The sequence below is a fragment of the Juglans microcarpa x Juglans regia genome, chromosome 1D, assembly GCF_004785595.1.
Source record: "Juglans microcarpa x Juglans regia isolate MS1-56 chromosome 1D, Jm3101_v1.0, whole genome shotgun sequence".
Taxonomy (NCBI): Eukaryota; Viridiplantae; Streptophyta; class Magnoliopsida; order Fagales; family Juglandaceae; genus Juglans; species Juglans microcarpa x Juglans regia.
The window spans coordinates 22,512,012-22,578,868 of NC_054594.1; the positions used below are offsets into that span (position 1 = coordinate 22,512,012).

At 37.9% G+C, this 66,857-nt stretch overlaps 3 protein-coding genes and 1 long non-coding RNA gene across 9 annotated transcripts; 2 read left to right on the forward strand and 2 right to left on the reverse strand.

The window, feature by feature from the left end:
- Window positions 1-19,197: 19,197 nt before the first annotated feature.
- On the reverse strand, window positions 19,198-33,750 carry LOC121267112 (protein TIC 22-like, chloroplastic). Its single transcript, XM_041170987.1, is given in 8 exon segments — window positions 19,198-19,498; window positions 19,692-19,727; window positions 19,794-19,874; window positions 19,954-20,013; window positions 22,404-22,460; window positions 24,400-24,474; window positions 33,083-33,462; window positions 33,465-33,750. Coding segments are annotated over 8 exon segments (951 nt in total). The 5' UTR covers window positions 33,646-33,750; the 3' UTR covers window positions 19,198-19,417.
- A 5,283-nt stretch (window positions 33,751-39,033) lies between these two features.
- Window positions 39,034-41,043, reverse strand: LOC121250254. Its single transcript, XR_005937738.1, has 3 exons — window positions 40,724-41,043; window positions 39,874-39,901; window positions 39,034-39,154 (listed from the first exon to the last, which is right to left on the reverse strand). It is a non-coding gene; the product is annotated as an uncharacterized LOC121250254 (long non-coding RNA).
- A 12,523-nt stretch (window positions 41,044-53,566) lies between these two features.
- LOC121253780 lies at window positions 53,567-60,339 on the forward strand. 6 transcript variants are annotated; one of them, XM_041153746.1, is made up of 6 exons: window positions 53,568-53,803; window positions 54,025-54,222; window positions 54,475-54,663; window positions 56,293-57,591; window positions 57,865-58,974; window positions 59,527-60,339. In XM_041153746.1, the coding sequence occupies exons 1-6, from the start codon at window positions 53,785-53,787 to the stop codon at window positions 60,204-60,206; spliced, it is 3,495 nt and encodes a 1,164-aa protein (XP_041009680.1). In that variant the 5' UTR covers window positions 53,568-53,784; the 3' UTR covers window positions 60,207-60,339. The 6 variants fall into 6 exon arrangements, with proteins under 6 accessions (XP_041009662.1, XP_041009680.1, XP_041009673.1 ...); XM_041153739.1 differs by having other exon boundaries at window positions 56,293-57,577; window positions 57,851-58,974; XM_041153731.1 differs by having other exon boundaries at window positions 53,569-53,803; window positions 56,293-57,381; window positions 57,643-58,974.
- Window positions 60,340-65,311: 4,972 nt separating this feature from the next.
- LOC121241935 lies at window positions 65,312-66,322 on the forward strand. Its single transcript, XM_041139826.1, has 2 exons — window positions 65,312-65,611; window positions 65,711-66,322. The coding sequence occupies exons 1-2, from the start codon at window positions 65,312-65,314 to the stop codon at window positions 66,320-66,322; spliced, it is 912 nt and encodes a 303-aa protein (XP_040995760.1).
- The last annotated feature ends 535 nt before the right edge of the window (window positions 66,323-66,857 follow it).

Sequence of the window (66,857 nt, forward strand, 5' to 3'; positions counted from 1 at the left end):
AAGACCCTTTTTAAATTTCGGTGAAACATCATACGAATCACAGATTTTGATACCGTGAAACAATACTTTACCAAGAAGTATGAAGTGCCTGCCCAAATAAAGTTTGAAATATTCCGTGTCAAATGCTTTATAATCTCCCCGAATGACACACCATTACCAACCCCTCTCCCTCTCTCTCTCTCTCTCTCTCTCTCTCCACAGAAAATGAGTCATGATTCACGAAGACTAATTCCATCCTTCCCTGGAAGACTGTTTTTAATTGCGGTGAGGTTACACCCATCACGTTTTATTATTCACTGTCTAATCATGTTCCCACCAGCGTAACACTACTCTTTGTCCATTTCCTTATTTCCCCAATATCTCTCTCTCTCTCGTGTTTACTGTACTGCATGGGAAATTTTCCTCGACTTCAACGCATACTTTTCACCTGCTCTAAAAAAAACAAAGGGTTTTAGCCTCAATTCGTTTTTGGTGTAAAAAAGGTATACATGGTCACACGATCATGGCTGAAAAAGAAAAAGAAAAGGGTCTTTAATTAGTCTTTGCTAGCTGATCATCAAAACAAAGATAAATATTACAACTCTCTCTTATTTTTTTTTCTTTTGGGGGTGAGCCAGGATCAGTGGGGTAAGCAAATCATGAGACATACCAATAATCTTGTTAAAAAAAAAGTAACGGGTTTATTATATATAATTAACGTACGTAGATATAAGTAAAGGGTCTGCATGAGGCATTGGATGGACCTAAGTTTTGGATTAATATAATGCAATGAAATGATAAAACCTTTATCAAAAGTAGTCGACTAATAATTATGTCCAGAAACGTTTTTTTTCTTGAAAAAAAAGAAAAGAAAAGTAAACAGGGAATTAATTAAAAAAATGATGATGATTAATATTCCTAGTATAGGAACTGGTGCCATCGCCAAATAAAAGTGATTCATGATCTTGGGCATGCAGTGATTGGGTAGGCAGGCGGCCACCTAAACAAAACATTGAATATTTATGAATAAGATTAAAAGACAAGTGGTCAGTGGGGACGACGGCGACGGGACAAGTAAGTCCTATATTTTTGGACACGAATTATATTATATGATCAAAACTGAACGTTATAAAGATCCAAATCCAGATCTGGAATTGCATGCCCTTTCTTATATATGGCCGTTGAAATTAATGGGGTAATTTTCTCTCCAAAAAGTAATTAAATTGAAATATTTTATAAGCTAGCTAGAGATCATCACTGAAAACCTAAGGGTACTTGATTTTACATCAAGATCATAATTAACAATTTAAAAAAAAAATCTAAAATAAATACCTTTTTTTAAAAATATTATATATATTATATGTTTGACTAAAATCATGATGAATAGCAACATGAAAGATCATATTATATAAAGATAACGAGTAGCCATTAGTAAGAACCAATCGAGTTGATCATCTGCATGCAATAGCTAGCTAGCTAGCTAGGCTCTGCTAGCCGATCTAGAACGTCCACCTTAGAATGCCTGCCAGCTTTTCTTCTACACAGTTGGAAAACCAATGAGCAATAATAAATGTAGGAGGAATTATAAATACATCGATCAATACTGCTGGTTGCCTATCTAGCTACTTCAAAAACCCATCTCAATACCCATGAATTTTAATAAATACAAGTAGGTCGAGAGACATTGTTTTTAAACTGTATATTAATAAATAAATAATATAAAAGTCATTTTATCGTATGTCTATCTCTTTTTTATTCTAAATCTTAGAATTTATATGTGTATATACACACACGTACGGTCGGATGGCGCGGCCGGTGAGATGATCAGCAGTGGCATCAGATTGATCTCTAAAACTTATAGGAATTTATAATTTTAACTAAAAATGGTGAAAATAGTCCTTCTGTGGATTAATCCAGAAATTGAATAAATTATAAATAACATGAACTTTTAGGTACAGTCTCGAACAAATTTGGTGGGCATTAATTATCGAAAAATTAATACTGTTCATCCAGGTTTCAGCTTACGAATTTGAGTATACTTAGACCAGAATCCAGATTTTAAAACAGGACCAGAACCTGGATTGAAATTGGTTTTTAAATTAACCCGAAACCTGAGTTCCGGGTTGCACCCTTTTTTTTAATTTATTTTATAAAAATCAAAGCGGTCTACATGTTATGAATATTTTATCATGAAAAAAATATTGATGCAGCATTCAAACTCTATTTATTTAATTTTTTAAATCAAAACCTACAAAAAAATATTCAAACATTCAAACCGGAAAAAAAAAAAAAAAAAGGCCTTTAGCTAAACAATTTTTTAAGGAAAATGCTAGAGAACTCATTTTGGGTTCCCGTTTAGGCTGCCCGCTTGACATGTAAAGGCCACTTGGCCTTTTTCTTTTCCCTCTCTCTCTCACTTGCCCCGCATGCTACCCCTCCCCGCCCCTCACCCAACTCTCTCTCACTTGCCCTACATGAGATCCCTCCCATCCCATCCCCTCACCCAATTTGTTTTCCATCTCCCCCGCATCTCCATCTCCATCTCCTCTACCTCGCATCTCCGTCTCCCCTCCCATCCCGTCACCCAGTTTGACTTCTTCAAAGTACTCGGAAAAGATTTTTTTCAAAATAAATCTACAATTTTTTTTGGGTCATTGTTTTTTAAACAATTGTACTTTATTTCTTGAATTTGTTTTGGAATTTGTTTACAGTTGTTTTGGAATTTGTCTATGGCTGAGACTCATTGTTGAATTTTGTTGTAGACTAATGAGATGATTTTCTGAGCACCAAGTGCTCGACAGAATGCCACAACAGTTTTGTCTTTGCATATTAAATGATTTAATTATGATCCGACGCCACATCCATAAAAATTAATAAATAAATTTTGATCATGGTGCTTTGATTGTGTTATGTAACTGTTTGCATATATGTCTGTATGTTGGATGTGAAATCCTAAGATAAGAAATGTTTGAAAGATCTGAAAAAAATAAGATCAATGATGTTTTCTAGTTGATAAGGCTCTATGCTTTAGGAAATGCGAGCTCTATGACCATTTTGTTTGAACCCAAGGACTAAACCTTCCACACGTTCATTATTTATAGATTTTTCATTCATATGGAAAATGTTATATGTTGCACTTTCATTTTACTCATATTCTTATACGTATTAGCTTGATCATGATTTTTTGAGCATCATGTGCTCGACAAAATGTTGTTTTATCTCTAATATTTCAAGTCTATAGTTATTGAGGCGGGGGTTATGAGAATGTAACATTCGGGAAGAATGAGTGTCAAAACTACATTGAGAATGCACAACGACTTCGCCTGGGGGTTGGAGGCGGTGTAGATCTATGTAACTATTTCAAAAATATGCAAAAAAGAAATCCGGAATAAAGCTGTATATAAATCATTCGAGGATGTGATTACATTTTATACAACATATTTGACTAATGCATATAAAATGCCTTTTGCACCGTTTGTGGGTGTGAATCACCATGGCCAGTCAATCCTACTCGGATGCGGATTGATATCCAGTGAGGACGTAGATACATTCGAGTGGTTATTTGAATCATGGTTGCAGTGTATGAATAACCAACCGCCAAATGCAATCATCACAGACCAAGATAAGGCCATGAAATTGAAATCTTGAGGGTGTTTCCAACTTCTAGGTATCGATTCTACTCGTGGCATATAATGAAAAAGTTTCTTGAGAAGTTTGGATCACATTGTCGATATGGAGAAATCAAGAGTAATATACATAGGTACGTTTATGACTCTTTCGATGAGCATGAGTTTGAGGAACATTGGTGTCGTATGCTCGATACATATGATTTGCATGAGAATGCATGGTTGGTACCACTGTATAGTGATCGGCATTTTTAGGTGCCAGCTTATGTTAGAGACACATTCTGGGTAGGAATGTCAACTACACAACGGAGTGATGGAATGAATGCATCTTTCGACAACTACTTTCACTCTTGAATTACTCTGAAACAATTTGTTGACTAGTATGATTCGGCCCTTAAGAGGAAGATAGAGAATGAAGCAATTACTAACTTCAAATCCTTTAACACGGACATGCCTTGCATCAGTCGTTATCCTCTTGAGAAGCAATTTCAAAGTGCATATACTCTTGTAAGTTCAAAGACGTACAAGAGGAATTGCAAGTATTTCAATATTTGATTACTAAGGAGATTGGGTGTGAAGGTGGTAGATATACGTTCGTTGTTATGGATGAGGTTCAAGTTGGTGATGAATTATTAAAACGTGTAACATTTAATGTCAAAGTTGATCAAGATCCCCTTAATGTGAAATGCAATTGTAAGTTATTTGAGTTTAGGGGTATTTTGTGCAGGCACACTCTCTGTATCTTAACTTAGATGAGCCAACATACAATATCATCAAAATACATCTTGGATCGGTAGAGAAAAGATGTCAAGCGAAAATATACCTTTGTGAAAAGTAGTTACGACACTAGTAGCATCAACAATGCACAAATGTACGATAGGATCCAAAATTGTTTCTATGAACTGTGTTCCATTGTTTCAAAGGCAGAGAACAGTTGTGTTAAATTGATTAGCTAGATAGAACAGTTGAAGACACAGTACCCTGGTATTGCTGATCATGATACTAGCAACACATTTGATACATCTACTTCCATAGAGGGCACGACATGTAGAGTTCTTAGTCCGTTGGTAGTTCAGAGTAAGGGAAAACCACCGTCTAAGAAAAAAGTGCACCCCGCTGAAAAGAGTATTAAGAAATCTAGTACGAAAAGATGATTGTACCGCAACGAAGCTAATGTTCCTTTTTATTAATGTTGTATACTAAATTTACGATTCAACATATTATAGACGTGTAGAACTAAATTATTATCATCAGTTTTGTTGTTTCTTGTTTCATTTATTTTTAAATTATTCTTTTAACACTAGGATCAATAAAGTCAAGCTTGGACACATGCGCCAGATTTTTTTTTACCTCCTTCAATTGCTCATCACTCATAGGTAATGTAAAATTAACTTATTTAGGTAATCTTTTTAGTGAATTGCATTGCCACTATTAACATTTTTTATGCCCCTATAGGACAAAACTGCAGAGGCTTTTAATCAGGACTTCAATGCTTTCTGATTGGTAGATGCCATGAGACAATTTTGTAATATTGATCACAATGATGTGTTTAGATCATTAATTATACCTGTTTTGTAATCTTGGTCACAATTTTGTAATTTTGAAATCTTAGAATTTTATTGAACCTGTTTTTATAACTCTTTGTTGATGTAAGCACTCGTGGTTTTTGTAACTCTTTGTTGATGCAATATCATAATCATAATCATGCAATTTGGATTACAATAACAATACTAAACTATGAAATGCTATTAAGGTATCCAGTACTACACGAAGTAACAAGATTACATGAAATTAACTTTATAGATTACATATTGTCTTAGAATTTTTCAAAAAACATGCCTAAACAAAATATCCATGACATTAAAATTACTAAAATTACAATGACTCTCTCAACCTTTCTCTTGCGCCTCTCAATATCTATTTTTAGTCGATGTCAAGTTGTTTGTACATCCGTTGCTAGTTGTATCTTTTGAATCTCGATTTTTAAACCATTGATTCTCTTCTCACCATATGATAGTATTTCCAGGTCATACAAACAAAAATATTCTCAAGAATGCCCAGCCTGCAAAATCAACCAACATATTAGCAAACAAGGATTACTATTCACTTCTTAGCAAACAAGAGTGAAATAACATTCCTTAAAGTTTTGACAACTGAAAAATCGACGTCCGTCATTATCCTATTAGACCCCCATATCGAGTTACCTCTAGACATACCGCACATGCACCTAGTCATGGTGGGGACATGCACCTTGGCTAGTCCACAAGCATATCTTGGCTCGTAGGGTGACACGCACGGGGCGCCCAACATGCATGCATGCCTTGCCCCGCGCGATGACACACACGGGGCGCCCAACATGCGGGCCAGCGAGGTTAGTGGGTGACTACCTATGCGCCCAATCATGCACTGCGCACCCATGCGCATCCTTATGCGCAGCACAGCCCGCGTGCGTGCTCCCACGGACAGCCATCTGGCGCATGCCAGCAAGGTTAGTGGCATGCCTCACAAGCATGCCATCCAGCGCACGGCTCCAGCCCGTGCCTTGCAGGCTAGGCCAGTGGCATGCCCATTAGGCAGGCCATCCAGCGCATGGCTCCAGCTCATGCCTTACAGCCTCAACGCTCAATCTACCAGCTTGGGAAAAGCAGAGTCAACGCCTAGGCCACCAACCTGGGCCATGCAGCGCACACACATGGCTCACCAATAGCAAGCCATGCCGCACCACTTAGCCATAGACTAGCCTGAAAACCACCATGCCACAGTCAAGCTTGGTCCATGCCACTATCATGTTTATTTATTTAATTTGATTTATTTATTTATTTTCAAGGGACCTATTGGGAGTTTTCAAATTGTATTGCTTATAAATAGAATATCATTCATTTGCCTTAGGATCTTTTGGCAAAATTCCTAGAGGAAAAACTATTGTTTGAGAGATCATAAACAATGTCTTTGCACTTGAACTTTTTGGGTGAAATTCGTGAATCCCAAAGAGAGAATCACACTTTACAATTCTTTGAATAAGTGTGATTCATTTATCTTGTTCTTGCAACTTCGTGCAATTTGTGAATCTAATTTGTGTTTATCAATATATGAGGTTTATTCAATTATTGTGCAATCCGTGAATCAATTGTTGAATTGTCAATATTGTTCTTTTGTTCATTCAAATTCTTAAGTGTTTTATGCTTTTGTTCTTGAGTGTTCTTTATTTTGTTCTTGGTGTTCATCATATTATTGCTCTTCCAATCCATTAAACCCTAGAAGTCGACCAACATTTATGTTTGTCAACTTTCCATAAATTGTCGCTTCATCCTTTGTCCTAGCCGAAACACATTATCCTTTCCAATTCAAATTCAAATTTCGGCAATCACTTGCCATATTTGAATTTGACCTAGCCGTCTACTACACTTTCCATATTAGTGTTCCTACATATTAGGAACCCTAATTGACCATCTCATTCCCTATAGCCAACCATATACACTTCCCATTTGAGTTCCAAGATTTTAGAAAACTTTCCTAAAATCACTCAACTACCTAACTCGACCAACCCTAGCCGTCCAACTCCAAAACCCTGGCCGTCCATCATCATCATCCAAACCCTAAACCTAATTCCCAAGTGGTGCCAACCCTAGTTCCTCACTAGTGTCATGCGCCCCTACACCCATTATAGCTCAAACACTTCACCACCTTTTCCACCATTCCATACACCAATTCAAACCTAAACACACAACCTCACCTTACCAAAGTTGTCATCTTTGTGACCATTGTTCGAGAATCAAGCAAGAGAGAAATGGGCATTCGGTCATCTCAAGGAGATCCTAGGCGTGGAGATCATGATATTTAAGGACTTGACCGAGGTCTCTAACATTAATTGGTACTTTCATTGAGAGGATTCTTGCTTGGTGAATTTTGAGAAGTTCTCACTTCTCCAAGAGGTAAACGACGCGTTAACCTAAAAACTTTGTGAATTGGTTGGGGGAAACCCTCGTTGGATCCCATTTATTTTTGTTCATTGTGAAATATGAAGTTTGAGGGTTGAGGTGGAGGACGGAGTAGTGTTCTTAAAGGGATCAACCACCCTTGAAGGTGGAGGATCCAAGGTTGGACATTTGCTTGTGCAAGAAGGGTTGCTCACCCACAAAGGTGGACAACTCAAGGATGGACTTTTAAGCCCTTCCTACCGTACATAAAAGAGTGCAAGTTGCTGTCCAAAACTACACCAACCAGAAAATTCAGTTTGCAAGACTAGTTTGCAAGTGTTTCAAGTGGGTAGTTTGCAAGCACCATGTCTACAAGCAATCAAGAAGCCGAGTTGAACAAGAGTTCCAACCGGGAACTAATTGAGGTGCTTGAAGAGCACAATGCTAAAGGCATAGACATTCTAAGTGAGGTCAACACCACTATGGCCGAACTTAGGATGGCTTTGAATGTTACAACCCGTGATAGTGAAGAGCATAAAAGGACCGTAGAGAGTATGAGAAGAGAAACACATGAGAGTATTGAAAGAATTGAAAGAAGACTTGTTGAAGGCCAAGCCCCACGGCATGAGACTAATGGAAAAAGTCAAGATGCTTTTGTGGATGGTGTTGAAACAAGTGTGACCGACTCTATGCATGAGCCACCAAAAGTTGAGTTGAGAAGAGGTGGACATGTTGAGCATGATGATGTTGCGGTTGAAAGATGAATTCATGGTGGAAGTCACCATAGAAGCCCGAGCATTAGAGGAAGACATCAAGATGTGAGGTATGAGTTGCCTAGATTTGAAGATGGCCATGAGGCCGAATATGCTTATAAAGATGAGAGGACTCGGGGCCATGAAAACTGTGAGGAAAGAAGACACCATTACTATGATAGAAATTGAGGCAATCATGGAAGAAAATTTGATGATGAATTCCATGAAGAAAGAAGGGGAAACCGGGCTAATGACCGGGGACCCAAGAGACCTAAGGTGGACTTCCCTAAGTTCAATGGGGGAGATCCATATGAATGGCTTGACAAGGTGGATTACTACTTCCATACTTATGAGGTGCCGATGAGAGAAAGGGTGTCTACGACATGTTTTTACTTGGAAGGAAAAGCAAGCAAGTGGTGGAGGTGGATTAGAGATCAATATGAGAAGGATGAGAAGAGATTGGGGTGGACCGCATTTGAAAAGGAGTTTTTGCTACAATTTGGCCCTTCGCCCACCATTAACTATCATGGGCAATTGGCTAAATTGAAGTAAGATGGAAAAGTCCACCACTTCATTGAAGAATTTCGACAACTACAAACCCTTGTGAGAGGATGGTCCAAGGAGGCACTTGTGGGTACATTCATTGATGGCTTGAAGCCTTGGTTAGTCAAGGAAATTAAGTTGAAGCAATCTACGAGAATTCAAGAGGTGATGAGGATGGCCGAGATCCTTGAAGAAAGTAACACCATGGAGAGAAAGTTTTCCAAGGATGTGGGGAGTAAAGCCTCAAAAGCTTTGCAAAGCAAACCACCTTGGAAAAATAGAGTGGAGGTGGATGTTTCTAAACCTAAGTCATATGAGGTTAAGAAACTTTCTAAAGAGGAAGTTCAAGAGAGAATTAAGAAGGGAATGTGCTTCAAGTGTGGAGATAAGTGGAGCAAGGAGCACTCTTGCAAATAGGGTAAAGCCTTTGTGATGATTGAAGATGATGAACATGAAGAATCTTCAAGTCATGAATCCGAGCATGAGGAGGCCAAACCTAGTGATGAAGAGGAGGATGTTGAGTTGTCTCTAAATGCCATGTTCGGGGTTCAAAAGTCCACTTCTATGAGGGTCATGGCATGGATAGGCAAGTTTGAGGTTACATTATTGGTTGGCAGGCTCAACCCACAATTTTATCAATTCCAACATTATCACCAAAGTTGGATTGAAGCCGAGCACTATTGAACCATTTGAAGTGAAGGTTACCAATGGAGACAAGCTAAGATGTGAAGGCCTTGTGAGAGAGGTCAAGATGAATGTCCAAGGGGTGAGAATTGTTGCGGATTTGCATGTTTTATCACTAGTGGGACTAGATGTTGTCGCAATGCTTGGCTTAGAGGCATTAGCAAAGTTGTGAATGACTATGATAAAATGACCATGGAATTTCGGATTGGGTCCAAGAAGAAGTTGTGGACAACTTTGACATCCAAGGATGTAAAGTCATGTGAAGCCATGATATTTGAAAGACTATGTAAGGGTGAAGCTAGTTACTTTGCCATCATTCTAGCAAAGCAAGAGGCATTTTTTGGGGTTGAAAAGATTGAAGAGGGGAGCAAGAATGATGATTTGTCCTTGCTGCTCGTGGAGGTCTAAAAGGTCTTGAGAGACCATTGGGGGGTCCTAGAGGTGCCAACTACTTTGCCACCCACTAGGCCCTTTGATCATCGCATTGCCTTGGTGGATAAGAGTAAACCGGTTAATGTTCCTCCATACCGGTATGCTCACTTTAAAAAAAAAAGAAATAGAGAGGCAAGTTGAGGAGATGTTGAATGGAGGTTTGATAAGGCCTAGTACTAGTCATTTTTCTTCACTGGTATTATTGGTGAGAAAGAAGGATGGCACTTAGCGGTTTTGTATTGATTATAGAGCATTGAATGAAGCTACCATCAAGGATAGGTTTCTCATACCTACCGTTGATGAAATGTTGGATGAGTTGCATGGGGCTAGTATCTTTTCAAAGCTTGACTTGAGGGCGAGTTATCATTAAATCCGCATGAAGGAAGGAGATGTACACAAAATGGCTTTTAGAACTCACAATGGCCACTTTGAGTACCTTGTTATGCCATTTGGGTTGTGTAATGCTCCCTCAACTTTCCAAGCCGTTGTTAAGGAAGTTTGTGTTGGTTTTCTTTAATGATATATTGGTGTATTCCAAGACCGTAGAAGAACACAAGCTACACTTGAAGGTTGTGATGAAGATCCTTGAAGAATATCATTTTTTCATTAAGGCATCCAAATGTGCTTTTATGGAAAAAAGAACTTGAGTATTTAGGCCACTTTATTTCGGGAGAATGAGTGAAGGTAGACTAAAGGAAGATTGAAACTATGGTAGATTGGTCATTGCCCATTGATGTTTCGGTCTTGAGGGGATTTTTAGACTTAACCGGTTACTATAGAAGGTTTGTCAAGCATTATGGGTTGATTGCTAAGTCTCTCACATCTTTGTTAGAAAAAGACAAATTTGAATGGACACAAGAGGCTAGAGAAGCTTTTGATGAGTTGAAGAGGGCAATGACTACCACTCCCGTGTTGGCTTTGCCAAACTTTGAGAAACCTTTTGAGGTATACACTGATGCTAGTGGTGAGGGGATAAGGATTGTTTTGGTTCAAGAAAAAATACCAATAGCCCTTATTTCCAAAGCACTTGGTCCTATAAAGAAAGCTTGGAGACCTTATTTGTTGGGAATGAAGTTCACTATTGTCACGGATCAACAAGCATTGAGGCACTTACTTCAACAAAAGATAGTGACACCCGAGCAACAAAATTTCTTAGTGTTGCTTGGTTTTGAGTATGACATCATTTACCAACCGGATAAAGAAAACAATGTGGCGGATGCTCTTAGTAGGAGAGAGGGAAGTTCATTATTGTGGCAAGTTCATGATAAAGATGAAGCTAGTTTGTTGGCCTTGAGTGGGGTCGAATGGAGGATATGGGATAAGATCCGAGAAGCAACAAAGTTAGATGAAATTGTGGAGCTTTTAGAAGCTCAAGGTGATGGAGTCATCGGGTTCAAGGTGAGAGATGGCCTATCTACTACAAAGATTATGTTTATGTTCTCAAAGTGTCTAATTTGATAAAAGAGGTTTTTTATCACTTCCATCATAGCAAAGAGGGCAGACACTCGGGGTGGTTGAGGACTTACATAAGGGTGAAACATTTTTCTATTGGGAATGCATAAAGAAGGCTGTGAAGAAGCTTGTAGCCGAATGTGATGTGTGCCAAAAGTCTAAGTATGAGACAAGACCTCCATCCGAGTTATTACAACCCCTCCCTATTCCTAATTTGATTTGGGAGGACTTGAGCATGGATTTTGTTGAAGGGCTTCCCATTAGTAGCGGTTTTGAGGTGATACTGGTTGTAGTTGATAGACTAAGCAAGTATGGGCATTTCATTCCACTCACTCACCCATACACGGCCAAGAGTGTGGCCAAGGCTTTTGTCGATCATGTTGTAAAGCTTTATGGGTTCCCCAAGAGCATTGTCACGGATAGAGATAGAGTGTTTATAAGTTCCTTTTGGAAGGAATTGTTTGAGTTCTAAGGGAGCAAGTTGAAGGCTAGTTCATCTTATCACCCACAAATCGATGGGCAAGCAGAAGTGGTTAATAGAATACTTGAGCAATACTTGAGGTGCTTTTGCCATGAAGAACAAAGAAAGTGGGGTGATTATTTATCTTGGGCCGAGTATTGGTATAACACTTCATTCCATGCTTCCATACAACGAAGTCCATTTGAGGTTGTCTATGGAAGACCACCACCAATATTGGTGAACTATGAGAGGGGCACGGCTAAAAATAATGAAGTTGAAAAAGAATTGCTAACTAGGGATGAGGTCCTAGTGAAGGTGAAGAAGGAGCTTGCTAAAGCTCAACAAATAATGAAAAGTACTATGATGAGGGTAGAAGAATGGTTGCTTTTGAAGTAGGAGACTATGTGTATTTAAAGCTTCAACCATTCGGCCAAATGACATTGAGGAAGAAGCTTAACTTGAAGTTGGCCAAGAAGTACTATGGACCTTTCAAGGTGCTTGAGAGGTTGGGTGAAGTGGCATATAGGTTGGAACTTCCTCCAAGTTCCAAACTACACCCGGTGTTCAATGTAACCATGCTCAAGAAGAGGATTGGTGACCCTAGTCTCATTGTGGAAGAGCTACCCAAGTTTGATGAAGAATGGTGTATGCTCTTACAACCAAAGGAGGCTCTTAACTATAGGGTTATTCTAAAAGGAAGAAAAAGGCAAAGTGTTTGGCAAGTTTTGATTAAGTGGGGTAAAGCCCCAAGGGAAGAGTCTACTTGGGAAGATTATAATGATATAAGGAAAAGATTTCCTGAATTTATCCTTGAGAGTAAGGATATACTTGAAGAGAGGGGGATTGTTAGACCCCCCACGTCGAGTTGCCTCTAGAGATGCCGCACATGCCCTAGTCATGGTGGGGCTTTGCACCTTGGCTAGCCCACAAACATGCCTTGGCTCGTGGGGTGACACGCACTGGGCGCCCAGCATACATGCATGCCTTGGCCCGCATGATGACACACACAGGGCACCCAGCATACAGGCCAGTGAGGTTAGTGGGTGCCTGCCTATGCGGGCAGGCATGTGTCGCGCGCCCATGCACGCAGCAATGTGCGCAGGCTTGGACCACGCGACATTGCGCGCAATACTGCATCGTGCACTCATGCGCGCCCCATTGCACAGGCCCATGCGCATCCTTATGCGTCGTGTGGCCCTACGCGTGCCCAGGTGCTGCAAGGCCATGCGCGCACCCATGTGCCGCATAGCCCCCCGCGCGCCCACGCATAGCCACCTGCTGCACGCTAGCGAGGTTAGTGGCATGCCCATCAGGCATGCCATCCAGCGCATGGCTTCAGCTCATGCCTTGCAGCCTTAACGCCCAAGCCACCAGCTTGGGCCATGCAGAGTCAGCGCCTAGGCCACCAGCCTAGGCCATGCAATGCAAACACATGGCTCACCATCAGCAAGCCATGCCGCACCACTTAGCCATGGACCAACCTGAAGACCACCATGCACCAACCTAGCCCACCATGGGCCCATGCATGCCACGACCAAGCTTGGTCCATGCCACTATCATGTTTATTTATTTTATTTATTTAATTTGATTTATTTATCTATTTTCCAAGGACCTATTGGGAGTTTCCAAATTGTATTGCTTATAAATAGGACATCATTCATTTGCCTTAAGATCTTTTGGAAAATTTCCTAGAGTGAAGACTACTGTTTGAGAGATCATAAATGATGCTTTTGCACTTGGGCTTTTTGGTGAAATTCGTGAATCCCAAAGAGAGAATCACACTTTGCAATTCTTTGAATAAGTGTGACTTATTTATCTTGTTCTTACAACTTGGTGCAATTCGTGAATCCAAGTTGTGTTTATCAATATATGAGATTTATTCAACTATTGTGCAATCCATGAATAAATTGTTGAATTGTCAATATTGTACATTTGTTCATTCAAGTTCTTAAGTGTTTTATGCTTTTGTTCATGAGTGTTCTTCATTTTGTTCTTGGTGTTCATCATATTATTGCTCTTCTGATCCATTAAACCCTAAAGTCCACCAACAAAACACTTGTATTTGTCAACTTTCCATTAATTGTTGCTTCATCCTTTGCTCTAGCAGAAACACATTATCCTTGCCAATTCAAATTCCAATTTCAACAATCACTTGCCATATTTGAATTTAACATAGCCGTCCACTACACTTTACATATTAGTGTTCCTACATTTTAGGAATCCTAATTGACCTTCTCATTCCCTATAGCCAGCCATATACACTTCCCATTTGAGTTTCAAGATTTTAGAAAACTTTCCTAAAAACACTCAACTACCTAACTCGACCAACCCTAGCCATCCAACTCCAAAACCCTAACTCCCAAACCTTGGCCGTCCATCATCATCATCCAAACTCTAAACCTAATTCCCAAGTGGTGCCAACCCTAGTTCCTCACTAGTGCTGTGCGCCCCCTACACTCATTGTAGCCCAAACACTTCACCACCTTTTCCACTATTCCATACATCAATTCAAACCTAAACACATAACCTCACCTTACCAAAGTTGTCATCTTTGTGACCATTGTTCGAGAATCAAGTAAGAGAGGAACGAACATTTGGTCATCTCAAGGAGATCCTAGGCTTGGAGATCATAGCGTTTAAGGACTTGACCGAGGTCCCTAACATATCTTCCGTATGCGCAGTTCGTCGACATGCTTTAATACCATAAAAGTATATTGGATATTCATTTTGACAGGAGTTCTTTAAGCGTGAGATATTGATAATATTACTACGTGATTCAGACATTGTGTCAATATTTACAATTATTATGTCACTACATCTAAAATAGATTACTTGAAATGTCATTTTCTCTCATTAATGAAGGCTTGTGACTACTTGTAATAACAAGCGAGAAAGAGTAAAGCCATGATTCATAGTACCATTACCTAAAAGGAATTTAAATGTGATTGCTCTTTTTTTTTTTTTTTTGAAAGGAAAAGGGGAATGTTACTAAACAAAGATGTCGAGTTGCTTAAGTCAACTAAGGTGGAAGGAAGCATTATATCTTTTGAAACATTGCTCATGGTTACACTGGACCAGTCGGTTTTTTTTTTTCTAACTCATGGTTACACTATTTTCATCGACTGTCACAAAGCTTTTTTGTTCTAGTTGCTTCATATGCAAGTTGGAAATCAAAGAAGTATGCACATTCTATAAGGAGAAATGCATGAGTTGAGAAGAATATGAAAACATAAATATGTGGATGTGGCGTCGGATCATCAAAACATTTAATATGCAAAGACAAAACTATTGTGGCATTCTGTCGAGCACTTGGAGCTAAAAAAATCACCTTATTAGTCTACAACAAAACTCAACAATGAGTCTCAGCCACAAACAAATTCTGAAACAACCACAAACAAATTCCAAACAAATTCCATAACAAATAGAAACAATGTACAATTGTTTCGAAAACAATGACCCAAAAAAAAAATTGTAGATTTACCTTGGAAAAAATAATTTCCAAGTACTTTGAAGAAGCTGAACTGGGTGAGAGGAGGGGAGGGGAGGGGAGACGAACAAGATGAGGTGTGATGGAGATGCGGGGCAAGGGAGATGGAGATGGAGACGCGGGGGAGATGGAGAACGAACTGGGTGAGGTGAGGTGAGGTGAGGGGAGGGGAGGGCTCTCACGCGGGGCAAGTGAGAGAGAAAAAAAAAAGTGGTATTTACATGTCAAGCGGGCAACCTAAACGGGAACCCAAAACAGGTTCCCTAGCATTTTCCATTTTTTAATATATAGTAGCTTCGCCTAAACTTTAATTTGCATACCATCATCGTATATATACATGTTATTAGTTTGTTACATTACCTATATATGATTTTAGTTTTGCTCCGTACATGTTTGTTGCCAATATACCTTTATTTTTTTTTTAACCTATTTTCTTGTTTGTTTGAATATCTTAACGTGATTTTGAGAGACTAAAAGCATTTTAGGTTGAGTTTGCTAAGAGCGGTGCTACTCAGCCATCTGAGTAGCACCGCTCCAAGTGACTGCTAGGTTAAATTCGCATTTTTTATTTTTTTCATTTTTTTTATTTATATTTCTTTTATCATTTTCAAACATTTTTAAAAAATATAAAAAAAAATATCAATACACTAATAGTCACTTCCTTAACTATTAAGTAAAGAAAAAAATAAAAAATAAAATACATGAGGTGTCAAAATATGGGGACAAGTTAAGTGAGTAAAATAGCATTTTTCTTAAATAAAACGATCTTAGATAATGCATGAAAATATGATCGTTAGAATAAATGACCGTAAATAAAAAGATATTTAAATAATATAATAAATATGATCTTTAAATTTTAAAAATATAACTATTGGATATAATAAATAACAAAATCACAAAAAAATATTAAAACATTATTTTAATGATTTAACTTACATAAACTTATACATAATACAATGTATAATACATAGAAAGTCGTGTAACTAAGATGATACTATTAGAAATTTTTAAAAAGTAATACACAATTATGGATTGTATAAGCCACACACTCCTTTTAAAAAAGAGTGAGATTCATTGTTAAAAAATTAATTTTTTATATGAATCTCATATTTACTTTTCTTAAAAAAAATAAAGAATGTGCGACGCTTGCGTATTCTATTATTACAATTATCATTTATCATTTAAAATATAAAAATATAAACCAATGGTCAGGGAACTACAAGTTGGATTCAATAAAATAATATAAAGAATAATGATATTATGTCTCCTCAATTTGTCCATTCATTTTGATTGCTCATGCATTTAATTTTTTTAATGGTTAAAAAAATTACTATTAGCGTATGAGCGGTGCTAGGCCAAAATCACCCTTTTATTTTTTTTAATTTTTTTATTCATATTTTTTTTATCATTTTAAAACTTTTTAAAAAATATAAAAATATATTAATACACTAATAGTCACTTCCTTAACTATTAAGTAAAAATAAAATAAAATATATGAAGTGTCAAGATGAAAGATAAGTTGAGTGGATAAAATAATATTTTTTTTAGTGTATTTATATATATTTTTAAATATTTAAAAAATATTTAAAATAAAAAAAACAAAAGTACAATTTATACTGAACCGCACAAAAGAATAGGCACACGCAGCGGCAATTTGTACTTGTACGGTACACATCGAAATACCCCCAAAAGCTGAGGGGACCAAAAAAAAAAAAAAAAAAAAAAAAAAAAGAAAACACTGATATGCCTATTTATTTTGACACATCTACTTGAGTGTCGGTCAATTTTTTTTATTTAATAATTAAAAAAATAATTTTAAATGTATTGATATATTTTTTTTATTTTTTAAATATATTTAAATATGTTAAAAAATGTGAAAAAAAAAAAAAAGAAAAAAACTTTTTTTACTGAACGGTATATCCAATAGTATAATAGCTGCACCTAAAAAAGAAAAAAAATAATAAACACAATACTTTATATAATATTTTATACAATAATATTTTAAAATGAGAAATATTTTTATAAAATATTTTATAAAATTAATATTATTTTATAAAAATATCTTTATTTTATAATATGTTATAAAAAATACTGTATAAAGTGTTACGTGTTTATCGTTACAATTGCCAAGAAACTGACAAACTTCTGAAGTCACTTTACCAGAGTTGTGGAGTCGAGGTCGTGTGACCTTGCAGATCAGGAGAATGCCCATCATTGTACCCATGCACTCACTATTCTATTGGCCCAAGAAGATATGCCATGGGTGGATGAGGTTAGTTTGCTCCGGTCGCAAAAGTGCCTGTCAGAAGTACCCCCCCGCATGCAGTATGATGTGGTATCCCTAACATCTAACGCTCCAATTACTTGAGTTTTTTAATCAACAGAAATGCTAAGCTCACCAAAGTGGATCTCGAAAGTGTTCCAATTTTTTTTTTATTTAATAATTAAGGAAGTATTTTTTAATAAAATTATAAATTCTTTATTTTTTTAAAAATATTTATAATGATTAAAAAAATATATAAAAAAAAAAGAAAAGAAAAATAACAAAAAGAAATGCACTATTCGGGATACTTCTTTGAAAGATTTCTTGTGACTGTAGAATGACTCTTTAATTAATACTCGTACACTACAGTGTGAATTCTCGAGCTTCTTTTAAAAAAAATAAAAAATAAATAAAATCTATTATTAAAAAAATTATCTTTTATAGGAGTCTTAAATTTATCTATTTTTTTTAAAAAAAAAAACATGCAAAACTTTAACATCCTAAAAGTACAAATATATATATATATATATATATATATATATATATATGTTTATGAGGAGAAATTTCGAACATGGATGACAACGTTGACATCATGATTTTTGCTTAGCTATATACCAAATTAGTTCAAGGCCTACAAATTATAGCAATAGTCCAAAATCCAAATCATCAGCTTTTCTTAAAAATAGATTAAACTCGTACTGACAAGAAGATCGGCCAACATCTTATTACACCACTTCAGCCAACCCTAAGCTAAGGGTACACACATTTGTTTACCTTATAGACATTATACCTGCTTTCTTCTGAGGGTAACCTAGTGGAATAAGTAGCAAAGAATGCACCCAAGATGATGATGGTATTGAGTTAACTCTAACACAACCTATTTAACTAAACTAATCAAATCCATCGATGTTAAGTTCAGAGTATAGAATGTGGTGGAGCTCTTAGCATGCTGGAATAGGCATCATCATAGCCCTCAACTGACTGCAACGTGGAGGATGGCTCATTTGTGCTTATTGTGGTGTATATAGATAGAAAGAAATGAGAAGTGCTTCAACAATAAGGAGAGAGCTAAGGGGGAATTATGGAATTTTTTTGTGCTTTCTTTGGTTCAATGGCTTTCTACTATAGTTTTGAAGGGAGGGAATGTTCATGAATTTTGCTTTCTTTTCAGCTTTCTAACTTTCTAACTTTCTAGAATATAACTAGGTGTCTCTTTTGTATACTTCATGTATACATGAACTTTGCCTAGTTTTGTTCGAACAATGAAATTTCTTACTTATATTAAAAAAAAATTCATAGTGCCAAAAGCTGTCTATTTAAAATGTTGGACCTATATATGGAGACTTGGACCGTTTTACATGGAAAGGGTGAAAGGATAAAACATTATTATTTAGCTAATTTTGAAACACCTGGTTTCTAAAGTGAATATTTCCTACCTCTACAAGAATTCCACAAAAATTATATTCTATTTAGAAAAGGACGAATCAGCCAGCAAAATGCATCACTACCAGAAATAATATTCAAGATCAAGCCATTGATTGATTGTATGTAGATGTCAAGCCAATAAGCTATACTTAATTCAGGGAAAGAAAACAAGGAAAATAAAGATAGCCAAATTTGTCTCGCAGTCAATAAAATAGAATACTTCACATTGCTGAGGTGGTACATGATTGTACCCGTTTGCTTGCTAGTTATATGTCCAGTCCCTCTACATGAACGATGTGAGATGATGCCAAAATCAATCATGAAGACACCGTTCTCATACTATCACTTAATTGATGATCTACATGAAGATGTCACGACCAACTCATTTTGTAATTGGCTATCTCCGGGTGGGATCAGTAGAAATATCGAAACCAGGAGGTATGAAAACAACGTCATCCCAATTTGGAGTAGAACTCTCCTGCAAAATATTAGATGGTTATTTTCCCTTTTAATATTTCATACAGCGCCATTAATTATGCAGGAGACAAGAAACAAACATCCAAGAAAACAAACGAGGCAAATAAGCTTACAATCTTATTTCAAATGAAAACCATCTTCTGGCCAACTGACCAGAGGATGAAAAGCAAAACTTCCATAAAGAGTCCCCTTACCTTCATTCCCTTGAGAACTTCCTCAAGAACAGCAACCTACAAGATAAAATAAAGTAAGTGAATAGAACAAGCTTCGCGAGGCATAGAAATTAGGAAACCTACCTGAATGTTCCCTCGTTTGTAAGCAGGATTTATTTGATTCTGCTCCTTGGCAGCCCTTAGAAGGGAATTCTCCAAATCCTCCTACAAATAATAAGGAAAAGAGTTATAACATGACAGAATTAGAATACCGCACGTTGAAATGGCCATCTTTCTCAACAACCTTTCTGAAAAAAGCTGGACGATAGCTCTTGTTTTCGCTCCTCAGAATCAAGCTCCTTGACTGAAACCCAAAGATTTAAAACAGAAGTGCAAAATCAAGCTTGAATGTACATTTCTGGGGACCAAAGTAAATCTTATAGTTACAAGAGAGAGCCACATCTTAAAGCCATAGACTTGTCCATGTGTCTATACTATTTATACGTATGAATATGCAGACATACCAAATCAATCTTAATGAACTTTTTGAAATGAACCATGATCTGAAATAACAAGCCAACTAAGCGAAGTGAGACAGCACCATCTTGTGCAACGCAACGATAGTTGGCCCTCTATAATCCCACAGAATGATCCAAAACACACCATATTCCCACAACTTCGGGGAGAACAATTCTAACCAAGTGAAGTATTGGGCATCTACAGACATCTGAATCTGAATTACTTATTTAGCCTGAATGTACAGCAATGTGGAAGATGGCTTCCATCTATTGTAATGTGTCTGGAGGGAAAGGAATGATAGAAATTTTGAGGACTATGAGTCGACAATGGAAGAGCTTAAAACCTTCTTCTGAAATCCCCTGTTTCTTTGGACAGCTGCTGTAAATTTTCATGGGCTGAATTTCATGATTCTTCTACCTTTTTATATTCCTAATCAGGTGCTTCTCTTGTACACATCCTCTATACTTTTTTAAATGGATAAAAATTTTGGACCATTTCTCGATTTGTGCATGTCATCCATTTGAAGATGCATCCTCTATACTTGGGCTAAGCCTTTTGTGTTCTTCAGTAAAATTTTCAACTTCATATAAAAAAAAGTTATATTCTGCCTGAAACCCGGGCCAGTCAGTTTTTGAGATTATAGTTTACCGAGTTTCTCAGGCCAGAACTTCCAAAATAGAAACAGCCAGTTTTTTTTTTTTTTTGGACAAGTAAGAAACACCCGGTTGTTCAGTGCCAAAAATCAAATTTGTGTCATAATTGACAATAAACTCATGATCAAGTGCAACACAAAGCATTGAGAATGAAAGGGACAATTTCAAATTTGCAAATTCAAAATGGACCCAATTTTTGGAATCTTTTTTAATAAGTAAAAGAAAATTTCATTGAATCAAGTAGGAAAAGCCCAAGTATACAGCAAGTATACAATGGATCGCACCTAGTTACAGATTAGGAACTAGAAAAAATGATGTAGGCCCTATATGGGAATAAGCATGCCAACTCAACTGTACTTGCTCTGCTATTCTGCCTAAGCCTGGCTGAGGAAAAATTAAGGGGCGTAAAACAAAAAAATATGCTGATTCGGGTGGACATACTATATTTAATATATCGTTTATCCACCATTAAATTAACGATAAATAATATCATTCTCTGCATAGCTTATCCACGTAATACAATTTAAATACTGGTCACAGAATGCTGTCAACCAATCCCAACTGCATTATGATTTAGATCCTTAACAGCATATTTCTGTGTTATGATAAATTTATTGAAAAAGCAAGGTTTTGGTTTGCTGCAGTTAGAATCTTCCTTTCTTAGGAAAAGCCAACGCTTCGGAATCCCAGCCTATAGGAGACCCGCGTATCAACTGCCACTTTCAGTACCTTACCATGGTGCATTCCAAACACTGCAGGATTTCTTATTCTTTTCTGACCAGACCCTTTCAGTTCAATAAAAGGAAAGTTTACAAAACCATAGTGGCTATCAAATCTATCGCATACCATGTTCTCACATTAACTCATAAATTTGACGACTAAGATGACCATAAACATAATAATGTAGACCCTTTAAACATAACTCCATGTATGCATTTGTTTCCTAGTACCCTGCCACATATGCAGTCTATGAAAAAAGAAATACACAAAATTGCCATATCCAAATAAATCCATGTCAGCTATGTATCGGATAAGGCTATGGTAGGTATTTTGAAGTGTTATCTTCCTAGACTTAAACTATGATTTTTCTTAATGTAAGTAACAACCACCCCTAGGGGTTGGTTCAAGTGATAAGAGCCTTGGTCTTGGTGGCATGCTCCCTCCATATCTAAGATTCAAACCCTTGGGTGCAAACAACTTCTAAGGGTCATCGCACTGGGTGTAAACTATGATTTCTTTTTTCTTTTTTGACAAGTAACTATGATTTCTTACTTGCAGGAAACTCCTTGCTGAGGGCGGAGCACCCTTAGAATTAGTCGGGACTTTGTTCCAGGAGCCGATCAGAAAAATAAAAGAAGCAACCATGACTTTCTAAACTTGATTTGGCTCAACTGTCATTATTAAGGTCGAAAGTGGCAAATGAATCATTATTTTTTCCTAAATTTATTGTGTGTAGTTATATATTTCATTCAATTATTTTAGTAGTTTTTACAAGGCTTGAAACATTCCTTGTTATCTCATTAATCAATATATATAAAAAGATAACTAGAAGAGTGGGAATTGGGTATTGCTAGAAAGGAACCTGGAAAACTGGAACTCCAGAGAAGCCATCGTCAGTAATACCAACCTCTTCCATCACCTACACAGAAAAAAAATATATATATTCATGTACAATGCAGACACCTCTATATAGTGATTAAGGTAGGTAAAATCAACAAATATTCATGCATAAAAAAATTATTTTAAAAATCGGAACAAAAAATATACATTTTTGGCTGAGATCAACCATATAATTTTTGAGCTTACGTTTCTGAAGACAATTATCAGTGTAAAATTTATAAGAATCACTATATGAGCTGTTCAAATATTCTTTATATCATTTATTAGAGATCTTTTGAGGATATATTTTAATATATGATCCTGCATATAACGATAAGATGTGAACTCAAAAGTAGGCTTCGGTAAATGGATTCTACAAAATTATAAAATTAATCATTCAATTTTCAGCTGAGAAAGTGTCTCAGATTTCTGCCAATACTGGCTGAGGTAGATGAATCATTTTGATGCACAGTCAACTGCCTACCAGTTAAAGCACATTCAAATAGGCATTGATGAAGTGATCGTATTCCTCCTTCAAGGAGGAGGAGGATGGTTGTAAGGGAACAAACATTAAAAAAAAAATACAGTAACCTCACCTTATGTCATATACTGAACAAGTAGCACTCTACCAAATGAGTACTTGCTGTGGGGAGTAACGTTTCACCTCAACCATGGGAAAGAGCAGGTTTGGTAGTTCTCTATTGTAAGTTAATTAGGGTCACACCAAGAGAAATTGTTGCAATTAGTCATGGTTAGTTTCATAGCAACAAGCGCTCTTTAAGGATTTCCTAACCATTTCATGATGATATTTCACGGATAAACAGAACTTTGGATTGTCTATGTTGCTCATGGTTGTACTTATTGACTCATGCCGGGCGTACAGTCGAAACTGAAAAGAAACCTAATGGTTTCATCCGATATGACTTCACGAAAGATAACATAAATCCCTGTTTGCCAAAATGAACGGCTAAGGGAATCTAACAGTGAGTATCAAGGTTTTGAAAATTCTAGTTACTATATTCCCTTACATAAAGTTTAGTATTCCTATGATTTTATCCAACTTTTGATAAGCCCATGTATTGGCCTAAAAAAAGGAAAAGATGAATCATCTTCTTACTTTTACGAATCTAGCAAGTGAATATCCGTTTTTCTCTAGAGTGATTGCTTGAGTTAAGCCTTCTTGAATAGTTTTGAGTCCTGATTTTCAGTCCATGGATCATCTTTCAGGTCTTAGAATGAAAGTGTTGGTGCTGAGGACAAGTGTCAAATATCGGCGTATATTTACATATGTTTTGAATAGCAACAAACAAACCAATTGACGTATTTTTGCAGGCATTTCCTCAGAAAGTGTTTCCTAAGATTTCTACAGACAACAAAAACTTATGTTGGGAGGGAAGGAAAAAAGGTCTCTATTCTCTATAGACGAAAGTCAGGACTAGAATGAAAGATCTGAAACATACAATTTTCTAGAATTTTTCGTTGAAGGTAAACAAACAATGACAACTTCAACCTGCTCTGTTGGAGTTTAGGGTGGGTGATTATATTTATACTTCAAAGTTCAGCCCTCTCTATATTGGATCAATCGCAGCTTACATTACTATCCCAAAATTATTTAGATCAAAATAACATATTCTTATAGCAATTCTCACGTTAGCACAATTGAAATAAAGAAAAGAAATGAAACTGATGAGAAAATGTATTTTTAATTTAATCATCAATAGGTACTGTGACAAGCTATATTTATAGTACATGCAGGCAAGCACATACACTAATACAAAACTAGGCAGCGTACATTAATACAAAACTAGGCAGGTCAGATAGTTATCAGTTTCATGAAACACATGCGTTAGAATGCCTATGGTTTTTGCCTAATACATACAAGCACAGGTAGACTTCCAATAAAAATGTCCAAATTAAGTCAATCGCCAAAAGCACAAACGTATATTTTTTCATCAATTTTAGACAACTAAGTCACTTACCCTAAGCGCGTTTGCGACTTGCGAAGACTCCGGGATCAACCTGAAGGCCACCCCATTATGCTTCAACTGAAAAACCTGTCGGAAAGCATAAAAAGAATAAAGGTCCGTTTGAGAACACAATTGTTCTCAAGTATTCTTAGATATTTCCTTTCCAAACATCACCCAATCACAAATCATTTTTCAATTTCAAATTGTAAGGAATAGAGTTTTGCTATCCACTGGGGGATAAGTACAACCAAAAGTTTTCTCTCCATACAACCAATAGTTTTCTAAACAAACAAAAACTCCGATGAGGCTTGGTGGGATTAAGTGGTGAGATCACGACTAAGCAGTGAGTTTTAGGGGTCGCAGAGTAGGATGGGGTTCAGAAGAACTTTAGTTATAGAATTGAAAACATTCAGTTTGAGGAAGGAAGGAAGCCCCTTGCTCATTAAAGAAAGTAGCTGGAAGATATTTAAGGAAGTGAGACTTAGGATGGTTTCAGTGCAATGGTTTGCAAAAGCATTAGTGTTGTGTGAGGGGGGGAGGGGGGGGGGGGAGATGAAGGATTTTTATACCACATCGAGGGAGGGTGCCAAAGTTTCATTACACAAAGGTGCTCAAATGTCAATGGCCGTTTCATGACGTTAGTAGAATATGGTGGGGGTGGAAGGCAAAATTTTATCTTTGTACCGAAAGACATTGAGGGGACAGGGTGGAGGAGGATGGCAGATGCATTGAGGGAGGCCATTTCGGGGGAGGGGATCGTGTGTCATAACTCGGGCGAAGTATCATAAAAGCTATCAGGGATGGGAAGCCAAACACAAAGTCGGTTGTACAAGGAGGCCTTGGTGCAAACGATGGCGCCGAAGCAGTCCCGAGTGCAATATTCACTGGTGGGGCTGGTGGTGTTAGAACTCAACAGCAAACCACTAGGAGATGCCTACAAGGGCAGGAAACGGAAATGGCCCGACACACTATGGGTTCAGATTGGGTGCAATGGAAGGGAGGCGGTGGCAGGCATGTTGTCCCTCAAGCAAACGATGGTGTGTACAGTACTCTAAAGAATATGCAATCCCAACTAACAGATCTGCAGGAGAAAGTGGCTGCTCTAGTACGTTGTGTTGAGAAGGATAAGGCTAGGGGCTTGGGCTTTGCACCTAAGAATGATATTGAGCCTAACAAACATATGGGTGTAGGCAAGAAAGTTGGGCTTCAACCTATAGGGAGCAATAAGCAACCATAGCAAGGTCTAATGGGCCTCAGATAGCAAGTTCGTCAATCGACCATGAAAAGGTTGGGGGTCCAAAGATACTAAGGGGCCCACGATTTGGGTTTCAGCCCAAGGAAGAAAACAAAGGGGAGTCCACGGTGGGTGTTCAACCCATGTGGAGAGTGAGAGGTGGGGACATGGCTGGGCCCTCCACCGGAGGGAGGATCCTGACCTTGCCGGCAAAGGTCCTGATAGACAAGACCATAGCCACATAACTATCGATGGTGACTCAGACAACAGACTTGATAGAAAGAGAGGTGTTGGCGGAAGAGCCTGAAATGGAGATCGTCAATGTTGTATCGTCAGACGTCGGATCCCACGCCCAAACAGGCCAGACAAGGCCAACAGATAGCAAGGGTGAGTCTCCTCTCGAGACCCTACTGGTTTCCCCGCCGGTGAAGGTGTCGCAGCATTTGGAAGTGCCCGTACATTGTGTTTTGAAGCAAAGAACACAGTTGAGGTTTCAAAGGGGCTTTCTTAGATGTTAGTGCCTATAACAAACCTCTCTGAATGGGGTGGAAGGTCCAACTGTGTTGAGGAAGAAATGGGGGTGCCGTTGCAGTCACAATGGACACCCAGGGATGTGATAGACATGGCTAGGGAGCCTGTACCCCTAAGCTGCTTTCTGTCAGGTTAGTGTAGTGCCTCTGTTGGGTTTTATTACACAAGGCAAAGGAAAAACAACATTGTGTGAGAATTGAATGCGAGGGCTTTGAAGAACAATTCATGGCTTTGCTCACAGCCATTGAAGATGGGCACGTTCAGCAAGAGAAATTAGGTTCTAAAAAATATAGGGAGCTCAAGGGAGTAACTTGGTCTCTAAATTATGAAGGCAGCTCAAGCAGAAAAAGAACCAAAGGGAAGGGAATAGCATCGTCTTTATGAAGCCCAAAATTATTTCTTGGAATGTTCAAGGGCTCAACGAGACTAATAAGCGTCTTCAAGTGAAAAACTTATTTCGTGAGTGGAAGGCGGACATTGTGTGCTTACAAGAGACTAAACTGAAAAATTACTTATAAAAAAAAAAAGGAGACTAAACTGAAACTTATTACAAGAAAAATTGTTCGAAGTTTATGGAGTTGTACCTATGTGGATTGGGCTTACTTAGCATCTAATGGAGCTTCGGGAGGTATACTAATTATGTGGGATAGAATATTGGTGGAGAAAATGGAGGAATTCATTGGGTAGTACTCAATGGCTTGTTACTTCAAGAATGTGGAAAATAATTTTTTGTGGGCATTCACTGGCATCTATGGGCCAAACCTAGATAGCGATAGAAGACTTCTATAGGAGGAAATAGCGGGAGTTCATAGTTGGTGGGACACACAACGGTGCATAGGCGGTGATTTAATGTTATAAGATTCCCTAGTGAACGATCAGGAGAAAGTAGGATGCGACCTGCAATGATGGAATTCTCGGAGTGCATTTTCGACTTGGGATTGGTGGATCTTCCTCTCATTGGCGGAGCATTTACGTGGTCATCAACATACGTGGTCCAGACTGGATAGATTTTTAGTCTCGTCAAAGTGGGAAAGCCACTATCTGGATCTATGCCAAAAGAGGCTTCCTCGCATTTGTTTGGATCACTTTTCTATCTTTTTGGATTGTGATGGGATTCAAGGAGGGCATCGGTATCTTAAATTCGAAAATATGTGGCTGAAGACTGAAGGTTTTATGGACAGGGTTAGGCAATCGTGGTCCTCATATCAGATACATGGCACTCCTAGTTTCATTTTGGTAGGTAAACTGAAAGCATTGAAACAAGATTTAAAGCTTTGGAATATTTAGTCCTTTGGTGATTTAGGTGGCCGGAAGAAGTCTAAGTAGATATACAAGAATTAGAAAGGATACAGGAGGGCCAAGTCCTTTCCTTGGAAGAATTATCTCAAAAGGCAGAATTAGTGACAGAATTAGAGAGGTCATATTATTGGAGGAGATCTCTTGGCATAAAAAACCCAAAGCATTATGGTTGAAAAAAGGCGATTAAAGTATGAAGTTCTTCCATATAGTGGCCAACTCTCATAGGAGAACTAATACCATTGAAATATTGAATATAGATGGCGTGGCTTGTACAGTGACTCCTATGATTCAAGAGCATGTTGCTGATTGTTTTGACCACTTACTTACTGAACAAGTGGGATGGCGACCAAAGCTTGATGGACTAGCCTTTGAGTCCATTGAGCCATAGAGTGTTCCGTGGTTGGAGACACCATTTGAGGAGGTGGAGGTTCATGGGGTAGCAAAGAAAATGGTTAAAGATAAAGCACTTGGTCTTGATGGTTTTTCTATGGGATTCTTCCAAACATGTTGGGATGTGGTGAAGGAGGATTTAATGAAGGTGTTTCAGGAATTTTTCAGTTGGGAAATTTGAAAAAAGCCTAAATGCCACTTTTATTGTATTCATTCCTAATAACCTTGGGCCAATGGAAGTGAAAGATTATCGACCATTAGCCTTGTAAATGGGGTGTATAAAATCACATCCAAGGTGCTTGCAAATCGTCTAGGGGAGGTGTTGGGAAAGATTATTTCGAAACCACAAAATGCTTTTGTAAGAGGTAGGCAAATTTTGGATACAGTTCTCAATGGCAATGAATGCCTCGATACTCAAAAAAATCCGGCAATAAGGGGATCTTATGTAAATTGGATATGGAGAACGCTTATGATCATATGAATTGAGACTTCTTAATTTACTTGCTTGGGAGATGTGGTTTTAGAGAGAGATAGTGTTCGTGGATCAGATGGTATCTCAATGGTGAAGTTTTCAGTGTTAGTAAATGGCAGCCCAGTTGGCTTCTTCAACAACTCGAGAGGCCTAAGACAAGAGGATCTTTCGTCTCCACTTTTATTTGTCATAGTTATGGAGGCGCTTAACAGAATGATCTCAGCTTTGGTTAACAATGGTTTTGTGACTGGTTTCTTGGTTGGTGACCCCAATAGGAGTACTCTTAACATTTCTCATCTATTGTTTGCAAATAATACATTGTTTTTTTTGTGAGGCAGAACAAAACCAGATAAGGGTATTGAGGGCTCTCTTACTTTGTTTTGAAGCGATATCTAGTTTGAAAGTGAACTTCGACAAATCAGAACTAGTGCCAGTTGGTAATATTTGCAATATCCGACAGTTGGCTAACATTCTTAGATGTAAGGTTTCCTCTCTTCCCATGAATTACCTTGGTCTTCCGTTAGGGGCAACATCACAGGCTAAATCGATTTAGGATTCAGTGATTGAGAAGATTGAACATAGATTAGCTGGGTGGAAGAGATTATACTTGTCGAATCAAAAGCACTCTGTCCAATCGACCAAAATACTTTCTATCTCTATTCCCCATTCCAGTAAGTGTGGCGACTCGGATTGAAAAATTGCATCGTGATTTCCTTTGGAGTGGTACGGGGGATGAATTCAAATTCCACCTACTCAAGGGGGATAAGGTATGCTCTCCAATTTCTTCTAGTGGGTTGGGCATTAGAAATATAAGGATCTTTTTTTTTTTTATAAGAAATTTCATTGATCAAAACTAGGCATAGCCCATGTACACAAAAAGTATACAAAAGAGACACCTAGTTACATTCTAAAAAGCTGAAAAAAAAGCAAAAACTCATGAACATTCCCTCCCTTTAAAACTATAGTTGAAAGCCATTGAACTAAAGAAAGGACAAAAACGTTTCATAATTCCCCCTAGCTCTCTCCTTGTTGTTGAAGCACCTCTCATTTCTTTCCATCCATATACACTATCATAAGCACAAAGGAGCCATCCTCCACGTGACAGCCAATTGAGGGCTATGATGATGCCTACTCCAACAAGCTAAGAGCTCCACCACACTCTTGGGCATAACCCAAGATAGCCCAGCTCTACTAAGTATGCCATCTCATAGCTCCCTTGCCACCTTGCAATGTAGAAGAAGATGGTCAATCAATTCGCCATTGTTCTTGCACATATAACACCACTCCATGACGATCATCCCCAATTTCCTTAAGTTGTCAGCCATCAAGATCTTACCCAAGACTGTTGTCCAAGTAAAAAAATAAACTTTGGGAGGCACAAGAACTCTCCAAATACCCTTCCATGGAAACACAATAGGCTGATAATTTGACAGCACTTTAAAGAAGAATTTAACAGGAAAGTTTTACTCCCCGAAGGTTTCCACACCATTCTATCACACCCATTACCACCAACCCTCTTGGAATAAAGCAACCTGAAAAAACCTGCTATCTCCTCGACTTCCCGATCCTGCGCATTTCTAGAAAAGATCATATTCCAATGCACTGAACCGTTAGCTCGACACAGACATCTGAGACAACGGCTTGCTGATTTCCAGCCAATCTGAAAACACCTGGAAAAGCTGAAGATAGAGCTCTCTCACCACACCATTCATCAAACCAGAATCTAACTCTTGTACCCTCACCGACCTCAAAGTTAATGTGTTGCAAACACCATCCACCCCTTTCAAATAAATTTCCAAAGACTCACACCAACCCCCTACTCTCCCCCCCCCCCCCCCCCCCACCCCCAATTTCACAACCATACTTCTGACCCACAACCATTCTCCACAATGAAGTCCCTTTCAACCGAATCTCCACAACCACTTCCCAAGAAGGGCTTTTGTTAAAAGTGATCAAGTTACGCACCCCAAACCTCCCGCTTCCTTCAACTGAACACTTTTTGCCAATTCATAAGATGAAATTTATGATCTTCACCCATGCGTCCCCACAAAAAGGCTCTAAATATCTTTTCAATCCGGTTAGCCACCCCCACCGGTATAAGAAATGAATAAAGAAAGTACGTGGGAAGATTGGAAAGGGTACTTTGAATGAAGGTCACTTTCCCTCCTTTTGAAAGATAGAGCCGCTTCTAGCCTGACAACCTTTTTTCTACCTTCTCTATGACTCCGTCCCAAATATTTTTTGCTTGAAAAGAAGCTCCCAAAGGTAGTCCTAGGTATTTCATAGAAAGAGTAGCCACTTTGCATCCCAACAACTCAGCTAGAAGGTTGATATTCGCCACCTCACCCACCAAGACCAATTCCGACTTACCCAAGTTCACCTTAAGTCCCGAAACAGCTTCAAAACACAATAGAACAGCCCTTAGAGCTTGAATTTGTCCATTGTCTGCATCACAAAAAATAAGAGTATCATTATTGGCGTTACCCACTGCAAAACCAGCAAGAAAACCCCCCTAACAACAGCCTCCATCATGCGACTCAGGACCTCCATGGCTACAACAAAAAGGAAAGGAGATAGTGGATCCCCTTGTCTCAAACCCCTCGAACTCTAGAAAAAACCACAAGGTTGACCATTAACTAATACAAAAAACCGAGCAGTCGAAACACAATGTTTGATCCATCCACACCACCTGCCCCCGAAGCCACATCTTCTCAACATATAAAGCAAGAAACCCAGCTCACGTGGTCATATGCTTTTTCCATATCCAACTTGCAAAGGACTCCCAGAATGCCATCCCTCAACTGGCTGTCCAAACACTCATTTGCAATTAAAACTGAATCCAAATTTGCCTACCCCTTACAAAAGCATTTTGAGATTTGGAGATAATTTTTTCTATCACCAAGCTCATACGATTTGCTAAAAATGATCTTATAAATCCCGCCAACCAAACTAATAGGACAGAAATCTTTCAACTCAATGGCCCCCACTAACTTCAGGATGAGGGCAATGAATGTAGCATTAAGGGACTTCTCAAACTTGTGACACAGATGAAACTCATGAAAAACCCGCATCACGTCATCATTTACTATGTCCCAACACTCTTGAAAGAAGGCCAAAGAAAATCCATCTGGACCCGGGGCTTTATCTTTGCACATACCACTCACCACCTGTAGCACTTCGACTTCCTCAAATGGTCTCTCCAACCAACTAGCTATGCTGGCATCCAGCTGATCAAAGAACAACCCTTCCAGTTTAGGATGCCACTCTACTGTCTCTTTGAAGAGATCGTCGTAATAGTTCACAACATGGTCTTCTATATCTGCTGGGGATTGGTACACCGTGTTACCTAATTGGATCACTTCAATCGCATTATTACGCCTATGAGAATTTGGCATTTTGTGGAAAAACTTGGTACATTTGTCGCCCTCCTTCAACAATGTCATCCTTGATTTTTGTTTCCAGGAAATTTCTTCCAACAACAAAACCTTCTCTAACTCAGACACCACCTCAATATTTCTCAACGCGGACTCCTCGGTTACCACTCCTTCTAAAAAATGTAACTCATCCCAAAGAAGGTTTTTTTGTTCATTCATGTGTCTAAAAACCTCTATGTTCCACTTCTTTAGGTCCAGCTTAAGGGCTTTGAGTTTAACTGCCACAATAAAACTGGGGTACTATGAAAAGAATAGGAAGTCCACCAATCCCTCACCCTTTCCACAAAACCAACCATTTGCAGCCACATATTATTAAATTTGAAATAATGCCTACCACCATGAATGCTCCCACAATCTAATAAGATGGGAAAATGGTCAGAACATACCCATGGCAATAACCTCTAGCTTAGGTCCGGATAATGTGTCTCCCAAGAAGAAGAAACTAAGAATTTATCCAACCTTGACCCCCCTCTACCATTCAACCACGTGAAACACCCCCCCCCCCAATCAAATGAAGATCAATCAAGTTTAGATCGAAAATCAGCTCCGAAAAGTCTTCCACTGACCTTGTCAAATAAGTAGCCCCCCCCACGTTACATAGTGTGTTCTGCAGGTTAGAGCTAGCTTGGGTCATGCCTGCCACAATGATTGAGTTCTTGGCCAGTTGGAAAAATCTAAGAGGAGCCCCCCAAATCACAATTGTATGGAAAATGGTGCCTATTTGCATCTTGTGGTGCATATGGAAGGAGCGAAATGACCGGACATTTGAAGACAAAGAGCATTCTATAGAGGAACTTAGATCACTTTTTGTTATAAAATTATTTTTATGGGCCATAGCAGTAGATTTTAATGGCCTTGGCATTCATGACTTTCTTGTTTCATTTTCTTCTTCCTAGATAGGCGCTAACTCGTGTATACCTTCTTGTGTACTTAGACTAAGCCTATTATTATTAATACAATCGTTTACTTATAAATAAATAAATAAAATCAAATTTTTAACTTTTTATCTAATCATTATTTAAACATTACAATTTTCTCAAACTTTCAATACAAAATACAAAATCCTATACAACTTTCTCAACCTTTCAAACAAAAATAATATTAAAAAATTTATTTAAACAATATTTTACTTTATAATATTTTTATTCAATTTTTCTCATTCATTTTTCAAACCTAATAAAACATTTTAACTCAAATTATTTCACCGCTATCTTTAAAGCATTTTACTACTTTTGACAGATATTCTTAATGTTAAAACGAGCTGAGTCCACCAATGTCATTCTCCTCCTACACACAGCAAAGCACTAATTACAAAACCGAGATATAACCGCCAACCTTATTAAGAGCAACAGCCACCACTTTGGAACCACTTTGTGATGATGGGTCCATGCTCTGGATATGCTCACGAAGCACCTCCGCGTCCTCTTTCTTGAAACAAAACAACCCAAGAGATTTCTTGTTTGAGACGCCCGAAACCAACACGAATTCGTCGTTGGCATTGCTCAGCGCGTAGACAGGCACGCCCGCCAGCCGCTCTTCAATGGCCTCGGTCGACAGGGCCACACCCCCACCACCACTAGACTGGGGAACCGGCGTGCGCCGGGTGTTAGGGGGTCCGGCAACCCGAGCCCAAACCGGGTTCTTCCCAGAAGAAGAGCCCGAAATCTTGGGGTCCAGGGCATGTCTTGCGTGTTGTTGGAGGTCTGAGAGAGCAGATTGGAGGTGGATTTTAAAGGAAGAGGGTTCGGAAGGTGGTGGAGGAGGTTAGAGCAATGGTGTTGGAAGTTAGAGAAGGCTTGTTGGAGGTTAAGCTGTGGAGGTGGTGGGAAAATTTTGGAGGCGTTGGAGTTTTCGGAGCTCATTTTCTCGGGAAAGGAAGGTGGTTTGGAAAAGTTCATTGGAAGTTTGAGTTGGAGCTGAGTCGAGTGACGAAGGAGAGGAGGGTTTTCAAGCGAAGCGAAGGGTTTAAGGGTGTAGGAAAAATAAATGGCTTTGGCGTTTTGGGTCGGAAAGAACGATTAATTATTAGGGGTAGTTTTTTTTTTTTTTTTTCCCTCTAATAAAGCATATTATAAATGTAGATATAAAAGATAACTTAGTGGATACCTCGACATTCATTTCAAACCATTCAGTACAATAATAAAAAAAATAAAAAAAAACAAAACTGACAATCCTATAAACAGACTATAATACAACAATTGAAAGTTATAGTGAATAGATTTATGATGCATGTCGTTGGTTTGGACTGATTAAATGAGACTTTCACTACTTTTCTTCACGATCCTTAATTTAGATAAAAGATAACATAGAAAGATAGCAAGCGGAGGAAGCGTTGAATTGCCGCCAAGCAACCGCTAAGAACTATGGGACCATGTGCCACACTAGGAGAGTGGAGATTGGTCAGATCTAAAAGATTCGATGCCGCTAACCCTAAAAATGCCACGTGTGTTGGCGGCAAACTCGTCCTGGTGTGGTGACACCTGAGATCCACGTGCAGTTTAAACTGGCACGCACCACTTCTTTTTATGTTTTTCTTCTTCCATCCAAAAGATCAATGATTGGCAAGTCTTGGGGTGCGGCACGTGGCAGTCTTGGGTGGCCAGAAAATAATGATAAGCACTTCTCCATGATACTGTAAAAAAAAATAAAAAAAACCAAAGGAAAAATCGAAAAAAAATACATTAGGACAGTGTTTATACTTTACAGACGGGATGAGGGTGGGTAGAACGAAGAATGTAAGATTTTTGGACCATCTCTGGAGAGCTTTTTAGCTGGAGAGAAAAAAGGAAACTATAGTACTACCTTTATGACATAAAATAATTATTAGGAGTTGTTTGGAAGAGTTTCATCTTATTTCACCTTATCTCATCTGATCTCATCTCATTTCTAAATATCAATCAAACACAAATACTTTTCAATTTCAAATATTCAACTTTTTCATTTAATCATTATCTAATCATTACAATTTTTTCAAACTTCCAAACAAAACACAAAAAATAATTCAGCATTTTCAAATCCCAAAATAAATATAATATTAAAAAAATATATTTTAACAATATTTTAACTTTATAATATTTTTATTCAATTTTATCTTTCTTTTTTCTCAAAACTCAATAAAATATCAAAACTTAAATCATTTCACTATTATTCATAAATTTATCATCTCATCTCATTCTCCAAACATTCTCTATTTTGGAGATCAGATCAAATTGTTGGTTTCTCAACCCTTATGTCTTGCATTCGCTCAATTAATTTTAATACAAATTTATTTAAACAACAAATAAATAGTCTTGAATTTTATCCAATTATAAGAGGATATGCTATTAGAAATTAGTGTTTGAAAATTTTTAGTCTCCAGTCCTACAACACACACACGCTAAGAGAAAAAAAATAAAAAGATAAAAAATAAAAACTCACATCAACAAGTGTGTAGTTTAGAAATACTAAGCATAAGAACTCATTTGTGTTTAGATGATCATTTGTAATTAGATGAGACACTATTCATACTCTTAAATGCCATATAATTCTTTAAAAAAATATATGTTATATACATTTTAGATATATGGATCAATGTATTGCTAGATTCTATAACTAAATCAAAATTGTATACTCATTTAATACAAATTACCATAAGAAAGAGAGCCCCTATATTATTTATCAAATATAAAAAATCTTGCCTTGTTTGATTGTGGTAGATTACATTAAGGCTGGATTTATTCTCAAAAATTATCTCATCTTATCTCATATAATCATTACAATTTTTTTAAACTCCGAAACAAAATACAATAAACAATTCAATTTTTTTCAAATCCCAAAACAAAAATAATATAAAAAAATTATATTCTAATAGTATTTTATTCAACTTTTATTTCATATCATTTCATTTGTGTAACCGAACAAGATAAAAAGATTATGAATAATATATTTCTTTCTTTCTCTATATATATATATAGTTGAGGGTGTGGTATAGTGGTCAAAAAAGACTATGGGGCAAGCCTTATAATTCAAAGGTCTTGAATTTGAGTAGCCACTATCTCCATTTATATTGTTAGGACCATCATACTAAGAAAATTATTTGTTTATTGAATTACTCAAAGTGTACTAAGGAGAAACTCTTTATTACTTATTACCGAATGCCTGTTGATCCTTAAAATAAATCCATGGAGACTTTGCCAGAACATGTAAAAGGAAAAGAGATATATATTGTATTAAGGAAGAATTACTATCTATGTTCTTAGAGATTATTTATTTATTTATTTATTGACTTTTTTACAAAATGATACCTTAGATGCATATTTTAACTCCATGTGCATATGTATGCAGTCAACTTTAAAAATTGAAAAAACACAGTTAACTTGTTATGTCTTCGTAACCACGAGTGCTCCCTTTGTGGCTGGCTTTGTTGTTATTATTATTATTATTATTATTATTATTATTATTTATAATTTGAAAGTTTTATTATGTTAGTTTGGTTTTTCAAGTTTATTTTTGAATTTTTAACACTTTGTTTTAACAAATTAGTTTTTTTTTCTTAAAACAGTAATTTTATGAAATTTAGCCTTTTTCTTATTTTTAAGGTTTTAAATATAAATATAAGGTCCAAAATTAAATAATAAGAACAAAGATTCTAGACGGAGGTCAAGTGCATGCTTGGATCTGATCATGATGATAATAAGACGGCAATAAGATAAAAGGGATAAGTATTAATTGATTCGATGGCCAAGAGTAATTTTTAAAATAAATTTAAAAATGATAAAATTCATGGTAATATATATATATATATATATATATATATATATATATTTAATTTTAAGTGTGGTTAAGATTTTATATAGCCGAGAATATGGTTAAGATCAATTATCCGTGTTTCATAACCTCGAATTGCATGAATAATAATAGAATTATTATTATTATTATGCCATCAACGTAATATATGTTAATTTGTAAGATTTAAATTTTAAAATTTATCTTTTAAATAAGTAATGATATTTATGTACAAGCACCGCGCACTCAATTCACAAAAAATAATAAATATAAGATATATATGAAAAAATTAATTTTTACGAATGAATCTCACTCTATTTTTTTTAAAAAAATACACAATACTTATACAACATATAATTGTATCTAATATTATTTTAAATTATAACACGTTAATAGTGTGCAGTGTAAATATATTTATAATAATATTGACCGATTCTCATCATGTTATTTATGCAGTAGAAAAACAAATGAAATAGTTCCCATGATTTCATCCGACATTTATCATGGTCAAAGGGTTAGGGTAAGCTTTGATATACGATAATATTTCTTTAAAGATAGAGTCCGTTATTTCCTAATGTAATAACTAGAAATAATAAAATAGGATTTCATTGTATTTACTTAATATTCATCGGTAATAGTCAAAGGCCTGTAACCTAATTGACATAACTCTCATCATCCAAAATGGAGATCTGGAGTTTGAAACCCATCTTCCCCCTAAATGTATAAAAAAAAAAATCATCCGTAATTACTGTAAAAAAAAATTCATCAATAACTATTATCTACACTATAATAAGAATTTTCTTTTGGAAATGATTTGTATAGTTTTAAGGAGGCAAACCTCATATTTTTTTAATAAAAATAAATAAATATGAGACTCATATAAAAAATTATTTTTTAATGGTGGCCAAATTTCTTTTAAAAAGAATACATGGGACTTAAACATCCTTTAACTATGTCATGTAAAATCATCAATTAACTCAAAAGCTTAAACAAATAGAAACAAGTATATTTAATAATTTGTATTATATTCTTAATATTCTCTCTCGTGTGTGGGTCAGACTCTCCCTCACTGAGTGGACTCAACACAAAAAATATTTAATAAAATGTGATAGAGTATAAAGTTAGGGTTCAAATCTAAGACTTCTGCTCTGATATAATGTGAAATCACCACTTGTATAAAAACCTTAAATTTATGAAAAGAGATAAATTTAATTATTTGTATTATATTCATAACATATGCAACATTACTGTTAAAGTGTGTTTTGTAACCACCAGTTCCAATACGCCCTAAATGCATGTAAAAGAAGAGAATGGGGTGGTTAGGTGTGTCAATGTAACGTCACAATAAAAGGTCCAAACCACATGACTTATACTCTAAAAGGACTAGTCAATAATACAATTGGAGCCTCATTAAAATCTTATAAAGAGATAGAACTTCTCATTCCCAAGTAATGTGGGATCTTATACACCATCTAACCTTATCTTTATCATATAGGGTATCACAATTTACCTTCCCTAAATTCCCTAATTCCTTGTCGGGCCTTTTCGTTGTAGGTAGCACAGCTTAAGTCCCACATTTCTGGTTGGGATAGACTCTGATACTATTTGTAATGCCCCAATGGAAGACCTAAACCACATGACCTATACTCCAAAAGGACTAGTCAATGACACAATTAGAACCCCATTGAAATTTTATAAAGAGCAAAAACTTTTCTTTCCCAAGCAATATGGGATTTCATTCACCACACATCATTATCCTTATCATATGGAATATCACAATCTCCCATTCTTAAACTCCCGACGTCATTGTCAGGCCCGTCCTTCGTAGATGGCACAACTCAAGTCTCACATTTTTTGTTGGGATGGGCTCTGATACCATTTGTAACGCCCCAAAAGAAGGCCCAAAACACATGGCCTATACTCCAAAAGGACTAGTCAATGATACAATTGGAGTCTCATTGAAACCTTATAAGGAGCAACAACTTCTCATTCCCAAAGCAATGTGGGATCCTATACACCACATACTCTCATCCTTATCATATGGGGTATCACAATCTATCCCCTTAAATTCCTGAAGTCCTAGTCGGGCTTGTCCGTTATAGGTAGCACGGCTCAAGTCCCACATTTCTGGTTGGAATAGGCTCTAATACCATCTGTAATGCACCAATAGAAGGCCCAAACCACATGACATATACTCCAAAATGACTAGTCAATGATACAATTGAAATTCTATTAGAACCATATAAAGAGCAATAACTTTTCTCTCCTAAACAATGTGGGATCTCATTCACCACCTATCATTATCCTCTTATCATATGAGATATCACAATCTCCTCTACTTAAATTCACGACATCCTTGTTGGGTCTGTCTGTTGTAAGTGGCACGGCTCAAGTCCCACATTTCTGGTTTTGATGGCTCTGATACTATTTGTAACGCCCCAATGGAAGGCCCGAACCACATGGCCTATATTCCAAAAGGACTAGTCAATGATACAATTAGAGCCTCATTAGAACCTTATCATATGGGGTATCACAATCTACCCCCTTAAATTCTCGACGTCCTCGTCGGGCTTATCCATTGTAGGTAGCACGGCTTAAGTCCCACATTTCTGGTTGGGATAGGCTCTGATACCATTTGTAACGCTCTAATAGAAGGCCCAAACCACATGACTTATACTCCAAAAAGGCAATGATACAATTGGAACTCTATTGGAACCTTATAAAGAGTAAGAATTTTTCTTTCCCAAACAATGTGAGATCTCATTCACCACCTACCCTTATCCTTATCATATGGGATATAACAATCTCTCATACTTAAATTCCCGACGTCCTCGTCAGGTCTATTCGTTGTAGGTCGCACAGCTTAAGTCTCACAATTATGGTTGGGATGGCTATGATACAATTTGTAACGTCCCAATGGAAGGCCCAAATCACATGGCCTATACTCCAAAACGACTTGTCAATGATACGATTGGAGTCCTATTGAAACCTTATAAAGAGCAAAACTTCTCATTCTCAAGCAATATGGGATCCTATACACCACCTACCATTATCCTTATCATATGGGGTATCATAATCATTTGTAACGCTCTAATAGAAGGCCTAAACCACATGACTTATACTCCAAAAAAACTAGCCAATGGTATAATTGGAACCCCATTAGAACTTTATAAAGAGCAAGAACTTTCTTTGCCAAACAATGTGGGATCTCATTCACCACCTACCATTATCCTTATCATATGAGATATCACAATTTTCCCCCCTTAAATTTCTAACATCCTCATCAGGCCCATCTTTTGTAGGTGGCATGGCTCAAGCCCAACATTTCTGGTTGGGATAGGCTCTATTATCATTTGTAACACCCCCAATGGAAGGCCCAAACCACATGGCCTATACTCTAAAAGGACTAATCAACGATATAATTAGAGCCCCATTGGAATCTTATAAGGAGCAATAATTTCTCATTCCCAAGCAATGTGAGATCCTATACACCACCTACCCTTATCCTTATCATATGGGTTATCACAATCTACCCCTTTTAAATTCTCGACGTCTTTATTGGGCCTGTCGGTTGTAGGTAGCACGATTCAAGTCCCACATTTATGGTTTTAATAGGCTCTGATACCATTCGTAACGTCCTAATGAAAGGTCCAAACCACATGACCTATACTCCAAAAGGACTAGTTAATGATATTAATGGAATATCATTGGAACCTTATAAAGAGCAAAAACTTTTCTTTCTTAAGAAATGTGGGATCTCGTTCACCATCTACTCTTATCCTTATCATATGGGATTTCACAATCTCCTCTTCTTAAATTCTCGACATCCTCGTCGAGCCCGTCCTTCATAGGTGGCACGGCTCAAGTCGCACATTTTTTGTGGAGATAGGCTTTGATACCATTTGTAACGTCCTAATAGAAGGCTCAAACCACATAACCTATACTCTAAAAGGACTAGTCAACGATACAATTGGAGCCCCATTGGAACCTTATAAGAAGCAAAAACTTCTCATTCCTAAGTAATGTGGGATCCTATACACCACTTACCCTTATCCTTATCATATGAGTTATCACAATCTACCCCTTTTAAATTCCCGACGTCTTCGTCGGGCCTATCAGTTGTAGGTAGCACGGTTCAAGTCACACATTTCTGGTTGTGATAGGCTCTGATACCAATTATAACGTCTCAATGGAAAACCCAAACCACATGACCTATACTCCAAAATGACTAGTCAATGATACAATATTAGAATCCCATTAGAACCTTACAAGGAGCAAGAACTTTTCTTTCCCAAGCAATGTGGGATCTCATTCACTACTTACCCTTATCCTTATCATATGAGATATCACAATCTCTCATTCTTAAATTCCTGATGTCCTCGTCGGGTCCATCCTTCGTAGGTGGCACTGCTCAAGTCTCACATTTTTGGTTGGGATATGCTCTAATAGCATTTGTAATACCTCAATGGAAGGTCCAAACCACATAACCTATACACCAAAACAACGAGTTAATGATACAATTAGAGCCTCGTTGGAACTTTATAAAGAGCAAGAATTTCTCCTTCCCAAGCAATGTGAGATTCTATACACCACCTACCATTATCCTTATCATATGGGATATCACGGTCCGTGACACCTCCAATGCCAAAGTTAGAATATATTTCCACTGAAGAAAAGAGAGAAAGTGCTAAGAGTTTGTTTAAAATGATTAACTTGTCTTCTTTGCTTGTTCCTTCTTGTTTATATTCATGTACCCTCACATTAGAGTCTAGTCTGCTCGGATTGCCAAATGTATATGCAGTAGACCCTTGTTAGCAACAAGATCTTCTATCGAGATTCCATACTTACACTCCATGCCGGCACATTTAATGTGGCATGAATTTTTTGCACGTTACTTGGGTTGGAATGTGCCGACACATACTTTGGCTTGGGCCTTCCCAAGATATTGGGCCAGATTGGGTACACCCGGTCCGTAGGCCCAAAAGCACTGCAGACAAAAGTCTAGTCTTATGAAGGGGAGGGGAATACCCTTTCCAATTATCTTGCCAATTCCTACCATGTGAGCGGTGGGAAATATTCTTATTATCCTCACGACAATTCCATGCCCCCATGGTTAGGACAAGGTGCGACAATTAGTTTTTCATGTACAATCATGCGGCGAGAGTCATGGGCCTCATGCCTGTATCTCACCTTTTTTTACACTTGTCACCTCCCCATCGGAAGTTGTCCAATCGGTCCAGTAGACCTACTTATATCCCAAGCTCAAGCCATCAATCCTTCTCCTTTCACATCGTATGTTCTTCCCTTCCCATTGGTCCGATGTTCTTCTTCCCTTTTCTTTTTCACCTGTCCTTAGCATCGCTCAAACCTCAGGAAATGGCCCCCAAAAATGCTTCCCATTTTTCGTCTTGAGATCTGAATCTACCACGTCTCAAAGCCTGCTTGAGGGCCTGGGATGCATGTCTCACAATGCCTCGTAGTATTTCGAGGGATACCACTGGTTTGCATCTAACTTTCGCTCAGACCTAAATGTCGTATGTGACTCGTTTGGAATATCAAACTACATTCTATGGAGGTTCCAAGACCTTGTTAGGGGGCCGTGGACTCAAAGGGGTTCTCGAATGGGTTGTGACTTCCTATATGTTGCCTTATTCGAGACGTTTTGGACTTTGTCTGGCTGGCCCCAGTGCAACTTCACCCAATACTTGGAGGATATTGATGTCTTTTTACGTCGTTTGCCACATGGTGCTTGGTTGCAGGGGATGAAGAATATCCTGACCTGATGGCTAGGGAGTTATTCTATACCCACCAATATGGGTGTAAATTTAAATAAAAAAACCGGTCCGGACCGGACTGTTGGACCGATTTTGAATCGGTCTGGTCCGGAACCGGTTCTTGAATTATGCAAATCGGCCGGAACTGTTCCGGTTAGTTCTACAATTTCTAGGATCGAACTGAAATTTTATATATATAAGTTTTATATAAAATATTTTATATATACAAGTTTTATATATAATATATAATTATATGTGAAATTTTTATATATAATATATATAATTATATATCATATATGAAATAATTTCATATTATAATTTATAAAATAAAAGTTTAATCTTAAAGATAAAAATTTAATTGATCTTATGCTTTAAACATAAAATATATACTAAATTATATTATATATAGTCTAATATATTATATATCTATACTAATATATAAGTTATAACTAATATTAATAGTCTAATATAGACTATAGTTATAGTTATACTAATATAATTATACTAAATCACGACATGACCTATCCTTGCTAGGTAGCATTCAAGTACTTATGTAGCAAGTAGAAGTCGATTTCACAGCAACGATGGGTCTTGACCACCCAACTTCTGGCTCATGGACCGCTTGGACACAACATCGGGCTTTGGCTCCTACCAAGTCAAGCGGTCAGAATTAGTCCACGGTGTCTAACCATACAGAGCGAGAACTTGACATGACCTTCTTCACGACCTTCCTAGACCTCGTCTTAGAGGGTTTAGTTGATGACAAACTCCCTTTTGAGGGTGTTGAAGGGACACATTCGACTACAGCTACAGCTGAGGTGGCAGGGGAATTTCTCAGGGACGACTCCTTTTCCAATTCCCTCGCCTCCAACACAACTAGTCCTCACTGGTTGTAGACTAGATTGAGGAACTAGCTTCCTCATCTTCCACCCTTTCGACGTCTTATTCGAGGTGGGGGCAACGTAAGAGGAGGTGGAAGTAGAGGTTTCGACTGGGCACCCTGCCAACGAACGTGTGACCCCAGTTTGGAGATGTAAACATTGAGGACATAGCAGGGCCTTCAGTTGACGAGGTGGCTAGCGCGGGGTGGTGGAATCCTCGATTGTAGAGGAGGCTGGAGTTGGTAGGCATGTGGGTTCTCCCCAGAGTCCTTCAACTCCATTGGTCGAGCTGGCGGGACTGGTGCACGTCCCTCAGAGAGGAGAACAAGGCGACGCGAGGGCTTTCAAAGTTGGTCCGAGCCAAGGAGACACTCGAGTGGAAACCATTCGCAACATAGCTGGCCAACTCAGAGGAATCTTGTCTCCTATAAGTTTCTTCCATGGGCCATTTTGTTTTGCTTGGTTCTTTATCTTTTTTTTTTTTTTTTTTTTTTTCCAGTTTTGTTACCTACGTGCCCCAGGGAATCGATCATCTAGCGGTTTGGATTGTTGATGGGAGGGTCGACTTAGAATGGGAGGCTTGTGGGTTGTGGGCTGCGGGCTTTCACAGTCCAGGCCTACGAAGAGGTACTCCAGACAAGGTGAAGGCCCTCATCGAGATCGATCGGCATTGGCGTAAGAAGCAAATGGGGTATTCCCTCCTTCGTGACAAGGTGGCTCGTCTCAAGGGTGAGTTGGTCGAGGAGATAATTTGCTACCATCTTGAGGCCAAGCAACTCAAGGAGAAGTGAGATGCCATTAAGGATAGGATATCCTTTCAAGACGTTGAGTTGGTAGAGTTAAGAGAGCATTGCTAGTGACATGATGAAGTCATCCAAGAGATTGAGAAATCCCTCTAGAACCTGGGAAGGTAGCATGCATTGGAGCTCGAAGAGCATAGGTGATTTAAGGATGAGGTCAAATCTCAGGACCGACTAATCATGGGACTTAAGGACTCCCTCCAATGGAGTCGAGAATAGATTGGATCCCAGGATAGAGAATTCGAGGCCCTAAGATCCAAACTAACCTTGACCAAGGGAGTGATCGTCTCCCGTGACCTTCAAGTTGCCTCCATGGAGGCCAAGCTGGCCTCCTCCCAAGAAGATCTGATGCGGATCTCCCCTAAGTTAATGGTGGTTAGGGTTGCTCGCAACAAGGCCTAAGACACCAGGACAACCTGGAAAAGATGCAAGACTTCTTCTTGAGAACCCCAATGCCAACCTCCTTGAACTTGACCTAAAGACCTTGCGTCTCGATAGTTCCTCACTCCAGTTCCTCGATTCCTTGGGTCTTGATATGATGCCTGATATATTTCCGCCTCCGACTCTTCATTTTTTATCTGTTAATAACACTTGTATACGTGTGTTTATTATCATTTTATGCCATTATTATGCCTTCCACCTCCCTTTAATGCGAACGCATAATGGGCTTTGTACTTTGTAACACTTGAATATATAATGAATGTGACTTCGAACATCCTTTCTTCTTGCCATTACAAATTTACATGTTTGTTTTTCCTTGCCCATTATTGTTTTTACGATTTCCATGTTCTTCCCCTCTATCCGACTCAGGGTTTGGTTGAGTCTCCTTCACCACAACACGTCTCTCGCAAGTGTGCATGCTGCTCTCCGAGGTTCGAAATGGGTTGTGGTCCTAGAACAAGCCAATTGCAAATGTTGGATGTATGTTACATATTCGGTGGGGAGATAGACTCGATCACGCCGGGTGGCGATGAGGGATTGAGACACTTGGGAGATGTGTTCCCTCCTATAATCATTGAGGTACAAGCTTGAAGCATCAACTTAGATAATTAGGTAGAAGATGGACTCGACCGCGCTAGGTGATGACAAGAGACTATGAAACTTGGGAGATGTGTTCCCTCCTATAATTACCGTGGTGCAAGTGCGGACTATCAGCTTAGATAACCAGGCGGGAGATGGACTCAACCACGTTGGGTGGCGAGGGAAGACTGGGACACTTGGGAGAGGTGTTCCCTCCTATGATCTTTGGGGTGCGAGCTTGAAGCATCGACTTAGATAATCAGGTGGGAGATGGACTCGACCACGCTCGGTGGCGGGAAAAGATTGGGACACATGAGATTGGTGTTCCCTCTTATCATCGTTGGTGTGTGAGTGCAAAGCATCGATATAGATAACCAGGAAGAGATGGACTTGACTATGCTGGGTGGTTATGAGAGACTGAGACACTTGGGAAGTGTGTTCCCTCCTATGATTGTCAGGGTGCGAGCACGAAGCATCGGCTTAGATAATCAGGTGGGAGATGGACTCGACTGCCTTGGGTGGCTAGAAGAGATTGAGACACTTAGGAGAGGTGTTCCCTCCTATGATCGTTGGGTTGTGAGTGTAGAGCATCAACTTAGATAACCAGGCGGGAGATTGACTCAATTGCGTTCGGTGGCGAAGAGAGACTGGGACACTTGGGAGCTAAAGATGTTTCCTCTTATGATTGTTGGAGTGCAAGTGCGAAGCATTGGCTTAGATAACTAGGCGGGAGATGGACTCGACCACGTTGGGTGGTGAGAAGAGTCTGTGACAGTTGGGAGAGGTGTTCCCTCCTATGATCGCCAAGGTGTGAGTGCGGAACATCGACTTATATAGTTCTTGTGACACGTTAGCAAAGATGGAATAATAGAGCACTTTTATTGAAAATCTTGGCTTACATGACTCGAGGTGAATCCTCCCTTTTTATGGAGTTTATAGACAAAATATTTCCTAAGGTGTTCTGCGTTCCATGGGCATAACATCTCATTTACCTTTGCATCCTTAAGTCAGTATGTTCCGGGTTGATGGCAGACGTATAGTCCTTCCCACCTTGGCCCAAGCGTCCTTTTTTTCCTGGGAGGTCACTCTCATTTTCTTTAGCACCAGATCCTCTTATTTGAAAGATCGGGTTTTGACCTTTCAGTTGAAGTATTGTCCTGTCTTCCTTTTGCTGGCTGCTATTCTTATCTCGACCTCATTTTTCCTCTCTTCCACTAAGTCCAGATTTGCATGCAAACCTTCTTCATTCGTTCTTTCGTTGAAATGTTGGACTCCGAAGTTTGACATGCCTACCTCTACTGGAATAACCGCCTCGCTCCCATATATTATCCCAAAGGGAGTCTCCTCAGTTGGGGTTTTAACCGTGGTACAATACGCCCATAAGACCCCAGGGAGCTTTTCCGCCCAAGTTTTGTTGGTCGCCTAGACTTGTTCGTTGGCTTGAGGGTGTCCCAGGAATGAATAACTGGCCTTTATGCCTAGCTCATTACACCAGTTTCTGTAATGGTCAGAATCAAGTTGTCTCTTGTTATCCGCAATTGTAGCCTGGGGTATGCCATACCAACACACCAAGGCCTTCCATAGGAACTGAGTTACACCGGCATCAATTATTTTCTTGAAGGACTCAGCTTTCACCCACTTTGTGAAGTAGTCACCCACTACAAGGATCAATTTTGCGCCACCCTTCCCCGACAGCATCAGACCAACGATGTCTAGTCCCCACTGTGCGAACGACCAAGACGAAGTGATAGATGTCATCTCCTCGGGTGGGCAATGCAAAATCAGTGCATGCATTTGGCATTGCTCACACTTTTGGGCAAATTCCTCTGCGTCCTTAAGGACTCGGGGCCAATAATAACTGGATCTCAGTGCCTTTCCTACTAGGGTTCTCCCTCTTAAATGATTCCCACATACCCCTTCAAGTATTTCTATCGTGACGTATTGAGTCTCTTCTAGGGAGATACACCTAAAGACGAAGGAGGAGAAACCTCGTTTGTACAACTTCCCATTCGAAAGCACAAATTGGGCAACCCTATTCTTTACTCGCCTTACCTTGTCCTTTTGATTCCACAACTCTCTAATGGTTATAAATCGATTTATCTCGCAAGCCCACTCGGGTACAGCACCCCCTATTTCCAAGATCTTGATTCCCACGGCTGAGACCTTCACTATCCTTGTGATTGCTGCCTACGGTAACGCTGTCTTCCATGCTCAATGTCGCCCATGCTAGCCGGTCAGCCTTCCAGTTGTCCTTTTTGGAAATTCGAATGATGGTGAAGCTCTGGAAGTGGTCGCGTTCTTCCCACATTCGTTGCAAATAGAGTTGGAGCCTTTCGCTCTTTGCCATGTGCTTCCCTTTAAACTGGTTCACCACTACTTCAAAGTATGCCTTAATTTCATGTTTGCCTTGCCCTGAGCTCTCATGATGATGAGGCCCGCCAGCAAGGCCTTGTAGCTGCTTTGTTGTTCATAGTCATGAACTCAAGCCTTATCGAGTGGTAGGTCTCTTCGCCTTCGTCAAAAACTACATATACCTTCGCCTTCTCGACATGACGAGTTGTCAATGTATACATGCCACTGGTTGACCTCTGGCGAGTGCATCTTCAAGGGGTCCAGTCATCTTAGAAACAAAGTCTACAAGGATTTGCCCCTTGATGGTCATTCAGAGGGCATAGTCAATGTCAAACTCGCTCAGTTTGATTGACTAATTCATTAGGCACCCGGATGTGTCCGAGCACTACAGGACCTTTTTTAGTGGCGCTTCCATTAGGACCTTTATCATATGAGCTTGGAAGTAAGGCCTTAGTCGGCGGGCAACAACTACTAGTGTGAATGCCAACTGCTCCATTGGTGGGTATCTCGGCTCCAGCTTCTCCCGGACCAACGCCATTGAGATAACGATGGTCATGATAGACAGGTAATGGTACAAGGTTTCGCCCAATATTGTTTAGCTTAGAAGGGGCAGGTTAGTGAGATATTCCTAGAGCTGGGTAATTGCCTCTTCGCAATCATCATTCCACTCATGAACTTTCTTTAACACTTGAAAGAACGATGAGCACTTATCAGTTGATTTGGAAACAAATTGATTAAGAGCTGCAGTTCTCCCCATGAGTCTCTATACTTCGTTGATGGTCCAAGGGGGTTTCATGTTGATTAGAGCTTGAATCTTCTCTGAATTGGCTTTGATGCCTCTTTTGAGACCACGAACTCGATGAACTTTCCCAATCTTACCTCGAAAGTGCACTTCGCAGGATTGAGCTTCATCTCATACTTTAGAAGGATTGCAAAAGCCTCATGCAAGTCATTGATATGCACTTCGGGCTCCTTACTTTTGACAAGTAGGTCTTCGATGTATACTTCTACATTGCGGTTGATTTGCTCTTTGAACATCTGGGTAACCAGCCTATGGCAGGTGGCCCCGACGTTCTTGAGGTTGAAGGGCATCACTCGATAGCAGTACAACCCTCGGTCAGTAATAAAGGCGATCTTTTCTTCATCATCAAGACTCGTCAAGATTTGGTTGTACCCAACATAAGCGTCCATAAAGCTCAACATTTTGTGCCCAACCGTCGAGTTGACAATTAGGTTAATGCGTGGCAAAGGAGAACTATCTTTCGGACATGCCTTGTTCAAGTTGGTAAACTCAACGCACATTATCCACTTGCTGTTTGACTTCCATACTAGGACCATGTTGGAAAGCCATTCCGGCTAATAGGCTTCTCGAATGAACCTCGCAGCAAGCAACCGGTCTACCTCATCTGCTATTGCGGTGTATTTTTTCGTGCTGAAACTTTGCATTTTTTGCCAAACCTTCTTAACGCCAGGATTAGTGCTTAGGCATTGTTCGATCACGAGCATGTCTACGTGGCTCCAGGTGAATACGTCTTAATGTTTGACAATGAACCATATTAATTGGGATCTCATCTCGTGGCTCCTCTTTGTTCTGATTCTCACCCTCCTCTCTGAATGTGTGGTGTCTAGTGATACGAGTTTGAAAGGGTTCGTCGACCTCTCTCTATTTTAAATTCCGCTAGTCCTGAGTCTCCACCTTTGATCGATGAGTTCAGGGGGTGGAGGCAAGACTCGCGAGGTAGCCTAAGATGGTTCTACCATGCACATCTCCACTTCGGCATTCTTGAGGTTTTATACTTTCGAAGTTGGCCTTGCTGCTTGCTCCTATATCACTGCTAGTACACCTCCCCAGTTGGCCGGATGGGCTTCTTGAGTGTGGGCCATTCAGGAGTGGGTCGTAGCTAGCACGTTGATGCTGTTAGATCAAAATAACTATCGATCCCACAGACTACGCCAGATATTAAAGCATATTTTGTAACCACCAGCTCCCAACCATGCCGAGTGCCTATAAAAGAAGATAATGGGGTGGTCGAGTGTGTCTGTGACACCTCCGATATCAAAGTTAGAATATATTTCGACTGAAGAGAAGAGAGAGAGCTAAGAGTTTCTTTTAGAGTGATTAATCTGTCTCATTTGCCTGCTCCTTCTTATTTACACTCTTGTACTCTCACGTTGGGGCCTTGTCTGCTCAGGTTGCCATACTGCGGCATTTAATACGGTAGACCCTTATCGGCAATAGGATCTTCTGTCGAGATTCCATGCTTGCACTTCATCCCGGCACATTTAATGTGGCTTGACCTTTTTGTGCGTTACTTAAGCTGAAATGTGCCGATGCATACTTTGGCCTGGTCCTTCTCCCCAGAATATTAGGCCAAATGAGGAATGCCTAGTCCTCAGATCCAAAAGCATTACGGACACAAGCCCAATCCTACAAGTGAGGGAAATATCCCTTCCAATTACTTATTTCCTTTTGTCGAACGACACAAACCTTGAACCTTCAATATTTTGGTAGAGTTGAGATAATTTCTTATTTGCTGATTTTTCTTGTGTAGAATAGCACCACGGGTTAAGATTGATTGACCATAACATTCATTACAAATTTCCTCCATCTTCCAAAATAAAATAAAAAAATTATAACAATAAGTAGTATTATCACACAAAAATTTTAAATTTTGTTTAAAAAATAAAAATGAGATTCTAAAAATAAATAACAAATTTAACTCCGTCGTCGATCGGCAAACCCCACTTCGTGACTCGTCGAGATGGCCATTAGAAAATGATGTTTGATGCATGGGTTATGTATGGTTACTATGGAGATTGGATAGAAAATAGCAGGACTAAGGTCTAAGGATTGATAGAAAATGAGTATTTCCACCGGACTTATTTTATGGACCGACTGGAATTGAAGCTCTATTTGACGGAATAGAATATTTCCTTCACGCAACGGATCCAGAGACTTCTAGATTTTTTTTTTGAAGACCAGATCGGGTCATACTAGTTCGAACTGATTTTGTTATGATGGACCGATTCGGATCGGGTTGGTCCTTTAAATTGAGATATTCGGGTCGGGTACAAACCCGATTTTGTCAGCTCGGGTTGTAGGCCTGATATAAGTCCATAAGACTAAGGAGAAAATTCACCATAGCGTATATGCATATTACAAGGAGAAAAGAAGTAGATGAAAGTAAAGAGAAAGTGATAAAAAGCTCTCCAAAGATGTCGACCCCCATAGAAGAATTCATCATTTTTGCATGTCACGGTCCTTTTTTCTAATTTATTGAAAAACTTTATTGTCTTATAAAACCATCTTATATAGACATAGGGAGAGGCTAGCAGTTGGATGGGTGAGTTTGCCTTTACACCAGCACCAGTGTAAAGCCACCTAACTTGCCGAAGTGACCATGGAAAGTCGACAACCCAGTTGACAAGGGTGCAAGAGACACAGAGGTGCCACTTTTCATTTTGGGTATCTAGTAAAAAAGGGTTGTCGCCATCTTCATCTTGAGAAAGGAAGGAAGTGTTTCAATGGTTTGACCTTGATTTTGCTTTCTTTTTCAAGCTAGATTTTATTATTTATAATTTAATTTTGCTCTTGATTTCTACATCTACGTTTCTGCAATTTTTTTCTTTAGTATTGAATTTGGGGCAACAATATCCAATTTTCCGTCTTCTTGTGGCATGATAGGATTCAGTGCATCTTGGTTTATTTTTGAAAAAATGAGAGGCTGATGTGCCAGCGTCCTATTAGATGGTATAAATTCAAATTTTACACCACTTCCGGCTCCTAGGCACTCCCATTTACAGCACTTTCAATTGGACCATCTATTCTACTTATATTTTACATTTAGCTACAGTATTTATGTATAAAGGTAACTATTCATTCCTCTAAACACTTTTTTATTATTTATCTCTCATTTCATCCTCTTTCCTTTTTTTATTTTCATTTTAATCATTTTATCACTTTTACACATGCCGCACTCTCTTATCTCTTATTTACTCTCTAACATTCCGTTTATAGTCCCTTCAACTTTTATGTATGTAGAAATTTTGATATTATTAATAATAAAGTCGGTATATTTTTTTACCGTTTTACTCTTTTTTTTAAGTAATTTAAAATATTACATTATACATGAATAAATATTGCAAATATCAAAATATATGATATATAGAAAAATATTTGAAATATATGATGTGTAGAGAAAATAATATTTGAAATAAATTAAAAAGATTAAAAAGTATAATATTTAAATGATATAAAGAAAAAATAGATAAGTTGATATATGATATATTGTAAAAGTCAGTATATAAAATAGAAAAAATAAATTTTAATGATATATTTTAAAGGATATGATAAAAAATATATACAAGTTATAATAAGATGGGGCTTATGACTAGATAATGTCGCTCACTGATATAATAAGAATTAAGAGCACATAAAAAAAGAAGGTACTAAGAGGTTTTCGGACATTAAAATATGTAGTTAATAAAATGATAAGGGAAATGATATTTATAATTTTAAAGTGTATAAATTGCATATATTTTTTAAAAAAATTGAGAAATATGAGATTCATATGAAAAAAATTAAATTTTTAATAATAAATTTAACTACTTCTCACAGGAAATGTGTAAGGTTTACCTACCCTAAAATTATATCTAATATTATTCAAATAATAATATTTTTAGTATGTTTCTTCGGAAAATTAACGACAAAATACCAAATTTTCTGATATATTAAAATTAAAAAAAAAAAAAAAAAACTTGGAGGTAAAAAATCTAGCTTAATCTTTGTAAACTTGGTTTAGTAAAAGTTCTCTATATTTCTATTACTACCATTATGTTGTTAGAACTTAGAGACAAAAAGGGTAAGCTTTGCACACAAAAATAGCATAGATTAAGATAGGATGACCCGTCTTCGAAGTTCGAAGTTCGAACAAGACAGCAAACCTAAAACAAGGGCAGTGATTGAGCCATTTATCGGGGGGCATACTTATTTCAAAGTAATATACGATTGGATAAACGACGTCAGAGTCTCCTGCACTTCTTATACGGTTTGACTTCGTGGGTCAACTCCATATTTTATTGGCCGTGTTAAACCTTATGTCACAGGCAAGTACAAAACGAGTATACAAAAAGGCCAAAAAAGAGTGAAAAAATGTCGAAATTTCCTTCATGCATATGGAAGCTGTATCATGCAGCGGAGCCTATTGCAGTGTCAAAGGCCCGCCGCAGTGCTGTTGTACCAGAAAGACCAATTTGCCCTTACATTAAAACTAGAAGGGTATGCTCTTTCTTTTTTTCTTTTTTTTTTTTTTGAGAAAAGAAGGGTATGCTCTTGGGTCTTGATCAGTTCATCTATTACGTATGCCTTAATTTTGATAATTGAAGTAATTAATTCAGTAATTAATTCAGTAAAGGAAAGTGATAGACACAATTTTCTTTATAACTATTTCTATAATTATGTTTTAAATAAAGAATATTTTGATAAAATAACTTATAAAAAATACCATCATTTTCAAGGAAATTATGTGACTAGTTTTGTTAAGAGTTATGTTATATATTGCACCCTAATTTCATTATATTAATGTGATGTTGCACATTAATCATTGGATAAATTTTATTTTTAAAAATAATAAATCTAAGAATTGATTGATAATGTTATATCAATATAATAAGATTACAATAAGCTTAATATATAACATTTTATTTTTATTAAACTTTAATTGTTGCTTTCAATTCAATAGAAATTTATGTTTGGGGCATGAGATGAGATATAAAGTTCTCATTTTATCTCATCCCATCTTATTTTTAAACATAATTCAAATACAAAATTTTCAAATTAATCATTATAACTTTTTCAAATTAATCATTACAATTTTTTCAAAATTTTAAATTTTAAATAAAAAATAAACCCTACTTTTTCAAATCTCAAACAAAAATAATATTATAAAACTATATTATTACAATATTTTAATTTTATAATATTTTTTATTTAATATTTTCTCTTTTATTTTTTACAATTCAAAAAATATTCAATTAAAATTATTTATGAATTATTTTATTATTATTTACAAAAATCTTATCTGATCTCAGGATTTTAAGACAACGGATAATTCCAAAGATTTTAATATTTTTATCACGTACTCTCAAAGGTACAACAGGGAAAAGCACTGCTGAATTGTTGTATGATTTGTCTAATGCAGAGAATGAAAGCTTTATGGTAGGAAGGATGGACATGGGATGCGGGCACGTGGGGATGCTGGTGAAGCTGAATCCGTTGCCATCGCTGTCTGTCACCGTACATACCAGTCTCCGGGGCCCACATGCAAACCACTCTCTCGTTAAGATGGTGATCTTTGGTGTTTAGTTCTCTAAACCCTTGCGCTCTCTCTCTCTCTCTCTCTCTCTCTCTCTCACAGCAGTGGGCTCTTTCATTACATCGCTCAGAGATGGATCACCAAGATCAGAGTAAGCTTCAAACATCAGGTTTTGTTTGATTCTTCTTGTATCTTCTTCTTATGGGTCTTCTTCTCATATTTTGCTTCTATATGTATGTTTATAGATCTTGGGTTTTCTGATATCTTTCGCTTTGTCCAGGTTTTCTTTTCTTTTGTTTTTGTGGAGAATTTTCTGGGTTCCTTGTTTTCTCGGTGAAATAAGTTTCGGCTTTGTTTTTCTTGATTTTGCAGAGCATGAAGGCCATGGAGTCCATTGTCACAAATGTGGCTGGCCTTTTCCAAACCCGCACCCAAGTGCCAGGCACAGACGTGCACACAAGAAGATTTGCGGAACTATTGAAGGCTACAAGCTGGTTGATTCGGAGGATAACCCCCATTTGAATATTTCCGATGAAGAGCATTTATCTGATGAAGATCACGCAGCCCCTAGTGAGAGAACTCTTTGCTTATCTATATATATATATATATATATATATTTATATACAAATATACAAATGACCTCCACTTTCTGTTAAGTCTGCTCTGTTTTGGTTGCTGAGGAAGCATACTGAAAGCAAACGATTGAAATTTGGGTCTTAAAAACAAACTGAATACTTTCTTCTTCCTTAATTTCCTGATAAGAATGAAGTTATATATATCTTGAATTTAATGTGCTATATTTGTTAAATTTGGGTGTTTAAGGTCCTAGAGTCCCGGAGAAAACTAACAATGAGAAGGGTAGCCGTGGCATTGGGGTAAGATCGAACAGATCAGAGGATGATCTGTTTTCGGATGCTGTTGCGGAATTTTCAGATGGTGGAGTTAGTGCGGGAAACGAAGATGTGGAAAAGGTTGCCAAGGATGATCCAAAAATTATTGTTGGCGTAGCTGGTAAGCCTGCAGTAGACCCTCATATTAATTGATTAGCTATTATTGTCAGTACGTCTTGAATAAAGGTTTCACCAATTAGTGCTCAAGTAGTTGGGATATTTAATTGCAATTGGAAAAGATATTTCTAAAAAATCATTTTTTTTTTAAAGACGCTTATAGAAGAAAACAAAAAGGAAGAGATGCTCGTTTATACCGAGGTATCTTCATTTTATTAAAGCGCGAGCTTTAGATTCTTCTAGTGGAATATTGTTCCCAAAAATGAAATCAACGTGTGTATATATTCTTGATATTTACCTCACTAGAAAGGCTTAAAAGTAAAAAATTAATGGAAATGGCATTTCTTCTGCTACCCATCTCCTAAAGTCAGCTTGCAAGTTCAGCAACATAGGAAACAAATCTTCCTTGAAAACAAGAAGTAAACAACCAAATTCACACACTAGTTCGGTGTTACCATGCATGTGGGGGGCTTGGAGGTTAGCTAGATATTAAAAGCCTAACAAATGAACAGGTGAATCTTTCTTAAAGATGCTCAATTGGCACATTTCGGAAAATATTGATGAGTAATAAATGAAAGTAGTGGTGCTAAATGATTAGAGCTGCCTGTTAACCATTATAGAATATATGCCATCCAAGTGATGAAGTATAAAGAGTGTGCCAAGTAAATTCAAGAGTGTGACAGTTATGCTGCAATTGCAAGGTTCTCCCTTGGTATATCTCTGTCAGAAGTATTTGGCCATTTGTTGCCAATAAATGTGTCAGCTTAGGGGGCTTGTAAGTTATATGTTAGAAATTCATGTGCCTGAGCCAATTACCAAGAATTTTGCAAAAACTTTAGGAGATAATAGAATACTGGATAAACCCCCCCCCCCCCCCCCCCCCCCCCCCCACCCCAAAAAAAAAAAATAATCTCCGATTACAAATATTTGTTGCCAAGTTGACCTACTTCGTTTGGGAAATCACAATTAATTTCTCAACTTGTGATGGGATAGTTGGACTAATGTTTGTTGTTGACCTACTTCGATTGGGAAATCACCATTAACTTCTCAACTTGTGATGGGATAGTTGCAATCATATACACACTGCATGGTGCAGTAAAACAACTCTTAGCCCTCAATAAAATTCTGGAGTGATCATTTAAAGGGCATCTAATGACTTCAATACGAATAGTTTACCACAATTTTAAGCATCTGTTTATACAGATAGTCTCAGTTCTTCTGAGATAATGGTCAACCTTCATCAGATCTACTCGATAAAGATTAGGTCATCATTATCTTTACTGCATTAAATGAAGTCAAGGAAATTTCAAGTACCGTTGGAGATGTGAGAAAGAGAATATTTCCAATCTATGCTTCACATATTATCCTTCATTTGCTGTTTTTCCCGTCTGGATTTATATCTGTCCATTTTTAGTCTGACTGTACATTGCTTTGTTCATGAGCCCTGAGACATATACAAGTGCATTGCTCCATACGGTTTCATGTTTTAAATCTTGATATTCTTTTCCTCAACTGGCAAATTTAATGATTTGATCAATCTTGAAGTAGTCATGTCGTTTAGGATTTGATATATGATTTTGATTTTAAAATTTCTTTTTCAGTTTTTAAAGTGTTTGTCTATATAAATGTGCAGATATTATTCAACCACCAAGTATTTCTGCAGACAGCAGCCAAGTTGAAAATCCTGAAGTTCCTCAAAGTACAGCTAATCAGTTAGGGAGTAAACTACATTTGGAAGATCATATGTTAAGCTCTACAACCAGTTCAATGGCAAGGTCTATTTCACATTATATAACTGAGGAATCAGTTATGCTTAGTCATGATAGGGCATGTCCACCCGATGACTCAAATATTATCAAGCCTGAGACTCTGACAGATGCATCACAAGGCAATGTGAAGGCCAATGCCAGGGAGGATGTCACAGAATGCTCTTTGCCATGTGTTGTGCAGGAGGCTGATACAAAGGGAACTGAAGAAAGTAATAGAAATTTTACGGACTTTATGGTCTCAACCAGTAGATTTGCTGGCGAATCATTTGAGACTGTGCCGAAGTTGGAAGAAACAGTGGAACAATCTTTGGATCCTTTGACAGCTGATAGGGTTTTTAAGTCAGAGGAAGATCATCATGATGGGTCCAGTTCTAAGAAGAATCAAAATGATCCTCCCCCTGAAGTTTATCCTGCTGATCATGTGAATGCTTCTTTTGATTCTTCCCAAATCGAGGTGGATGCTGCACAGATAGGAAACCATGCCAGTTCTGGTAGTATGGTTGATAGTGGCAATCGAAAGGAAGAGGGAAATTACAATGCAAGTGTCCTTTCTGTGTCAGGTGGTTCTGCTAATCATGTGAATGCTTCTATTGATACTACTCAAATCAAGGTGGATGCTACAGAAGAAATACACCATGCCAATTCTGGCCATATAATTGAGAGTTGCAATAGAAATGGAGAAGAAAATGCAGATCTAAATGTCCTTTCTGTGACTGATGATGCATCAATAGTCAACCATCCTGGGGTGGTTGTGGAACATTTTAAAGACACTAAAGAAGTGAAACTACAGGAATATGCAATCCTCGATTCCTGTACAACAATCACGGATAAGGAAGACAGTGCTAAGGATTCCGCTTCTGAGGAGAATTCTTCCAGTTTCCAGTCAAGGCAATTGAGTGAAGGAACTGAGCTCCCTTCTGGCCATATAATCGAGAGTTGCAATAGAAATGCAGATGTAAATGTCCTTTCTGTGACTGATGATACATCAATAGTCAACCATCCTGAGGTGGTTGTTGAACATTTTAAAGACGCTAAAGAAGTGACACTACAGGAATATGCAATCCCGGATTCATGTGCAACAATCACTGATAAGGAAGACAGTGCTAAAGATTCCGCTTCTGAGGAGAATTCTTCCAGTTTCCAGTCAAGGCAATTGAGTGAAGGAACTGAGCTCCCTTCTGGCCATATGATCGAGAGTTGCAATAGAAATGGAGAAGAAAATGCAGATGTAAATGTCCTTTCTGTGACTGATGATACATCAATAGTTGACCATCCTGAGGTGGTTGTTGAACATCTTAAAGACACTAAAGAAGTGAAACTGCAGGAATATGCAATCCTCGATTCGTGTGCAACAATCACTGATAAGGAAGACAGTGCTAAAGATTCCGCTTCTGAGGAGAATTCTTCCAGTTTCCAGCCAAGGCAATTGAGTGAAGGAATTGAGGTCCCTTCTTCAATTTCTGTTTTGGGAGACAGCGTTGAACATGAAGGTGGGAGCATCAAGGTGGGTATTGAAGTGCTTGCTGAAGAAGGAGCTGAGGTTTCTCAGATCAAGGTGGCAATTAATGAAATAGGATCCCCTGCAGAGGTGGTGATCCCTGACATTGAGGAAAATCACATGGTCCAGTCTCATGAAGAACAAGAAACTAATGATATTCATTGCAATGAATTAATGGTGAATTTTCCACAAAGTGCTACAAAGCACCTATCTGATGCTGGAAGCAACCAAGTGATTAACTTAGTTGGTGTGGATGATGCGGCCAGTCATGAGCAAGCTAGGAATGAAAGACTTGACATAGTTGGAGATGACAATGGAAAAGGTGCTACAGAGGAAAATTGTAACAAAATCACTAGCAAAAATGCTGAATCTACAGGTAATCTCTCTGAATCCTTAGTTGATCCAACCATGGACTTACCTGAAGGTGATGAAGCTGGTGATCATGAAAAGGGAAAAACAGAGAAGTATGATATAGATGGAACTGACAGCAGGGAAGGACCTAAAGAGGATGACCTGTCAATTAAGCCAAAACTGACTTCTGAGTCCACTAGCAGTCTTCATGAATCACAAGCTGTTGCAGATGATATAAGGGATGGGTCTCTGAAGAAGTTACCAGAACATGAATTCATGCATTTGGATGGAGTTTCACATTCAAGCAGAGTTGGCGACGATACTGTTTTAGATGCTAGCTTAAAATATGAACTCAATGGCAGTGAAAAAGTGGAAGTAGAATCTCTTGGAGTAAGTACTGCTAATGAGTCATATCGTGGTGGAGATGTTAATTCATTGCAAAAGACTTCAGAAGACCACATCAGACAAGAGTCGAATCCGTCTGATTTAGTAACTGAATCTTCTGTTCAAAGTTCCGCTGCTGTTGAAGATAACCATGTAACAGAGTTTGGTGGGAGTGCATCTGGAATCACTTCGGAGTCTTTGGAAGGTGATAATAACAATGTTAAGCAACAGATTGCTGCATCTGCAATTGATGCTTCAGTTGACTCTTATAGCCAAACTGATAGTTTAGAAGGCAATTGGGGATCTGTTTCAGGTATATTTATTTACCTCTTTGAACTAAGGCGAGAGGAGCTCTTTGTGAGACACACTTTTTTTTTTTTTTTTGGCTTAAGGAGATAAAATTTTTTTTGCTACTCCTAATACCTTGTTGCATATTAATTAGACTTAAAGAATGGTAGATGTTTCATTTGCGTCTACAAATTGGTATGACCAGATGATTCTGTACATGATTTATATGCTAGGATTGACGCATGAAGCAGACATTATATATGTATGTGTGTATGAAAAAGGTACCTATATAATTTCTGTGTCATGCAATAGAAAGTCTCTAATTGCATGTTTCATACTCAATTTGACCACTTTTACGTATATTTTGCTCTGATTAATTCAATGGATGATCTCCTTAGGTTATCTTGTGGTGAATCAGTAAACACTCAAGAACGTGTCTATTTAGCTTGTTTTGAGAACCTCCCCATTTCTTCTATTGTGCTACTCATTCTATATGCATATATGCGATATTTCTGTTTTGATAAGAATTATACACCAACACTCAAGTCTCTTTGATTGGTTTTTATGCTTGGAACAGTACTTTCTACCCAATCGGTTACAGCGGCGCTTATTGATACTGAGACATTGCCATCATTAGATTCCCAAGCATTGGCAGAAGCAGAGAAAGCCCTCTTGGAGAAGCCAAAAGCAGCACCAGAGAGACAGCGTTCTGATAAATCAGATATGTTTGAGGCACCATCTTTCATGACATTAGTTGAACCTAGAGATAGGAGTGACCAAAAAGGTACTGCTTCAGAAGTCCAGACAGGACAGAATCCACCACAGCAATCTGCATCTTTGCAGGCTGGGTGGTTTCCTTCTCTTACTCATGTTGTTAATGATTCACAAGGGAGAAAGAAAAATGAAGAGATTATTGCGAAGGTAACAAACTGGAGTACTGGAAAGCAACACACTCCTTTAAAAAGCCTTTTGGGTGAGGCTTCCCTTGAGAGCAAACTAAAGTTAAAGAAAGCAAAAGAAAATCCAGCTCCTGCAACACAAAAAGATGAAACATTTCCAAAAGATAATGGTGCTAGCGTCACAACAGTAAACTCCATTTTAGGTCCCGAATCGCACACAACTCAGGCTGCTAGGACAGAAACAAAAAAAGAATGGAACTCTCCAGCAAGGTATCCTTCTGAAATTAAGAGAGAAAAGAGAAAAGTCAAGGGGAGACCGTATTGGGTACAACTTGTCTGCTGCTCATCTATGAATTAGAATCTTAACTACGTGCATGCCTTGACATTATGCATGGGATGACATCCGTCATCCCACTATTCATGGTAAGAATTTATGGTGGAAAACCTCTTGTCATTGTAAACTAGTCTGTGTGATAGTAGCTTTAGTTTTATACCTGTGTAGATTTTAAGGTACATATGTTACATATTTTGTCAGTTATATTATATATATATATATGAGTGCTTTCCTTTTGGACTTTTATTTATGAATGTACGGTTTTAGTTAATCAAAAGCACACTTTCTGGGGAGTGGGGAGCTAATTACGTCTTGGTTTGGGGGCAAGTCTCATGGTGGTGGAGGAGAGATTTAGGGGATGGTTGGGTAATAAAATGAGATGATAATTATGTGAGTAGTAGTGAAATGGTTCTGAGTTAAATTTTTTATGGAGTTTTGGAAAGTGGGGGGAAAAAAAGTTAGAATAAAAATATTATAAAATTAAAATATTGTTAGAATATAATTTTTTAATATTAGTTTTGTTTTAAAATTTCAAAAAGTTGTATTGTTTTTTGTGTTTTGTTTAGAAGTTTGAAAAAATTGTAATGATTAGATAATGATTAAATAAAAAAGTTGAAGACTTAAATTGAAAAGTGTTTGTCTTTGAGTGATGTTTAGAAAGGAAATTATGAGAAATTATGAGATGAGATGAAATCATCTCAGTTCCCAAACAAGGCCTTAGGGCATACTTGGATAATGAGATCAGATGAGAATTATTCTGTGAATAGTAACGAAATGGTTTGAGTTAAAGATGTTTTATTGGATTTTAGGAAATGAGAGAAAATATTATAAAATCAAAATATTATTTGAATATAATTTTTTGATATTATTATTGTTTTGAATTTGAAAAAGTTATATTGTTTGTTTGAAAGTTTTGGAAAGTTATGATGATTATGTAATGATTAGATGAAAAAATTTAAAATTTAAAATTGAGAAATGTTTTATGCATGAGTGATGTTTGAGAAGAAAATTATAAGAAGTTTTTAAATGAGATCAGATCAGATCTAAGTGTTCAAACATGGCTTTAAGTTGCTAATAATCTTTGTAGTTGTAAGCAGAAAGGATTTGATTTATGAGAAAAGGTTTTCGCAAATTGAATCCTATTATATGAGTAGGGTAGATGACACGGTGTGGAGGGTGAGTGGAGGGCACACCCCCTGTACTGATTTTCAAATAAAATTTTTCATATTTCTTTTATTTGTCTCTGGTTTGGAGTTTGTGATTTATTATTAAATCATGTATTTATTTGATCTAAAGACCCATAGATACTTGTTTTGTGTCATATGATTCATTATTATTATTTGGTAAAAAGGGTAGGAGGGAACAATCAGAGGTAGTTTCCTTACTTTGATGTGACTATTGAAGCATCTTACCTATTGGGAATTGGAATGGAGGGACCATAGTAGTGTTCCACTAACTGGGAATGAGACGTGAGGGCCTTAGGAAGCCGAAGGCGTTGATTCAAGTCGTGCTTGAGTTATAGCTTAAATTATGGGTGCTACCTGCACCCCCTAGACGGGTGGTTGCCTCTGTCTAGATGTTGCGGGGCTGATTGGCCCCACCGCCATCTGCTCATGGCAAAAAAACGAAAACCAACCTAGAGAGAGAGACACTGGGCCTCGTCCCTTAGTTCCAAGCATGCGTGCATCTGCTAGCACACCGTTCGTTTGCAGATGGGGTCCCTCGCCCGCCAGGTAGGGACGAGAGTGGTGGACAGGTCGGTATGTAGTGGCCCGCCGCCCACCCCTAACTTAAATCGCAACCTCACTAGGAAATTTAAGACTTGTTTGGGGTTGCGTTATGGGTCGTAAAAAGTGCTCAAGGTCTGATTTGGATAATAAAAGTCTCTCATTTCATCTTATATTATCTCAATATCTAAACACCATAAACACAAATATTTTTTAATTTGAGATTTTTAAATTTTTTTATCTAATTATTACAAATTTTTCAAATTTTCAAACAAAATAAAAAAAAATAATTTAATTTTTTCAAATTTCAAAACAGAAATTATATTAAAAAAAAATTATATTTTAACAATATTTTAATTTTATAATATTTTATTTAACTTTCTCTCTCAATTTTCCAAACTCTATAAAGCATCTTAACTCAAATCATATCACTATTATTCACAAGCCATTTCATTATTATTCACAGATAATCTCATCTCATCTCACTATCCAAACGAGGCCTAAAGCCTTAAATAACCTCAAAAGTTTTTTAATGATTAAATTAGGTTTGGTTATTACATATTAAAGTACTTTTTAATTTAAAAAAAAAAAAAACTAAAAAGTATGTTTTAGCTGATGTTTTTTCTCATACGTGTTTTCTAATTGGGATAATGTGAAACGTAGTTCCAATTTCAAATAAGACTCAATAGGTTAAAATACTCATACAATTTTTAAATAATTAAAACTTTGTCCTTTGATCTTATCACATGAGACAATACCTCAAATTACCTTTTATGTCATTTCTACTTCAGAAAATAATTTTTCATATGGTTTCTAAACAAATATAATATGTTTGAAAGACATATGATTGTCAAATAGTAAATAGTTTTGTATTACCAAAGTTATCACTCAAGTTTTATAACTAAAAACCCTAAAGCTAAAAACTATTTATAACCCATGCAATTTCAAATATTTACTTAATAAATTCTTAGGTGACTAATACCAATAGTCTAAGGTGAATTCATATTCGGATTTAAACTCAAAATCTAGTATATGTCAAACCACTTGGGAATGATTCAAGCATCATCGAGCCACCACCCTTAATTGGTGGTATCCAATTCATTATTTTATGTTGTGAACTGGAGACCACATCATGATCTACAGCATGAAGATATGCATGTGTCGTTTTCTTAGGACTTAAATTTGCAAGTGAAGAGGAAACAAGAATGAAAACAGAACTGAGAATCTCATCCCTGGAACTCCATTTGTGGCCGGGACGGGAGGAACCAACTGAAGGTGGGGCGGAGGTTAGTCTAGAGCACCGACCAAAGAGAAATGATATCATGTTTTCGGAGGTTAAGTTCAAAGGGATTATGCAGAACTTATCTATTTAACACTTATATAAATCATTTCTCTCTTTTAGTTTAAAACATGCAAGTCACAAAAAATTACATTTTGTTAAAAACAACACGAATTAAATATAATAGTGATAGAAAAGGTGGAAGCCTAGCCTAGGTTTTAATGGAGAAAAAGGCCAAAGCATGCACGCGCCACGGGGTACATATTTTGGCAATGATTTAATTAGGCGTTGTTTGGATTCGAATGTGACTTCAGGACATCTCAGCTCATTTCGTATGGAAAAATATTCTCCAATTCAAACGGTGTATTGATGTGTCCTGAAGTTGTTTTGATATATTTTCATATACGACAAAAACGCAATCTGACCATTGCTTTTTACTTTTCTAAGGGATTGTTTCCCTTACACGGGTGTAATGAAGGCTCCGAAAGCCCTCACCCACCCTTCACCCAGCCCCCTTCACGCACCCCTGAGCTCGACGCAGAGCTTGAAGGCCCTCACCCACCCCTTCACCCAGGCCCCTTCAAGCACCCCTCATCTTGACGTAGACCTCGTCACTGTGGGTAGACCCATCTCCTACCGTCATCAATGCCAAACCTCACCAATTCAGCCCACTTCATGGCATGGGCGAGGGGGCATCTCATCTGCAATCTAGGAAACACACGAATCTAGTGTGCAGCCCGAGGTATTGGAAGCATCTCAAAGACCCACGACGAAGGCAACCCAGGTCCGTTGATTGCGTGAGTGATAAGTCCCTTCCAATCCAGCTGGGTTTCATCTACTACGTGGTAACTGTACCACATCACCTCCCCCTTCCTTCTACAGAGATTCCCCTGCCCCCTGACCCAAAGGCTGCGAACACACATCTAGGGTTTTGACCATAGATTAGCGTTTAATAGTGTAGAAATATTTGGGCGTAGCCACTTGCACGACAAATTCACAATTGCCGACACAAATGAAACCCACCATTCTAAAAATCTGCAAGCACCGCACCTCAAGAAGTTGATCCTATCATAAATACCGACGAGGTATTTCTATCACCACCACGGCTCCAAGAACACGGTCATTCCAAGTATGTGAATCTATCTCATCTCAAATCATTTTTAGCTGTTATTTATGCAATGCACAAATATGAGTTGGCATGACTCTAGTTGGGAGATGAATTTCACCTAAAATTTTTTATTTTAATGGTTACTGACTAAGATAAATGTGTATCCATATTATGCAAGTTGTGCTCATGAGCACGATAGTGCTAAGTTTGATGTTATTTTAATTTTCATTTGTAATGGTCAACTGTTTAGAAAATCCCCGAGCTGTTTACCCATTTCATTTCTTTAGATGTTATGGTTTGAAATTGCATAGTGATAATGCATAATGAAATTATTTAACAATGCATAATCCTGTGATGTTTATGGTTTGCCGTGCATGTGGTTTTATTTTTTATTTTTTTGGGTTTGCATACTTGAATGTGGTAGTTTGCTTGGGGCCTCATTTCATTGTTTCAAAAATGAAATTCTTGTTCTGTGTTTTCTTTTTGTTTTTGGTATGCATACTTGAATGTGGTAGTAGGGTGTTTTGATCTTTGTTTTTTGTTCTGCTACTGTAGTGTATTTATATATAACAATGCATAATCCTGTGATGTTTATGGTTTGCCGTGCATGTGGTTTTTTTTTTTTTTTTTTGGGTTTGCATACTTGAATGTGGTAGTTTGCTTGGGGCCTCATTTCATTGTTTCAAAAATGAAATTCTTGTTCTGTGTTTTCTTTTTGTTTTTGGTATGCATACTTGAATGTGATAGTGGGGTGTTTTGATCTTTGTTTTTTGTTCTACTACTGTAGTGTATTTATATATAACAAAGTTTAATCTTGTTAATAAACTTATGTCTTCCCTGTTCTTCTAGCAGTACTCCTTACGCTCATCTGCTAGACATCGTCCATATCAACAAGTTTGGGTTATATTTTAATTCCGGGTCATTACTCATATTAAGGCATATTGCCTATAACGTTGCATATTTTACGAACAATATATTTTTCTATGTTATATTACTAATTTCTTAGCTATTCCAAATGGATGATTCAGAAAACACGATCCGAGATCATGAGATTTGGGGCAATGGCATGGAGGAGATATTCATTGACATGCTTTACCAGGACGCCTTTCACAGTAGATTAAAGGGTGGAAAGATCACTTTTAGAGAGCATGGAGTTTATGCTCAGAGACTCACCGCTATTGGTGTAAAAGTGTTTGAAGTGAACCAGGTTTGTGGCAAACTTACGAGGTTGAAGGGTTTACAATGTCTGTTTACCAATTTATTGAGCCCGAAGACCGTAGTCGCGAGCGACAAGTGCTGGGAAAATGCCATAAGGGTAAAAATAAAGTTATTAAGCATCTTTATTTAACCAAAAAGCAAGTTTGGTCACTACTCATCTGATTATTAACATGTATGTATATTTTATAATTGTTAGGTTAAATCAAAATGGGGGAGGTTTTGTACTTTCGGCTGCCCAGAGTACGAGGAGCTGTGCACCATATTTGGCGCTTCTGTTGCATACGGGACTATGCAACATGCGTCAACACAGCTACTCGCAGATAGCGACGAGGAGCGTCGCCTTGATGAGGAGATGCGAGCTCGCAGCCCTCCCACATTTGGCAATCGACAGGGATTGCCCATTGACAATGATGACTTTATTGACTTGATGGGGATCGTGTCACCTTCAGTCGATGCACCGACACAATCATCACATAGGCGCCAGAAGAAGAAAAAGAGCGAGTTTGAGGTACAACTTTCTGAGGCTGTAGAGAAGGTGAAACGCACGCAGATCGCGCGGCGTAAGCAGTATGAGGATCGGGAAGCTGTGGATTCATCAAAGCACAGGAAAGGATCACAACCTACTAATGCCAGCAATGCAGGTTACGATCCGATTAGTCAGTGTGCGACATTGCTCAGTGAGCTTTCCCCAAGACTGGATCCTCAACAACTTGTTTGTGCAATTAAGGAATTACTAAACCCAGATATGCGGCAGTTTTTCTTGTCATTGGATGCCGCCGAGAGGGACAATTGGGCCCGTAATTGTTAAAGTAGAATGCTTGAGTTGTATTTTATTCTTTATTGCATTGTGACTTTTGATTTTCTCATACCTTTCATGAGATGATTTATTGGTTTGATGAATTTATGTACTGCTACTTTTTCCACCAACATTGACTGGACCATTAATTTAGATGAAGTAGATGAGGAAGATAATAAAGGTTAAGGCCCTATTTGGATTATGCATGATTAAAGTAACTCTTTTTATTGCATTGTGACTCTTTTTATTTTCTCATACCTTTCATGAGATGATTTATTGGTTTGATGAGTTTATTTATTGCTACTTTTTCCACCAACATTGTCTGGACCATTAATTTAGATGAAGTAGATGAGGAAGATGATAAGGGTTAAGGCCCTGTTTGGATTATGCATGATTAAAGTAACTCTAAAGTAGGTACTTCTCAGAAACTTATGCACTCCTTGGGTGAATTACAAGCTGTTCGATTATTTTACAGGTTATGCACTCCTTGAGTGAATCACGAGCTATTTGATTACCTCTCAGAATTGGTTGCTGCAGCTTTTGTTTG

Excerpts from the sequence above, each read along its gene's own strand:
- LOC121253780 (XM_041153727.1), top strand. Across the intron at positions 54,223-54,474 it reads TGAAGATCACGCAGCCCCTA|GTCCTAGAGTCCCGGAGAAA; the intron begins GTGAGAGAACTC and ends TGGGTGTTTAAG. Across the intron at positions 58,975-59,526 it reads CAATTGGGGATCTGTTTCAG|TACTTTCTACCCAATCGGTT; the intron begins GTATATTTATTT and ends TGCTTGGAACAG.
- LOC121241935 (XM_041139826.1), top strand. The coding sequence starts at position 65,312 with ATGGATGATTCAGAAAACACGATCCGAGATCATGAGATTTGGGGCAAT. Across the intron at positions 65,612-65,710 it reads GCTGGGAAAATGCCATAAGG|GTTAAATCAAAATGGGGGAG; the intron begins GTAAAAATAAAG and ends TATAATTGTTAG.